The following is a 72,089-nucleotide window of genomic DNA, read 5'->3' as shown; positions in this document are numbered from 1 at the left end:
CACATTTTAAAACCATTGGCAAGTGTAAAATATTCAAATGAATTACCAATTTTAAATTGTGAAAATTCCCTCCAAAAATCCAAAATTTTGCAAATGTTCATGAAATGAGAAATGATGCAATGTAATGCAAGATTTGGATAGTAGAGATCAAGAGAGAAATGTTCCAAAAAGAACCACTTCAATTGGCCTTTTGGTTCAAAAGTTATGCCTTCTTGAAGTTCAAAATCCATTGACAAAGATTGATCCATATCTTCTTAACCACACATGAGAAATGGATGTTCTTGGGCTTTTTGGAGAGTTGGGAGCAAGATCTTCAACTTTCATGTTGGACAAAATTTCATTTGAAGCTTGTTTGATGATGTAAACTTGAGGAGAAAACCTTTCCATTTTTGGCAGTTTGAAATTACAGGTCACCTTACTATTTTTGGAAACTTTTCATCTGACCTCAAATTCATCATTGTTGATGTTTGAAATGTCAAATGAGACTTGTATGGACATGAATGAGGCTTCTCTAACCATCTCCCACCTTCAAATCCATGATTGAATGCACAGTTGACTTGTGTTGACTTTTCTAGGGTTTCAATTGACTGAAGAATGCCTTGATGAGATTCAAGCCTCTACCACTTGGGATCCTGATTCAAAATGATATCATGGTTCATATGAACTCTTGTGAATGATTAATGGTGCCCAAATTCTTCAGAATGGCCACCATTTATTGCTCAATGAATGCCTTTGACTGTCTTGACCTAGTGTTGCTTCATCTGCAAGTAACAAGGTTAGATGACATATTTTTGTACTTTTGGTTAATAAACAAATGAAAAGCAATGATATACATATGCAAAACATGCTTGGTGATCAAGAACCACTCTCAAAAGACAACCCACCCACAGGGAAGGAGGCAAGGTGCACAATGATCCTTGAGGCAATGACATGAGATGATATGATGCCATGAGGGATCTTAGGGACAAAATTGGGGTCTTACAGATGCCCCTATTTAAGGTCATTCTACCTGTCATACCCCAAAATTTGCCCGCTGGTATTACAAGACATTTTTCAGGACACTCCGACTTGTTCTGCAAGGTACTGACATTAGAGGAACCAAAGCCCAGCTCACAACAGGCCCAATCCAAAAATGGCCCAAACTAGCTCGCTCGCTAGGCGAGCAATGCCTTCGCCTAGCGAACACTTCATTATGACACTCGCCCCAGCGAAGCATCAGATCCAGTAAAAGCCCAAAATAGCTTGCTCGCTAGGCGAGCAATTCCTTCGCCTAGCGAAGCTTGCGAATATCAGAAGTTTTGGACCTCATTCTGAGCCCATTAGGTCACCACAAGAGCACTATAAATAGTCAAGCCTTCAGTCACGAAAGGAAGAAGAAAAACGGAGACGGGAGAACGAAAACGGAGAGAGGAGAACCCTAGCCAGCAAACCCTGATACTCACTGGAAGAAAACCCTGAAGGAATTCGGCGGCGCCAAGGCCTACCTCCGCCCAACTCAATCCAATTTGCCGATTCGAAGTCACAACTCCGTTGCTAACAGGTTTACATCGCTATTATTGTCTTACATTCTTAATTTGCATATGGCTTTATGATTAGACGTATGAAATATCTTAAGTTTGGCATGTGAACTTTAGTATACCTGAATACTGTAAATAATTAACCACATAATTGCAGTAATAAGGCATAAAATCGGTTGAGAATATACTGCTATCAAAATTCAAATCCAGCAGCCGCTCGCTAGCCCATCGCTAAGCGAGCCGGTAGCGAGTGTTCGCTAGGCCTTCGCTAGGCCTTCGCTAGGCGAAGCAGGAGCGAACGGGACAGTGGCCAACTTTTCTGTTCTGATTTTTTTTACTCATGTTTTATCATTGCCATGCATCATTTATCCGACCTTATGTACTGTTGTGATCTTTTTCCTTGTGGTGTAATCCTCGATTACACCCTGCTTTGGTGTTCTGACATGTTTTGTTGAGTTTTGTAAAGGTTCACATACCCCAGGAAAGGATTGCTTGTTAGGTATCCCACTTATTTCGTGGGGTACCCTTATGGAGATTCACCCGGAATTATTCAATTGATTTTAATGTATTAATTTTATGGCGAAGATCCACCCTAATGGCTTAATTGATTTTAATGTATTAACTTTAATGCGGACCTAATTACCTACTTGATTACGGCTACTTAATTAATTATAACACATTGCCTTTAAATAAGTGATCTTGGACCTCTCTTTGTTACCCCACGATTACGGTATTCTGGTCATGTCCCGCGAATATGGGGATACACTTAGCAAAGACCCTTCGGTTAAATCACCATAGCCCCTCGAACGTTGCCTTTGTCCCTCGATGACCCTTCGGTGTAGCCTACGGTTAAATGATGATCGTCCCTTCGAATGCTAAGGTATCTTTACAACTGTTGCCTTCAATGACCTATCGATGACCCTACAATGACCCTTTTACATCCAAAGGATAAAACTACTTACTTCTCAATAGTAAGGACAGTTTTACCCTCATAAGGATAGGAAACGTTCATAACGACCTTAGGAAGGTATAACTCTCAATTGCTGGATCATAACCTAAAACATTTCCACTCCTCACACTTTGCAAATCCTAGAAAATCACCACTTGGTATACATTCATACTAGAATCATTACCAAGTTACATTTTTCTAAACCGTTTTCAAAATCAAACGAGATAAATACTTTGTATACATTCATACGAGAATCATTACAACGTTAAACTCTCTTTTCGAAACATTTTTTTAAACAATTCACGAACACTTTTCAGACAAAAATATAAGTGATCCAGCAATTAAGAGCCCATGGATAACCATGGATACAAAGGGTGCTAACACCTTCCCTTTGTATAATGTACCTCCCGAACCCAAAATCTATCGAGGTCTTTCCTGTTCTTTTCCACCTTTCCTTATTGGATAAAAGAAAAGTCGGTGGCGACTCTTGCTATCCGCGACATTGCGATTAAAAACACATTAAAGTCAGTTCACCGTATGACACTACCCGAAGAAGTGAAGTTTAGAAATCTTCATCTTGACGCGGTAGAATGGGCTTAAATAACAGTAATGAGACAAATTTTGGTCCCTAAGAGACCTCATGATGCAAAATGTATGCATGCAAAAGACACAAACTCTGTGGGGATATGGTTCACACAGAAGAAAAGACAATCCATCGGAGTATCACACTCACTAGGAACGGAAACTCTAACAAGACTCTTGTGGGGACTCTTATTGGGATAAGAAAAAGAAACAGAAATGCGTGAGCAGGACACGACTCTGAATTAGGGAAAAACAAAACTGACACAACGTGAACAAGACACGACTGGACTAGAGACCTCACTGGGGAGTGAAGGACTCACACTAGGGAAAATATGATTTCCAAAGGAAGATACATCCATTGGAAAGACTCAAGCTGACTCAAACTATCCACAAAGGATACTTCGGATAGAAATCCGGACTCAGACCAGGAAAGATTCACACAGAACCTTCCTGCCGGGAAAAAATGCATATATTGGGGAACACGCCAATACAGCAAAAGGGTAAAATCACAACAGGAAACTCCACTGGAGAAGGTCTAACAAAGAGACTCTCGCGGGGAAGCAACAAAGAAATGAGGCGTTACCGGTATAAGGGTAACAAACTCAAGAAGAATGAATATCTAAGACCGGTATAAGGGTGAGAGATATCAATCAACCAAACATCTGAGAAAGACCTGAAAAAGGTACATCAACTCAGGAAAATCTGACTCCACAGGGGACCAAGGTCATCATAGGGAGCAGAAAGGAGGGAACACCAGGGATACCGGTTAGGGTATATAATAGGTGACCGACCAAATCGTGAATTGGTATATATGCCAAAACACTCATCATCCGAAAGGAGGGCTTGAAAAAGCAAATCGACTTACAGGATGGACATTCGAATCCGCAACAGGAAAACGAATCTTACTCAGATGGGGACACAAACCCAAAGAGCACATGAGATATAATATCCATTACCGTCAGAACGTGGATAGAATACTCGCATGAGATATATCATCTATTACCGTCAGAACGTAGATAATACACTCGCATGGAAGGAAACACCAGGGATACCGAGGTATATAATAGGTGACCTACCGAAAACGTGAATTGGTATATATGCCAAGACACTCATCATCCAGAACACAAACTTGTTAAAGGATGGATATTCGATTCTACAAAGAATACGAATCTTACTCTACTGGGGAAAATCAACAAAGGATTCCAACCAAAGAATGAAAGAGATATATTATTCATTACGGTTAGAACGTGAATAATACACTCGAAAGGAAGACACCAGAGATACCGGTTAGGGCATATAATAGGTGACTAACCAAAAAGAGAGACAATCGATACCAAGCATACGGGTAAACGAAAGATAACTCAAAGGGATAAATTGCAAGCATCCGGCAATCATCCGAGAAACAAATATTCGATTCCGCAAAGGGAAATAACGAATCTTACTCGACTAGGGAAACACAAAAGGCTTCGACTGAAGAGTGCATGAGACATATTATCCATTACCGTCAGAACGTGGATAACATACTCGCATGGAAGATTACCCACAACCGGTTACTGGGTTAACAAAGGATAAATCGACCGAAAAGAAAGGCATCGGGATACCAAACTAGGTATATAATGATGACCGATCACAGGGAGCAACAAACATTACCAAGCAAACGGGTAAATGAAAGAAGACTTGCTGGGGATACATTGATACAACAATCAATGATCCGGGGATAAATTGCATAAACAACAATTACCCACAAGGACTTGCTGGCGACTTCAAAGGGGATAACATTGCAAGCATACGGCAATGATCCAGAAGACTGTTGGGGATTAAATTCCTAGCAACCGGCAATTATCCAGAAGCAAGGGAGGAATATCAACATCGAACATTGAATGAAGATAACCACAAAGAGTAACCATCATCGGTTAGGATGAACAACAAGGTTAACTATGCAAAGGGGAGAAATTAGGGTTTACAACTACCGAATACGGGGTAGAACACCAAAGCTCTGGCTAAGGATAAAATTGCTAGCAACCGGCAATTATCCACACACAGCACAGACCCCGTTGGGAATAAACCACAACAGCACAAAATCCACCACCAACCAGAACGAACCACAAAGGTTACCTCTGCTAGGGGAAAAGAGATAAGACTTACGACTACCGAATACGGGGTAGTGGCCATCAAACTCTGATGAGGATAAAAAGAATTAGGGTTTACATCCACCGAATACTGGGTAGAAAACCAACAACTCCACGTGGGGAATGAAAGAATCACCAACCCGCACGGGAACAAAAATAGGGTTTATAACAAACCACAAACTGCTGGAGAGCAGAAAAACTAGGATTTACGACTACCGAATACTGGGTAGAAAACCAAATCGACTCTTGCTGAGGAATAAAAGGTATATAACCACAAATTCCGCCAAGAAGAGGGAATATAGGACTTACAACTACCGGTATGAGGGTAGAGGCCCAAAAAGATTCCGCTGGGGATAAAAGAATTAATGTCGGTTACTGGGCAATTCATTCATTTATTCCACAAGGAAGCACGAGAAACAGTTGACAAATGCCAATTCGGGACCAAACCGAAAAGACAGACTGAATCAAGATTCATCCTATGAGGATATAACTCACTAGGAAGATCCATCCCAATATATGTGTTGGGAGGAAACGGAAGAAACCGTCATCCACGAGGATAATCTTAGTGGGGAACTGCAGAAGGAAAGACAGACGCTTTCTGCTTATGGGGCTGACTCTATATGGAGAGATTTAAACACCCGACATCCGCTTGGGAAGATCTATTGGAGATCTATATCACCCATAGCAGGAGACAACAAAACAAAGATATATGGCAAAAAAATGCAACATGAATATCTGAATGTTTATGATTATGCATGAATATGCGTGATGATGAATGCTGGCAAAACAGACATATCTAACACAAACAGGGTCCAGGAATCACACGCCCGGTACTATACTTCCAGGGGAAAAACCAACTGGAAAGCCAATCTGCTGGAGATCCACATGCTGAAAAGCAAAGATCTGCGGGAATGCAAAAGATCAGAGATATCAGGAAATCACAAAATCTCTGAGTAATGAACCAACAATCAACCCAACTGACGAACAGAAAGTCACAACAGGCCTACAACGGCCACAAAGACAAATCTGTTGGGGAAACATGAGAAATCCCGAGATATCTGCAGGGGGATCTCAGTATCAACTGGGAAACAAAAGTTCACTGCACAAGCAAGAACTGCTATGAAAGCAACTCCACGCAACTCCACTGGGGAACAACCCTCTGAGGGAGAACAAATCATCCATGTAGAATCTACTGCACAAGCAACTCTACCTGGGGAAACAGAGATAGCCACTCCATCGGGAATACCCCCACTGAAGGAAAAAACAGATCATACAAAACAAGCCACTCTACTGAGGATCAAAAGCAATCAGGAAATCAACCCAATCTCTGGATGCCAGACCACCAACCGACCTACTGGGGAAACAGAGATTTCAACAAGCAGAAACTGCCACAAAAGCAACTCTGTCGAGGATACCAGCTCTGGCGGAGACTCTGAGGGAATTATCACAGACGTAAACCTGACTCTGTTGGAGATACCAACTCTATTGGGGATTTTGCATAAATGCAACCCACCAAACCACAAATCTACTGGCGGCTCCACTGGAGAAATCTACTGAAGAATCCACTGGGGATACGGAAGAGAGCTGGGGAAAAAACCACTAAATGCTGACTCTTCTGAGGAGAACACCCACAACTGCTGAGGAGGAACAGAATCACTGCTCTGCTGAAAGCTAAGCGCTCTGATGGGGAGATAGCAACAAATCCGTCGGCGACTGCGCTGAGGAAAGTGGCAAAGTACCGGGATATCAATCCACCAACCACTGAATCTTCAAAAGAAAGCAACCATGCTGAGGAGAGCAACAACAACTCCGCTAGCGACCGCACTGAGGAGAGACTACTGCTGGGGAAGAAAACGAAGTCTTCCACAACACTCTGCTTGGGGAACAACCCACAACAACAACTCTGCCTGGGGAACAACCCCAACAACAAAGCAGGATAAAGAGGATACAAACATGCCAGGAATATGAACAAATGTCTTACCTGTTGGAAATCATGCCATCCTTGGGAGAGCACTGAGAAATTCTTAAGTATCCTTCCATCATTGTGAATGTTCACTTTGTTTAAAACAACAAATTTGAAAATTTTTATTTGTTTAAAACAATGACATTTTATCCATTAAAACATGCAAAACATTTGTTGAATTGAAACAAATAAGAGTGCGAATAATTGGATAAAAAACTCAAATTTATTTGATGGAATGGTAGCCTGCAAATGGCAAGACTCCATAGATCTGTACAAATTTGAAATCAGTGATATATATTGGAAGAGGGCTACATTGAACATAATGATCCTTTCTCTACCAATTTGAATCTCGATGTATTCGAAGCTTCAGTTGACGATGAATCGAGAACCTCTGACGAAAAGACAGTTGCGGAACAGAAAGTCTTGTCAGGATGCAGTTACTTGCCAAATCCCTAATTTTTGCCTAGATTGCCCCAGGGTGAGGTACTCAATCTAGCGGGATGCAAAGACTCTTTTTTTTCAAGTCTCTAACTTTTGCCTGGATCGCCCTTTCGGGTTTTCCACCGAGACGCTCATTTTTGCCTAAGCCGCCCTTTCGGGTTTTCAACTTAGCGAGCTATTCTGTTTTTCATTTGCATATACTTTTTTTTTAGGCAAAGTATTTCTTGACTGCATCTGAATTCACAGGACGAGTGAAATCCTCCCCATCCATTGTTGTAAGCATCAAAGCACCGCCTGAAAAGGCTCTCTTAACAACATATGGACCTTCATAGTTTGGAGTCCACTTGCCCCTGGAATCGGGCGCGAAAGACAAGACTTTCTTGAGCACGAGGTCTCCTTCTCGGAACACACGAGGCTTGACCCTCTTAACGAATGCTTTCTTCATTCTCTGCTGATATAACTGACCATGGCACATGGCAGTCAATCGCTTCTCTTCAATCAAATTCAACTGGTCATAACGACTCTGAATCCATTCAGCATCAGTCAACTTGGCTTCCTTCAAGACTCTCATTGATGGGATCTCCACCTCTACTGGGAGAACAGCCTCCATACCGTAAACAAGAGAGAAAGGGGTTTCCCCTGTTGAAGTGCGGACAGATGTACGATACCCATGCAAAGCAAATGGCAGCATCTCATGCCAATCTTTGTACGTAACTGTCATCTTCTGGATAATCTTCTTGATATTCTTATTAGCAGCTTCAACAGCCCCATTCATCTTGGGTCTGTAGGGAGAGGAATTATGGTGTGCAATCTTGAACTCAGCGCACAACTCATCCATCATCTTATTATTCATATTAGATCCATTATCAGTAATGATCTTATCTGGAACACCATAACGGCAAATTAGCTGGTTCTTGATAAACTTCACAACCACCTGTCTAGTCACATTCGCATACGATGCGGCTTCAACCCATTTGGTGAAGTAGTCAATTGCTACGAGAATAAACCTGTGTCCGTTGGACGCTTTCGGCTCAATCATGCCGATCATGTCAACTCCCCACATAGAGAAAGGCCATGGTGATGAAATCACATTCAGAAGTGTCGGAGGAATATGAATCTTATCCGCATAAATCTGACACTTGTGGCATTTCTTCACATATTTGCAGCAGTCAGACTCCATTGTCAGCCAATAGTAGCCTGCTCTCAACATCTTTCTTGCCATGGCATGTCCATTGGAATGAGTACCAAATGAACCCTCATGGACCTCAGTCATCAACAGGTTTGCTTCGTGTCTATCCACGCATCTGAGCAAAACCATGTCAAAATTCCTCTTGTACAGCACTTCACCACTGAGGTAGAAACTGCCTGACAACCTTCTCAAAGTTTTCCTATCCTTCACAGATGCCCCAGGTGGGTAGACCTGGTTCTGGAGGAAATTCTTGATATCAAAATACCAAGGCTTGTTATCATTCACTTCTTCAACTGCAAACACGTGAGCTGGTCTATCCAAGCGCATCACGGCAATGTTGGGAACTTCATTCCAATACTTGACCACAATCATGGAAGTAAGCGTAGCAAGAGCATCTGCCATCCGATTATCCTCTCGAGGAATATGATGAAAATCAACTTCTGTAAAGAACGTTGAAATCCTTCTTGCATAATCTCTATACGGAATGAGACCAGGCTGATTCGTCTCCCACTCACCCTTGATCTGATTAACAACTAGGGCCGAATCACCGTACACATCAAGATGCTTGATTCTCAAATCAATACATTCTTCCAATCCCATAATACAGGCCTCATACTCAGCCATATTATTCGTGCATTTGAAAGTTAGCCTTGCTGTAAGCAGAATATGCGTACCATGAGGAGTAATGATTACTGCCCCAATTCCATTTCCGTACTGATTCACAGCGCCATCAAACACCATCGTCCATCTGGAACCAGGTTCCGGACCTTCATCAAGTGTAGGCTCATCACAATCTTTCATTTTCAAATACAGAATCTTCTCATCTGGGAAGTCATACTGAACAGAATGATGATCTTCAATCGGCTGGTGCGCTAAATGGTCAGCCAAGATACTACCTTTGATAGCTTTCTGAGCTCGATACTCGATATCATACTCAGACAACAACATCTGCCAACGGGCAATCCTCCCAGTTAAAGCAGGCTTCTCAAATATATACTTGATTGGATCCATCCTAGATATCAACCAAGTTGTATGATTTATCATGTACTGGCGCAAACGCTTAGCGGCCCAAGCCAAAGCACAACACGTCTTCTCAAGCATAGAGTATCGAGACTCACAATCAGTAAACTTCTTACTGAGGTAGTAAATGGCAGATTCTTTCTTCCCTGATTCATCTTGTTGACCGAGTACACAACCCATCGAGTCTTCAAGAACAGTCAAATACATAATCAGAGGTCTTCCTTCCACAGGCGGAGACAAAATCGGAGGTTCGGACAGATACTCTTTGATACTGTCGAAAGCTTTTTGGCAATCCTCGGTCCAATCATGAGACTGATCTTTCCGAAGGAGCTTGAATATCGGCGCACATGTGGCAGTCATGTGGGATATAAATCTGGAAATGTAGTTCAAGCGGCCAAGAAAACCTCGGACTTGCTTCTCAGTTTTGGGTGCAGGCATCTCTTGTATTGCTTTGACCTTTGCAGGATCAACCTCAATACCTCTCTCGTTGACAACAAAACCCAACAACTTTCCGGAACGGACTCCAAATGTACATTTGTTAGGATTCAGACGAAGTCTAAACTTCCTCAAACGCTGAAAAAGCTTCAACAAATGCTCAACATGTTCAACTTCCGTTCGGAACTTAGCAATCATATCATCAACATAGACCTCTATCTCCTTGTGCATCATATCATGAAACAAGGTAGTCATAGCTCGTTGATACGTGGCTCCGGCGTTCTTCAAACCGAAGGGCATCACTCGATAACAGAATGTTCCCCAATGTGTGATGAATGTTGTCTTCTCCATATCTTCGGGTGCCATCTTGATTTGGTTATATCCGAAAAATCCGTCCATAAACGAAAAGACTTTGAATTTAGTTGTATTGTCTACCAACATATCAATGTGTGGTAGAGGGAAATCATCTTTCGGACTAGCTTTGTTCAAATCTCTGTAATCAACACACATACGGACTTTTCCGTCCTTCTTAGGAACAGGCACAATATTGGCCACCCATTGAGGATATGTAGAAGTCACCAGAAACCCCGCATCAATTTGCTTCTGAACTTCCTCTTTGATCTTCACTGCCATATCTGGATGAGTTCTTCTGAGCTTCTACTTCACAGGCACGCACTCAGGCTTCAAAGGCAGGAAATGTTGCACAATATCTATATCTAGACCCGGCATGTCTTCATACGACCAAGCGAAGATATCGGAATATTCTCGTAGCAAACTGATCAACCCCTTCTTGACAGACTCTTCAAGAAGTCCCCCAATCTTCACCATACGAACACAATCCTCAGACCCCAAGTTGACTGTTTCCAGATCTTCAAGATGCGGCTGAATGATCTTCTTCTCGTGCTCAAGGAGACGGGTAATCTCATCAGGAATCCCTTCAACATCATCTTCCTCTACCTCGAATACAGGGAATTCAAAATTGGGAGATGGCGTTGGATCATTATGTTCAATGGGTTTTAGAATCAACCTGCATAATGATTTTGGTTAATGAAAAGCTTTAGAATTTAAACAAACAAATCATTATGCAGATGAAAAAGATTGCTTTTATTCTTGTTTTTATGGTTTTTTTGTGATCACTGATTTCATGCAAAAGCAAAAAGTGAAAACAAATGGAAAAACAAATGTTTAACAATGCATTAATTGAATGAAAACATCATTGTATATATGCTGCCAACAATGTCATCACTTCTCCTTTTGGCATGGGAGAAGGGTTTTGAACAAAGTGAACAATTACTTTGATCTATGGATGACTGTAGGAACATCTATAGCGACCCAATTATGGCAGACACCACCAGATATGATGAAGTTGCTCAGATCCTCTGCATCCTCTTCCAAGATAGCAGCAACTTCTTCAGGTTGATCAGCATGGATGAATCCTCCACTCTTGAACAAACCTTGCTCGTTGAATGCCCCAGAGGAATAGCCAATGCCAGCCCGGGATCTGTTGTCTTCAAGCTCAATCATCTTCCCCAAACCAGCAACTGCACCACATTCAATGGCCAGTTTCGCATCACGGTAGGAAGCAAATGAAGGAGACTTCTTCTCAATTGGTTCATCAATAGATAAAGCTTGGAAAGGAGTTCCAACTTCATCCTCAGCGTCAATATATGAGAAAGAAGACAGGTGGCTAACCAGGAGAGCCTTTTCTCCCCCTACCACAACCAGTTTCTTGTTCTTCACGAATTTCAACTTCTGGTGTAGGGTGGATGTCACGGCGCCAGCCTCGTGAATCCATGGTCTACCAAGGAGACAGCTATATGATGGGTGGATATCCATAACCTGGAAGGTAACCTGGAAATCACTAGGTCCAATCTTGATTGGGAGATCAACTTCCCCAATCACAGTCTTACGCGACCCATCAAAAGCCTTCACAACAACACCACTCTGCCTCATAGGAGGGCCTTGATATGACAATCGAGAGAGTGTGGTCTTTGGCAATACATTAAGAGATGACCTAGTGTCAACTAGCATGTTGGACATAGCGTCGGTCTTGCAATTCATAGAAATATGTAGAGCCATGTTGTGGTCTCTTCCCTCCTCAGGGAGATCAGCGTCACAGAAACTCAAAGTGTTGCAAGCAGTAATGTTTGCAACTATACTATCAAATTGTTCTATGGTGACGTCGTGATCGACATAAGCCAAATCCAAAACTTTCTGCAGAGCCTCCCTATGAGGTTCTGAGTTTAACAGCAAAGACAGAACGGAGATTTTGGATGGCGTTTGTAGAAGTTGGTCTACAATGTTGTACTCACTCTTCTTGATGAGCCTCAGCATCTCATCACATTCTTCATTCGCAGTGCCACTCGAGCCAACAGAAGAATCAGGAGTCTTTTGTACAGAGGAGGGTTTGGCAACAGGTGCCGGGTTCTGAACATTCACATCCGTCCCAACCGGACGCTCAGCAGAATCAAAAACAACATGATGCTTTGGGGGTGCAGAAAACACACGACCACTCCGGGTCAACCCGCTCACGCCAGCAATATTGGTGACGGAGGTTGAAGGCAACAGCACTTCTTTCCCATCTTCCACAGCAACGGGATTGTATCTGAAAGGAACAACTCTATCAGATGAATAAGGCACAGGGCCTGCAGGCTTGATTATCAGAGAAGGAGAGACCTTCGGCTTGCTGCCATCATAACGGATGACAACAGGCGCAGGCAGCTTGAACACAGGAGAAATAACATTTACTTCTGGTTCATCTTCATCAACATTACGGTTCTGAAGAATCTCTATGGTACCTTCATCCAACAGCTCTTGAAGCTCTCTTCACACTTGGCGACAACCCAGACGATTGACTGAACAAATGCGGCACCTGTCATGGTCATGCTCCATATGGCTGTACTGACACAGCAAACGATGCAACTCGACCAAAGACTGTCGAATATGACTAACATATTTGACTTTGTACTTCCCAGGGCACCCCTGGACCATATTCACAGATTTCCCATGCTCGGGCAATGGGTTCTTTGTAACATTGGGGCCTGAGTCCTCGAAGCTCAGGATGCCGCATCTCATAAGGTCTTGAACCTTAGTTTTCAATGGATAGCAGTTCTCTATGTTGTGACCCGGAGTGACGGAGTGATAAACGCAGTGTTGATCTGGCTTATACCACCACTGCGGGTTCGCAGGCACAGTTGGAGGATCCCTTGGAGTAACCAGTTTCCTTTCCAACAAGGAAGGATACAACTCAGCGTAAGACATAGGAATCGGATCGAAGCTGATCTTCTTCCTATCATAATTCAAATTAGCCTGGTTACTAGTACTGCCACGAGGCTGGTAAGCCTGTTGCTGTGGACGGTGTTGCTGATGATACTGAGGTTGTTGCTGATGCTGATGCTGATTGGGCTGCTGATACTGAGCATTATCCCTGAAAACAGGTGCTATATGAGCCACCTGGTGCTGATTATTGGTACGACGTACATGCTTCCTCTGAACAGAGGGTCTTCTTGGTTTGGCATGGGACTGCACAGCATGTGCCTCCCCATCCTTCTTCTTAAACGCCCCATACCGTTTAGAAGAGCTCTCATCTTTACTCAGACGTCCTTCACGGACTCCTTCCTCCAGACGCATCCCCATGTTCACCATCTCGGTGAAATCAGAGGGAGCGCTTGCAACCATCCGCTCATAATAGAATGAGCTAAGAGTCTTCAAAAAGATCTTAGTCATTTCTTTCTCTTCTAGCGGAGGAGTAATCTGAGCAGCCAACTCTCGCCACCTCTGGGCGTACTCCTTAAATGTCTCCTTATCCTTCTGAGACATAGCCCTGAGTTGATCACGGTCAGGCGCCATATCAACATTGTATATGTACTGCTTGACGAAGGCTTCGCCAAGATCGTTGAAGGATCGGATGTTTGCACTATCAAGGCTCATATACCAGCGAAGAGCCGCACCGGACAAACTATCCTGGAAATAATGGATCAGAAGCTGATCATTATCTGTTTGCGTAGACATTTTTCTGGCGTACATGACCAGATGAGCGAGAGGGCAGGTGTTCCCCTTATACTTTTCAAAGTCAGGCACTTTGAATTTGATTGGAATCTTAACACCGGGAACAAGGCAAAGTTCAGCAGCAGACTTGCCAAACAGATCTTTCCCTCGGAAGGTCTTCAATTCCTTTCGCAGCTCAAGGAATTGATCATTCATAGCCTCCATCTTCTCATTGACATCTGGGCCCTCAGACGGCTCAGAATGATAGATGGTGTCGTCTACCCTGGGAATGGTATGCACGACAGGAGGAGCAGCAGCAAGGACCGGGCTAGATGCCGACATAGAAGCAAAAGTTGGAGCAGGAATATCTTTCATAAAACCAGGAGGCATTCCCCACGGAAACCCGGCTGGCATGGCATGAGGCACAAAGTGAGCATTGGAAGCTGGCACAGTCGGAGCGACGACTTCAGATATGACCATCCTCTGGGGAGGAGTTGCAGGAGGTTGAGAAGGTTGATTCTGAGCAACAAGGAGTTGCTCCATCAAAGCGCCAAGTCTGGCAACCTCTTCTTTCAATTCTCTGTTCTCTTGCTCAAGTTGATCCATTACTCTGGAAGAATTGGCTCTAGTATAGTACCGGTGAGTCAGCTTGTCTTCAAAATAAATGAAGAGCACAGAGTTAGGCCATATCCAAGAACAACACCTGCTTATGCAAATGATGCATGAAGTGTTTGTGCATATGCTTTGTTTTATTTCAAGGAACTTTTAGGGCATTTATTTGCAAATTTTGAATATTTAAGCATTAAATATCATATGGAAAATATCTCATCAAATATATTTGAGACAAAGAAGTACAGCATTTTCGATCATTACAAAGAGAAGAGGAAAATAAACATCCTATGGATCCCTAGAAGCTCGGGATGCTGGAAGACGAGATGCACACAGCTTCTTGATCTCTCTCTCATAGGCTGCTTCCATATCCGCTTTCTCCTTAGCAAGCTGATTATACTTCCTCTTCCAGAACTTGGAAGACTGAGGAAGCAGAGAAGTCCAAGTATCATTCGGATCGTCGATCACCTGATGCTCGAGAAACTCAATTAGAGCGTCCTTCTCCTTAAGTTGATGAAGCAATTCTTCTCTTTCACGGATCCAAGCACGTGAAAGGTCTTCTTCTCTCAACTCCTCTACATCTTGGTTAGGGGGGTTGAAGGCCCAGCCACAACCAACGGTGTAGGTCTCGGATGATCATACGGCATAAGGTACTCGGTAGCTCTCTGTCTGACCCAAGAAGTATATGGCTCCAAAGCAATGCAATTCTTCGGACCTAGCTCATTCCTACCCTTCTTATGAATATTGCGCCAAGCGCGAACAAATCTGGCTTTCAAGCCTTGGGGATCTTTACCCTCCTGAAAGAACACACATTCTAACAGAATGTTATGAGGTTTATCCTTTAGGGGGAACCCAAGCTGACGACGTGCTAAGATAGGGTTGTAGCTGATCCCACCACATGTACCAAGAAGAGGCACATTAGGGAATTCACCACAATAATCAATAATCTGCACAGTATCATACACGCGATCATACCAAGAGATATCATCATTAGTGAGAGACATAAGTCTCTGAGACCACCGTAGACATCCCTTGTTCTCCTTGAAAGCGACCGTCTGCGGCAAGTGAGAAATAAACCACTTATACAGCAGAGGCAAACAGCACACAATAACTCCTCCACCCTTTGCATTCCTCAGATGCAAAGAGACATAGGCATCGCCCAACAGAGTTGGAACGGGATTAAGAACTGAGAAGATCCTAATGGCGTTCACATCCACAAATTTGTCGATGTTGGGGAACAAAACCAAACCATAGATGAGCAACACAAATAAAGCCTCAAAGGCATCCTCACTCCTGGCCTTCCCATAAACGGTAGCTTGAGCAATGAGGAACTCGGAAGGAAGACCCTGAATTCCACCTTTGGTAGTCAGATTAGCCTTAATCAAAGACTCATCTATGTGCAACAAGTTTGCAATCTCTCGAGCGGTCGAAATACTCTCCATGCCACGGAACGGCACTTGATCCAGAATCGGAATCCCAATAAGATGAGCATACTCCTCCAAGGTAGGCAACAACTGGAAGTCCGGGAAAGAGAAGCAGTGATACAGAGGATCATAAAACTGAGCCAAGGTACTCATCAAACCCTCATCAACCTGAGTAGTCAACAGAGGCAGAAGCTTCCCATAACGAGCTTTGAAACCCAAGGGATCTAATACATAGGATGTCAGATTCCTTAACTCTTTCACATCAGGTTGTCTAAAGCTGTACTTCTTTGTATGCCTTTTCGGTCTTTCCATGTCTGAAAATTTTGCAAATAAACCCTTTAAGTTCCTTGAAAATTTTCTCATTTTTTCTGATGACATGAATGCAGATGAATGCATGAATGCATGAATGCAACAATCACACTCAAGGATCAAGCAAGTCACACCAGACAAAGGTCATGGGAAAGCTCATAGCATCCTTAATATCAATCATCCATTTTGGTGGATTATGGTTTTCACCTTATCAACACCCAAGTTCCATTGATATTAACGGTACATGAACCGGCTCAATCATCCTTAATATCAACCATCCATTTTGGTGGATTAGGGTTTACACCATATCAACACCCAAGTTCCATTGATATTAAGGTTGTCTGAACGACTCAACCATGAATCACGGGTTTGTTGCGAGTCACGAGCATGGAGTCCTGGTTAAGAACCACCCAAAGGGAGTGTACTAGGGTTTAAACCTGCCAGACATGTTCTACCAGAGGTTCCCATAATCATCGTCCCATCTTTCGGATATTATCGGAGGAACGAATACTCGTATTCCAAAAATATTCTCAAGAGAGACTCTTATGAGTGTAGTATCGCGTAACAATCGCATCAGATCTTACATCTGAACGACCTCCGCACTACGTCCTAAAAATAGGCCAAGATGGGCTTAGTAAACTAAGGTCCTTGGCTTCTAAGGCACATGATTGAAAGAATAATGCCTAACCACAAATAACTTGTGTGACATTATTAATCCAACATGACCTCCACCAAGTGAATGGACTCGCAAGTCAACTGGCTAAGGAATACTCCACACCAGTCAACAAGACTATGCCATTCTCCTATCCTAGAGTGCACTCGAGTTCGGGTACAGAACTCATCTCACAGAGATCACCAAAGCAAACAGCAATTGTATATCAAGCAATTCAAACATTACAATCAATACAGTTATCCCAAATTGTACAAAAATATGTCACATAACACATAAACAAATATCATACAACAAGAGTGAAAAGTAGGCAATACCACCAAGGAAATTCTAGATCCCCAGCAGAGTCGCCATTTTTCTGTAGCGGTGTATTCGTCACTTTATGATTTATTGATTAAATCAAAAGCAAAGCATACAAAGAAATCGAGTCACCACCGCACTTTTATTTATCCAAAGGATTGGCTAAAAAGAGAACAAAAGCCTAAGAAGTTTTACACATAGAAAACTAATGAAAGATCAGAGAATCTGGGTAAGGGGTTAATTACGCAATGGGAAGGTGTTAGGCACCCAAAACGTCCTAGGTACTCCTAGGGAGCCCTTTTCACACTTGTTGTATAAAAAAGTTTATTTGTTTATGACATATTGTGCAAACATGATTGGGAAGATGAGAAAAGAATATACAAGTTATTATTTTTGTGTTTGAACGGATGAACCCGTTGCCTACGTACCTTCCATGAAAGGTAAGGATCAAAACGCCGTAGTTCGGCTAAAAGATTTCCAAAATATGAGTGGGTTCATTTTAAAACAAGAGCGCTAAGGCTTTTCATTATCAATGGGAGAAAACTCAACCAAGACCAACAATCCACCATGCAAGGATAACTTCAACATACTAGTGAGGGGTTAACCCTATAATAAGTATGGAAGACTTACAATCAACTCACTAAGGATGTGGTGAGATTTACATCAACCACTATGAGAATTGAAACCTATGGCTAATGTATGAAAACATAACAACAATGGACAAAGCCACAAAACAATTGAATGAGTGAAGTTAATTGATTATGAGTATTCACAAAAGGATGGTCAAAGTATGATTAGTATTCAATTCAGAAAGAAGTGTTATGAAAATGAAGTTTGAAAAGTCAAGGACTTAAGGTCCAGGTTTCTAATTTGAAAAGACATGAAAATGTTTGCACACTATGTAATTACAAGTTTTAAAAGTCAACAAGTGAAAAGGGGTTTTGGAAACACACACAAACATGGAAGGGTGAGGAAGTAAAACTTCTTAGGTGTTCACCTCTTGAAATCATATAGAAGATGATTCAAGTGTGTCCTTTGGAATAAGCAACAAAGCAAGTAAGCAAATAAAAAGCAAAGTGATACCGGATGCCAATCAATGGACTTACACCAATCTCACAAACAAAGGCGGATACCGGATACCAATCAATGGATTTACACCAATCTCCTAAAACAAAACAATGATACCGGATTCCAATAAATGGGCTTATACCAATCTCCAAAGAACCAAAACAAACAAGGATACCAGATGCCAATAAATGGTCTTACTCCAATCTCCCAAGACAAAACAAAACATGGATATCAGATGCCAATCTATCTGGACTTATTTCAATCTCCACAGGATGATCATAGGAATACAAATGCCAACAACATGGACTTACAATTGAATCCTCACATACAACAAACAAATAGAAACAAGAAGCAAAAAGGATGCAAGTTGCCAATAAATGGTCTTACACTCAATCCCTTCCAAATCATAGGAACAATGGCCAACATATGGACTTACAATTGATTCCTCAATGGACAAACAAAGATGTCACAGAGATATGAAATGATGATCATGCAATAATGAACTATTAATGATGATAAATGCACAAAGGCAAACAAGCAAACATGTACAGATGAACTAATAAGCAATCAATGATTCAGTTAGCACACACTATATACAAGCAATTAGGCTCAAGCAAGGGTTAGACTTTAAAGTCAACTGGAATGGGGTAATTGGTGCTCTTAACCTTAACATTGAGAGTTAAGGTGAAGCAGATGAAATGGAGATGAGGGGTGTGCCTCATAGCTCTTATCCCTGGTCAGGGAGAGCTTCAAATAATAGAAGGTGTGGGAGTTCAGAAAGTTGGAACTCTCTCCACAAGTTAATGACTCTATAGATCTTGGGTTAATATCCACAATGCTACAACATGTAATGTGAGCAAAGGGATGACACACAGAATAGTGGGAGATGGACTACACATCTCTTTTATCTACCAATTGCCTTATCAAAAGGACTTTTCCTGCTTGGGGACAAAGATAAACAATCACAAACATTGCCTCTTAAGGAGGACTTCAGACAGGTGCCTGACCAAATAACAGGCCAGGTCTTCCAGACTACATGAAGAAGAGAAGTTATACCTAATTGGTTAAGCAACCAAGCAAAAGCAAGTTCAAAATGAACTTAAGCAACTAATGTACCTGAAAACAATCCAACTCAATCAGTACTCAATTCAAAAAGTCAAACAGATAATCCAACAGTCAACAGATAATACACAATCAAACAAGTAAAGCCACAATGTGCAAGGCACAAGCTCAAATAAAATGAGCTAAAAGCATCCTACAAAACAACTCAAGGTTAGTCAATAACAATCAAATAACCAACTCAAGCAATGTGCATTAATCTCCTTATGGCCATGTACTTCTTAACCTGAAAACAAACTCAAACATGAGAAGCAAACCACTAGGACAAGGCCTAGGGTCAAAGAAGGAGAAATAATCCAAAACAGAACATGAAAATTGACATGAATCAAGCTTAATCAATCAAGAACAATATCCAAGTGGTCTCATATCAATATCATTTACCAAATTCAATTCATAAAGCAATCATGGCAAACCATGCAAGTTGAAAGCTCATTGAAGCAAACAGAATAAACCAACCCACATCAACTCCAAAATGGTTCAATAAATTCCAAGCAAAATCATGGCTAAACAGCATATATCAAATGATTATCATACCAAAAATCAATGCATTTGGACAAGTATAAGCAAGTCAAAGAAATTCACTAAGTCAAGGTAAGCATAAACAAGCTCAAAGGAGGCACAAATTGATACATCAACTTAAGGCAATCCTAAAACAGAGAGGACAAATGATAAATGACTCAAACCAAAGCCAAGACAAACTTCAAGGTGTCTAGAAAACATGTGTAAAATTTCAAGTCCATATGATAAGGCATAAGCATTTCTCAAATCATGGAAGTTCAACACTCATCAAAAGTTCAAACATGACAATCCAGAAAAGAAAATCTCAAACAAATCAGAAATGGATCCAAAAATTCCACAAAAATTCATGATCAATCTCAACATCCAGAAGTAGCATCATGCAGAAAATCACATCAATTGGAATTTATTTGGCATGGTAAAAAAATCAGCAAATCAAGCAAGCCAAGGTGTGACACACATTGTCACACCTACATTAATCACATCATATCTCAACAACCAGAAATGAGAAAAATGCAAACTCAACACCAAAAGATCATGCAAAGTGTCTAGTTTAAGCATGTCAAGTTTCACATTCATTGGATCAACCATCATTATTTCACAAAGAAAATGGCAAGCAAGGTGCAAGATAGCATATGCATGAACAAACCCTAGGCAAATTAAAAATCCAACCGAGCACAAATTCTGGAAAAATAACCAAAAAATAGTAGACATCATGAGGAACAATGTGCAAAAAATCTCATGTGATTTGGATGCATATTTATGGAGTTATGATTTTTGGAAGTGAAAGGAAAAAATAAAATGAATGATGAAGCATGAATATGAATGGATAAAGCATATGAAATAATTCAACAAGGCATTTTGGAAAATGATGGAGCGGGGAATTGAAGCTAGGTCATATTTAAACTGGAAAGCGCGCGCTAGCCTAAACGTGGTCGTTTAGACCAAACCCTAGCGTAACATGCATGCATGCAAAGGCCAAATCCACAGGTAAATGGTATGAACACGTAGGAAATTTCGCAGCAAACGGTATGAAGGCGGGAGGAAAATTCGCAGGTAATTTCCAGCAAATGAAGAACACGATGAAGATCTTCATGATCTTCATCAACAATTTCCAGAAAAAATTCAAACTCTCCAGAAACACGAATTGAGCATAGCATTCTATAGATCTAACATCAAGCATCAATAATCAACAATTATTTCAACAAAAACACATCACATGCGCATGAATCGAGCAAAACAAAAATCAACAACCAAACTTTAATCATTCAGTTCTCACTCATTTCAGCACGGATTAACACGATTCAAAGCTCATGACAACCAGCAATCACAGATCTATCACATTATATCAACTAAAATCAAAATTATGAAGGTCGAATTGTAACCTCTTGTAGAAACAGAACTTGATTCAGCTGCAATTGAGGACTTGTGATGCTTGGAAGTTCTTCTACAATGCTTATGAAGATGTTTAGAAGGAAGATCGAAGCTCAGCTATGCACGATTCCACAGTTTCAAGACTTCACCATTGTTGTTCTCACTTTGAGCAGTTCCAAATATGCACGAATTCAGGTGGTTCTTGGCTTGAAAGTTGATCAGTGATGATGCTAGATGATGAACTGAACAAGGATTGTGCAATTGCTTTGCAGAGATGAGAGAAAAAATTGAGAGAAATTTGAGAGAAAAATTTCTAGATCTGAATTTGTGAAGTGTCGTTAGGGTTTTTCTGTTATGATTTCACTTATATACTCCTAATTAACCAAACTCTAAACATGTTTAACCAATGCTAATGCAAATTAAGGGAATTTGAGGTGTTTTGACAAATTGGCATTTTTCACCCTTGCATGAAAATGGTGCATGAACAGTGCACGTGGCTGCATGATTCTCACTCAAAAACACATTTTAAAACCATTGGCAAGTGTAAAATATTCAAATGAATTACCAATTTTAAATTGTGAAAATTCCCTCCAAAAATCCAAAATTTTGCAAATGTTCATGAAATGAGAAATGATGCAATGTAATGCAAGATTTGGATAGTAGAGATCAAGAGAGAAATGTTCCAAAAAGAACCACTTCAATTGGCCTTTTGGTTCAAAAGTTATGCATTCTTGAAGTTCAAAATCCATTGACAAAGATTGATCCATATATTCTTAACCACACATGAGAAATGGATGTTCTTGGACTTTTTGGAAAGGTGGGAGCAAGATCTTCAACTTTCATGTTGGACAAAATTTCATTTGAAGCTTGTTTGATGATGTAAACTTGAGGAGAAAACCTTTCCATTTTTGGCAGTTTGAAATTACAGGTCACTTACTATTTTTGGAAACTTTTCATCTGACCTCAAATTCATCATTGTTGATGTTTGAAATGTCAAATGAGACTTGTATGGACATGAATGAGGCTTCTCTAACCATCTCCCACCTTCAAATCCATGATTGAATGCACAGTTGACTTTTGTTGACTTTTCTAGGGTTTCAGTTGACTGAAGAATGCCTTGATGAGATTCAAGCCTCTACCACTTGGGATCCTGATTCAAAATGATATCATGGTTCATATGAACTCTTGTGAATGATTAATGGTGCCCAAATTCTTCAGAATGGCCACCATTTATTGCTCAATGAATGCCTTTGACTGTCTTGACCTAGTGTTGCTTCATCTGCAAGTAACAAGGTTAGATGACATATTTTTGTACTTTTGGTTAATAAACAAATGAAAAGCAATGATATACATATGCAAAACATGCTTGGTGATCAAGAACCACTCTCAAAAGACAACCCACCCACAGGGAAGGAGGCAAGGTGCACAATGATCCTTGAGGCAATGACATGAGATGATATGATGCCATGAGGGATCTTAGGGACAAAATTGGGGTCTTACAGATGCCCCTATTTAAGGTCATTCTACCCGAAGTAGTGAAGTTTATAAATCTTCATCTTGACGCGGTAGAATGGGCTTAAATAACAGTAATGAGACAAATTTTGGTCCCTAAGAGACCTCATGATGCAAAATGTATGCATGCAAAAGACACAAACTCTGTGGGGATATGGTTCACACAGAAGAAAAGACAATCCATCGGAGTATCACACTCACTAGGAACGGAAACTCTAACAAGACTCTTGTGGGGACTCTTATTGGGATAAGAAAAAGAAACAGAAATGCGTGAGCAGGACACGACTCTGAATTAGGGAAAAACAAAACTGACACAGCGTGAACAAGACACGACTGGACTAGAGACCTCACTGGGGAGTGAAGGACTCACACTGGGGAAAAGATGATTTCCAAAGGAAGATACATCCATTGGAAAGACTCAAGCTGACTCAAACTATCCACAAAGGATACTTCGGATAGAAATCCGGACTCAGACCAGGAAAGATTCACACAGAACCTTCCTGCCGGGAAAAAATGCATATATTGGGGAACACGCCAATACAGCAAAAGGGTAAAATCACAACAGGAAACTCCACTGGAGAAGGTCTAACAAAGAGACTCTCGCGGGGAAGCAACAAAGAAATGAGGCGTTACCGGTATAAGGGTAACAAACTCAAGAAGAATGAATATCTAAGACCGGTATAAGGGTGAGAGATATCAATCAACCAAACATCTGAGAAAGACCTGAAAAAGGTACATCAACTCAGGAAAATCTGACTCCATAGGGGACCAAGGTCATCATAGGGAGCAGAAAGGAGGGAACACCAGGGATACCGGTTAGGGTATATAATAGGTGACCGACCAAATCGTGAATTGGTATATATGCCAAAACACTCATCATCCGAAAGGAGGGCTTGAAAAAGCAAATCGACTTACAGGATGGACATTCGAATCCGCAACAGGAAAACGAATCTTACTCAGATGGGGACACAAACCCAAAGAGCACATGAGATATAATATCCATTACCGTCAGAACGTGGATAGAATACTCGCATGAGATATATCATCTATTACCGTCAGAACGTAGATAATACACTCGCATGGAAGGAAACACCAGGGATACCGAGGTATATAATAGGTGACCTACCGAAAACGTGAATTGGTATATATGCCAAGACACTCATCATCCAGAACACAAACTTGTTAAAGGATGGATATTCGATTCTACAAAGAATACGAATCTTACTCTACTGGGGAAAATCAACAAAGGATTCCAACCAAAGAATGAAAGAGATATATTATTAATTACGGTCAGAACGTGAATAATACACTCGAAAGGAAGACACCAGAGATACCGGTTAGGGCATATAATAGGTGACTAACCAAAAAGAGAGACAATCGATACCAAGCATACGGGTAAACGAAAGATAACTCAAAGGGATAAATTGCAAGCATCCGGCAATCATCCGAGAAACAAATATTCGATTCCGCAAAGGGAAATAACGAATCTTACTCGACTAGGGAAACACAAAAGGCTTCGACTGAAGAGTGCATGAGACATATTATCCATTACCGTCAGAACGTGGATAACATACTCGCATGGAAGATTACCCACAACCGGTTACTGGGTTAACAAAGGATAAATCGACCGAAAAGAAAGGCATCGGGATACCAAACTAGGTATATAATGATGACCGATCACAGGGAGCAACAAACATTACCAAGCAAACGGGTAAATGAAAGAAGACTTGCTGGGGATACATTGATACAACAATCAATGATCCGGGGATAAATTGCATAAACAACAATTACCCACAAGGACTTGCTGGCGACTTCAAAGGGGATAACATTGCAAGCATACGGCAATGATCCAGAAGACTGTTGGGGATTAAATTGCTAGCAACCGGCAATTATCCAGAAGCAAGGGAGGAATATCAACATCGAACATTGAATGAAGATAACCACAAAGAGTAACCATCATCGGTTAGGATGAACAACAAGGTTAATTATGCAAAGGGGAGAAATTAGGGTTTACAACTACCGAATACGGGGTAGAACACCAAAGCTCTGGCTAAGGATAAAATTGCTAGCAACCGGCAATTATCCACACACAGCACAGACCCCGTTGGGAATAAACCACAACAGCACAAAATCCACCACCAACCAGAACGAACCACAAAGGTTACCTCTGCTAGGGAAAAGAGATAAGACTTACGACTACCGAATACGGGGTAGTGGCCATCAAACTCTGATGAGGATAAAAAGAATTAGGGTTTACATCCACCGAATACTGGGTAGAAAACCAACAACTCCACGTGGGGAATGAAAGAATCACCAATCCGCACGGGAACAAAAATAGGGTTTATAACAAACCACAAACTGCTGGAGAGCAGAAAAACTAGGATTTACGACTACCGAATACTGGGTAGAAAACCAAATCGACTCTTGTTGAGGAATAAAAGGTATATAACCACAAATTCCGCCAAGAAGAGGGAATATAGGACTTACAACTACCGGTATGAGGGTAGAGGCCCAAAAAGATTCCGCTGGGGATAAAAGAATTAATGTCGGTTACTGGGCAATTCATTCATTTATTCCACAGGGAAGCACGAGAAACAGTTGACAAATGCCAATTCGGGACCAAACCGAAAAGACAGACTGAATCAAGATTCATCCTATGAGGATATAACTCACTAGGAAGATCCATCCCAATATATGTGTTGGGAGGAAACGGAAGAAACCGTCATCCACGAGGATAATCTCAGTGGGGAACTACAGAAGGAAAGACAGACGTTTTCTGCTTATGGGGCTGACTCTATATGGAGAGATTTAAACACCCGACATCCGCTTGGGAAGATCTATTGGAGATCTATATCACCCATAGCAGGAGACAACAAAACAAAGATATATGGCAAAAAATGCAACATGAATATCTGAATGTTTATGATTATGCATGAATATGCGTGATGATGAATGCTGGCAAAACAGACATATCTAACACAAACAGGGTCCAGGAATCACACGCCCGGTACTATACTTCCAGGGGAAAAACCAACTGGAAAGCCAATCTGCTGGAGATCCACATGCTGAAAAGCAAAGATCTGCGGGAATGCAAAAGATCAGAGATATCAGGAAATCACAAAATCTCTGAGTAATGAACCAACAATCAACCCAACTGACGAACAGAAAGTCACAACAGGCCTACAACGGCCACAAAGACAAATCTGTTGGGGAAACATGAGAAATCCCGAGATATCTGCAGGGGAATCTCAGTATCAACTGGGAAACAAAAGTTCACTGCACAAGCAAGAACTGCTATGAAAGCAACTCCACGCAACTCCACTGGGGAACAACCCTCTGAGGGAGAACAGATCATCCATGTAGAGTCTACTGCACAAGCAACTCTACCTGGGGAAACAGAGATAGCCACTCCACCGGGAATACCCCCACTGAAGGAAAAAACAGATCACACAAGTAGATTCTGCAACAAGCCACTCTACTGAGGATCAAAAGCAATCAGGAAATCAACCCAATCTCTGGATGCCAGACCACCAACCGACCTACTGGGGAAACAGAGATTTCAACAAGCAGAAACTGCCACAAAAGCAACTCTGTCGAGGATACCAGCTCTGGCGGAGACTCTGAGGGAATTATCACAGACGTAAACCTGACTCTGTTGGAGATACCAACTCTATTGGGGATTTTGCATAAATGCAACCCACCAAACCACAAATCTACTGGCGGCTCCACTGGAGAAATCTACTAAAGAATCCACTGGGGATACGGAAGAGAGCTGGGGAAAAAACCACTAAATGCTGACTCTTCTGAGGAGAACACCCACAACTGCTGAGGAGGAACATAATCACTGCTCTGCTGAAAGCTAAGCGCTCTGATGGGGAGATAGCAACAAATCCGCCGGCGACTGCGCTGAGGAAAGTGGCAAAGTACCGGGATATCAATCCACCAACCACTGAATCTTCAAAAGAAAGCAACCATGCTGAGGAGAGAAACAACAACTCCGCTAGCGACCGCACTGAGGAGAGACTACTGCTGGGGAAGAAAACGAAGTCTTCCACAACACTCTGCTTGGGGAACAACCCACAACAACAACTCTGCCTGGGGAACAACCCCAACAACAAAGAAGGATAAAGAGGATACAAACATGCCAGGAATATGAACAAATGTCTTACCTGTTGGAAATCATGCCATCCTTGGGAGAGCACTGAGAAATTCTTAAGTATCCTTCCATCATTGTGAATGTTCACTTTGTTTAAAACAACAAATTTTAAAAAATTTATTTGTTTAAAACAATGACATTTTATCCATTAAAACATGCAAAACATTTGTTGAACTGAAACAAACAAGAGTGCAAATAATTGGATAAAAAGCTCAAATTTATTTGATGGAATGGTAGCCTGCAAATGGCAAGACTCCATAGATCTGTACAAATTTGAAATCAGTGATATATATTGGAAGAGGGCTACATTGAACATAATGATCCTTTCTCTACCAATTTGAATCTCGATGTATTCGAAGCTTCAGTTGACGATGAATCGAGAACCTCTGACGAAAAGACAGTTGCGGAACAGAAAGTCTTGTCAGGATGCAGTTACTTGCCAAATCCCTAATTTTTGCCTAGATTGCCCCAGGCTGAGGTACTCAATCTAGCGGGATGCAAATACTCTTTTTTTTTCAAGTCTCTAACTTTTGCCTGGATCGCCCTTTCGGGTTTTCCACCGAGACGCTCATTTTTGCCTAAGCCGCCCTTTCGGGTTTTCAACTTAGCGAGCTATTCTGTTTTTCATTTGCATATACTTTTTTTTTAGGCAAAGTATTTCTTGACTGCATCTGAATTCACAGGACGAGTGAAATCCTCCCCATCCATTGTTGTAAGCATCAAAGCACCGCCTGAAAAGGCTCTCTTAACAACATATGGACCTTCATAGTTTGGAGTCCACTTGCCCCTGGAATCGGGCGCGAAAGACAAGACTTTCTTGAGCACGAGGTCTCCTTCTCGGAACACACGAGGCTTGACCCTCTTATCGAATGCTTTCTTCATTCTCTGCTGATATAACTGACCATGGCACATGGCAGTCAATCGCTTCTCTTCAATCAAATTCAACTGGTCATAACGACTCTGAATCCATTCAGCATCAGTCAACTTGGCTTCCATCAAGACTCTCATTGATGGGATCTCCACCTCTACTGGGAGAACAGCCTCCATACCGTAAACAAGAGAGAAAGGGGTTGCCCCTGTTGAAGTGCGGACAGATGTACGATACCCATGCAAAGGAAATGGCAGCATCTCATGCCAATCTTTGTATGTAACTGTCATCTTCTGGATAATCTTCTTGATATTCTTATTAGCAGCTTCAACAGCCCCATTCATCTTGGGTCTGTAGGGAGAGGAATTATGGTGTGCAATCTTGAACTCAGCGTACAACTCATCCATCATCTTATTATTCAGATTAGATCCATTATCAGTAATGATCTTATCTGGCACACCATAACGGCAAATCAGCTGGTTCTTGATAAACTTCACAACCACCTGTCTAGTCACATTCACATACGATGCGACTTTAACCCATTTGGTGAAGTAGTCAATTGCTACGAGAATAAACCTGTGTCCATTGGACGCTTTCGGCTCAATCATGTCGATCATGTCAATTCCCCACATAGAGAAAGGCCATGCTGATGAAATCACATTCAGAAGTGTCGGAGGAATATGAATCTTATCCGCATAAATCTGACACTTGTGGCATTTCTTCACATATTTGCAGCAGTCAGACTCCATTGTCAGCCAATAGTAGCCTGCTCTCAACATCTTTCTTGCCATGTCATGTCCATTGGAATGAGTACCAAATGAACCCTCATGGACCTCAGTCATCAACAGGTTTGCTTCGTGTCTATCCACGCATCTGAGCAAAACCATGTCAAAATTCCTCTTGTACAACACTTCACCACTGAGGTAGAAACTGCCTGACAACCTTCTCAAAGTTTTCCTATCCTTCACAGATGCCCCAGGTGGGTAGACCTGGTTCTGGAGGAAATTCTTGATATCAAAATACCAAGGCTTGTTATCATTCATTTCTTCAACTGCAAACACGTGAGCTGGTCTATCCAAGCGCATCACGGCAATGTTGGGAACTTCATTCCAATACTTGACCACAATCATGGAAGCAAGCGTAGCAAGAGCATCTGCCATCCGATTATCCTCTCGAGGAATATGATGAAAATCAACTTCTGTAAAGAACGTTGAAATCCTTCTTGCATAATCTCTATACGGAATGAGACCAGGCTGATTCGTCTCCCACTCACCCTTGATCTAATTAACAACTAGGGCCGAATCACCGTACACATCAAGATGCTTGATTCTCAAATCAATACATTCTTCCAATCCCATAATACAGACCTCATACTCAGCCATATTATTCGTGCATTTGAAAGTTAACCTTGCTGTAAGAGGAATATGCGTACCATGAGGAGTAATGATTACTGCCCCAATTCCATTTCCGTACTGATTCACAGCGCCATCAAACACCATCGTCCATCTGGAACCAGGTTCCGGACCTTCATCAAGTGTAGGCTCATCACAATCTTTCATTTTCAAATACAGAATCTCCTCATCTGGGAAGTCATACTGAACAGACTGATGATCTTCAATCGGCTGGTGCGCTAAATGGTCAGCCAAGATACTACCTTTGATAGCTTTCTGAGCTCGATACTCGATATCATACTCAGACAACAACATCTGCCAACGGGCAATCCTCCCAGTTAAAGCAGGCTTCTCAAATATATACTTGATTGGATCCATCCTGGATATCAACCAAGTTGTATGATTTATCATGTACTGGCGCAAACGCTTAGCGGCCCAAGCCAAAGCACAGCACGTCTTCTCAAGCATAGAGTATCGAGACTCACAATCAGTAAACTTCTTACTGAGGTAGTAAATGGCAGATTCTTTCTTCCCTGATTCATCTTGTTGACCGAGTACACAACCCATCGAGTCTTCAAGAACAGTCAAATACATAATCAGAGGTCTTCCTTCCACAGGCGGAGACAAAATCGGAGGTTCGGACAGATACTCTTTGATACTGTCAAAAGCTTTCTGGCAATCCTCGGTCCAATCATGAGACTGATCTTTCCGAAGGAGCTTGAATATCGGCGCACATGTGGCAGTCATGTGGGATATAAATTTGGAAATGTAGTTCAAGCGGCCAAGAAAACCTCGGACTTGCTTCTCAGTTTTGGGTGCAGGCATCTCTTGTATTGCTTTGACCTTTGCAGGATCAACCTCAATACCTCTCTCGCTGACAACAAAACCCAACAACTTGCCGGAACGGGCTCCAAATGTACATTTGTTAGGATTCAGACGAAGTCTAAACTTCCTCAAACGCTGAAAAAGCTTCAACAAATGCTCAACATGTTCAACTTCCGTTTGGGACTTAGCAATCATATCATCAACATAGACCTCTATCTCCTTGTGCATCATATCATGAAACAAGGTAGTCATAGCTCGTTGATACGTGGCTCCGGCGTTCTTCAAACCGAAGGGCATCACTCGATAACAGAATGTTCCCCAAGGTGTGATGAATGTTGTCTTCTCCATATCTTCGGGTGCCATCTTGATTTGGTTATATCCGAAAAATCCATCCATAAACGAAAAGACTTTGAATTTAGCTGTATTGTCTACCAACATATCAATGTGTGGTAGAGGGAAATCATCTTTCGGACTAGCTTTGTTCAAATCTCTGTAATCAACACACATACGGACTTTTCCGTCCTTCTTAGGAACAGGCACAATATTGGCCACCCATTGAGGATATGTAGAAGTCACCAGAAACCCCGCATCAATTTGCTTCTGAACTTCCTCTTTGATCTTCACTGCCATATCTGGATGAGTTCTTCTGAGCTTCTGCTTCACAGGCACGCACTCAGGCTTCAAAGGCAGGAAATGTTGCATAATATCTGTATCTAGACCCGGCATGTCTTCATACGACCAAGCGAAGATATCGGAATATTCTCGTAGCAAACTGATCAACCCCTTCTTGACAGACTCTTCAAGAAGTGCCCCAATCTTCACCATACGAACACAATCCTCAGACCCCAAGTTGACTGTTTCCAAATCTTCAAGACGCGACTGAATGATCTTCTTCTCGTGCTCAAGGAGACGGGTAATCTCATCAGGAATCCCTTCAACATCATCTTCCTCTGCCTCGAATACAGGGAATTCAAAATTGGGAGATGGCGTTGGATCATTATGTTCAATGGGTTTTAGAATCAACCTGCATAATGATTTTGGTTAATGAAAAGCTTTAGAATTTAAACAAACAAATCATTATGCAGATGAAAAAGATTGCTTTTATTCTTGTTTTTATGGTTTTTTTGTGATCACTGATTTCATGCAAAAGCAAAAAGTGAAAACAAATGGAAAAACAAATGTTTAACAATGCATTAATTGAATGAAAACATCATTGTATATATGCTCCCAACAATGTCATCACTTCTCCTTTTGGCATGGGAAAAGGGATTTGAACAAAGTGAACAATTACTCTGATCTATGGATGACTGTAGGAACATCTACAGCGACCCAATTATGGCAGACACCACCAGATATGATGAAGTTGCTCAGATCCTCTGCATCCTCTTCCAAGATAGCAGCAGCTTCTTCAGGTTGATCAGCATGGATGAATCCTCCACTCTTGAACAAACCTTGCTCGTTGAATGCCCCAGAGGAATAGCCAATGCCAGCCCGGGATCTGTTGTCTTCAAGCTCAATCATCTTCCCCAAACCAGCAACTGCACCACATTCAATGGCCAGTTTCGCATCACGGTAGGAAGCAAATGAAGGAGATTTCTTCTCAATTGGTTCATCAATAGATAAAGCTTGGAAAGGAGTTCCAACTTCATCCTCAGCGTCAATATATGAGAAAGAAGACAGGTGGCTAACCAGGAGAGCCTTTTCTCCCCCTACCACAACCAGTTTCTTGTTCTTCACGAATTTCAACTTCTGGTGTAGGGTGGATGTCACGGCGCCAGCCTCGTGGATCCATGGTCTACCAAGGAGACAGCTATATGATGGGTGGATATCCATAACCTGGAAGGTAACCTGGAAATCACTAGGTCTAATCTTGATTGGGAGATCAACTTCCCCAATCACAGTCTTACGCGACCCATCAAAAGCCTTCACAACAACACCACTCTGCCTCATAGGAGGGCCTTGATATGACAATCGAGAGAGTGTGGTCTTTGGCAATACATTAAGAGATGACCCAGTGTCAACTAGCATGTTGGACATAGCGTCGGTCTTGCAATTCATAGAAATATGTAGAGCCATGTTGTGGTCTCTTCCCTCCTCAGGGAGATCAGTGTCACAGAAACTCAAAGTGTTGCAAGCAGTAATGTTTGCAACTATACTATCAAATTGTTCTATGGTGACGTCGTGATCGACATAAGCCAAATCCAAAACTTTCTGCAGAGCCTCCCTATGAGATTCTGAGTTTAACAGCAAAGACAGAACGGAGATTTTGGATGGCGTTTGTAGAAGTTGGTCTACAATGTTGTACTCACTCTTCTTGATGAGCCTCAGCATCTCATCACATTCTTCATTCACAGTGCCACTCGGGCCAACAGAAGAATCAGGAGTCTTTTGTACAGAGGAGGGTTTGGCAACAGGTGCCGGGTTCTGAACATTCACAGCCGTCCCAACCGGATGCTCAGCAGAATCAAAAACAACATGATGCTTTGGGGGTGCAGAAAACACACGACCACTCCGGGTCAACCCGCTCACGCCAGCAATATTGGTGACGGAGGTTGAAGGCAACGACACTTCTTTCCCATCTTCCACAGCAACGGGATTGTATCTGAAAGGAACAACTCTATCAGATGAATAAGGCACAGGGCCTGCAGGCTTGATTATCAGAGAAGGAGAGACCTTCGGCTTGCTGCCATCATAACGGATGACAACAGGCTCAAGCAGCTTGAACACAGGAGAAATAACATTTACTTCTGGTTCATCTTCATCAACATTACGGTTCTGAAGAATCTCTATGGTACCTTCATCCAACAGCTCTTGAAGCTCTCTTCGCACTTGGCGACAACCCAGACGATTGACTGAACAGATGCGGCACCTGTCATGGTCATGCTCCATATGGCTGTACTGACACAGCAAACGATGCAACTCGACCAAAGACTGTCGAATATGACTAACATATTTGACTTTGTACTTCCCAGGGCACCCCTGGACCATATTCACAGATTTCCCATGCTCGGACAATGGGTTCTTTGTAACATTGGGGCCTGAGTCATCGAAGCTCAGGATGCCGCATCTCATAAGGTCTTGAACCTTAGTTTTCAATGGATAGCAGTTCTCTATGTTGTGACCCGGAGCGCCGGAGTGATAAACGCAGTGTTGATCTGGCTTATACCACCACTGCGGGTTCGCAGGCACAGTTGGAGGATCCCTTGGAGTAACCAGTTTCCTTTCCAACAAGGAAGGATACAACTCAGCGTATGACATAGGAATCGGATCGAAGTTGATCTTCTTCCTATCATAATTCAAATTAGCCTGGTTACTAGTACTTCCACGAGGCTGGTAAACCTGTTGCTGTGGACGGTGTTGCTGATGATATTGAGGTTGTTGCTGATGCTGATGCTGATTGGACTGCTGATACTGAGCATTATCCCTGAAAACAGGTGCTATATGAGCCACCTGGTGCTGATTATTGGTACGACGTACAGGCTTCCTCTGAACAGAGGGTCTTCTTGGTTTGGCATGGGACAGCACAGCATGTGCCTCCCCATCCTTCTTCTTAAACGCCCCATACCGTTTAGAAGAGCTCTCATCTTTACTCAGACGTCCTTCACGGACTCCTTCCTCCAGACGCATCCCCATGTTCACCATCTCGGTGAAATCAAAGGGAGCGCTTGCAACCATCCGCTCATAATAGAATGAGCTAAGAGTCTTCAAAAAGATCTTAGTCATTTCTTTCTCTTCTAGCGGAGGAGTAATCTGAGCAGCCAACTCTCGCCACCTCTGGGCGTACTCCTTAAATGTCTCCTTATCCTTCTGAGACATAGCCCTGAGTTGATCACGGTCAGGCGCCATATCAACATTGTATTTGTACTGCTTGACGAAGGCTTCCCCAAGATCGTTGAAGGATCGGATGTTTGCACTATCAAGGCTCATATACCAGCGAAGAGCCGCACCAGACAAACTATCCTGGAAATAATGGATCAGAAGCTGATCATTATCTGTTTGCGTAGACATTTTTCTGGCGTACATGACCAGATGAGCGAGAGGGCAGGTGTTCCCCTTATACTTTTCAAAGTCAGGCACTTTGAATTTGATTGGAATCTTAATACCGGGAACAAGGCAAAGTTCAGCAGCAGACTTGCCAAACAGATCTTTCCCTCGGAAGGTCTTCAATTCCTTTCGCAGCTCAAGGAATTGATCATTCATAGCCTCCATCTTCTCATTGACATCTGGGCCCTCAGACGGCTCAGAATGATAGATGGTGTCGTCTACCCTGGGAATGGTATGCACGACAGGAGGAGCAGCAGCAAGGACCGGGCTAGATGCCGGCATAGAAGCAAAAGTTGGAGCAGGAATATCTGGCATAAAACCAGGAGGCATTCCCCACGGAAACCCGGCTGGCATGGCATGAGGCACAAAGTGAGCATTGGCAGCTGGCACAGTCGGAGCGACGACTTCAGATATGATCGTCCTCTGGGGAGGAGTTGCAGGAGGTTGAGAAGGTTGATTCTGAGCAGCAAGGAGTTGCTCCATCAAAGCGCCAAGTCTGGCAACCTCTTCTTTCAATTCTCTGTTCTCTTGCTCAAGTTGATCCATTACTCTGGAAGAATTGGCTCTAGTATAGTACCGGTGAGTCAGCTTGTCTTCAAAATAAATGAAGAGCACAGAGTTAGGCCATATCCAAGAACGACACCTGCTTATGCAAATGATGCATGAAGTGTTTGTGCATATGCTTTGTTTTATTTCAAGGAACTTTTAGGGCATTTATTTGCAAATTTTGAATATTTAAGCATTTAATATCATATGGAAAATATCTCATCAAATATATTTGAGACAAAGAAGTACAGCATTTTCGATCATTACAAAGAGAAGAGGAAAATAAACATCCTATGGATCCCTAGAAGCTCGGGATGCTGGAAGACGAGATGCACACAGCTTCTTGATCTCTCTCTCATAGGCTGCTTCCATATCCGCTTTCTCCTTAGCAAGCTGATTATACTTCCTCTTCCAGAACTTGGAAGACTGAGGAAGCAGAGAAGTCCAAGTATCATTCGGTTCGTCGATCACCTGATGCTCGAGAAACTCAATTAGAGCGTCCTTCTCCTTAAGCTGATGAAGTAATTCTTCTCTTTCACGGATCCAAGCACGTGAAAGGTCTTCTTCTCTCAACTCCTCTACATCTTGGTTAGGGGGGGTTGAAGGCCCAGCCACAACCAACGGTGTAGGTCTCGGATGATCATACGGCATAAGGTACTCGGCAGCTCTCTGTCTGACCCAAGAAGTATATGGCTCCAAAGCAATGCAATTCTTCGGACCTAGCTCATTCCTACCCTTCTTATGAATATTGCGCCAAGCGCGAACAAATCTGGCTTTCAAGCCTTGGGGATCTTTACCCTCCTGAAAGAACACACCTTCTAACAGAATGTTATGAGGTTATCCTTTAGGGGGAACCCAAGCTGACGACGTGCTAAGATAGGGTTGTAGCTGATCCCACCACATGTACCAAGAAGAGGCACATTAGGGAATTCACCATAATAATCAATAATCTGCACAGTATCATACACGCGATCATACCAAGAGATATCATCATTAGTGAGAGACATAAGTCTCTGAGACCACCGTAGACATCCCTTGTTCTCCTTGAAAGCGACCGTCTGCGGCAAGTGAGAAATAAACCACTTATACAGCAGAGGCAAACAGCACACAATAACTCCTCCACCCTTTGCATTCCTCAGATGCAAAGAGACATAGGCATCGCCCAACAGAGTCGGAACGGGATTAAGAATTGAGAAGATCCTAATGGCGTTCACATCCACAAATTTGTCGATGTTGGGGAACAAAACCAAACCATAGATGAGCAACACAAATAAAGCCTCAAAGGCATCCTCACTCCTGGCCTTCCCATAAACGGTAGCTTGAGCAATGAGGAACTCGGAAGGAAGACCCTGAATTCCACCTTTGGTAGTCAGATTAGCCTTAATCAAAGACTCATCTATGTGCAACAAGTTTGCAATCTCTCGAGCGGTCGAAATACTCTCCATGCCACTGAACGGCACTTGATCCAGAATTGGAATCCCAATAAGATGAGCATACTCCTCCAAGGTAGGCAACAACTGGAAGTCCGGGAAAGAGAAGCAGTGATACAGAGGATCATAAAACTGAGCCAAGGTACTCATCAAACCCTCATCAACCTGAGTAGTCAACAGAGGCAGAAGCTTCCCATAACGAGCTTTGAAACCCAAGGGATCTAATACATAGGATGTCAGATTCCTTAACTCTTTCACATCAGGTTGTCTAAAGTTGTACTTCTTTGTATGCCTTTTCGGTCTTTCCATGTCTGAAAATTTTGCAAATAAACCCTTTAAGTTCCTTGAAAATTTTCTCATTTTTTCTGATGACATGAATGCAGATGAATGCATGAATGCATGAATGCAACAATCACACTCAAGGATCAAGCAAGTCACACCAGACAAAGGTCATGGGAAAGCTCATAGCATCCTTAATATCAATCATCCATTTTGGTGGATTATGGTTTTCACCTTATCAACACCCAAGTTCCATTGATATTAACGGTACATGAACCGGCTCAATCATCCTTAATATCAACCATCCATTTTGGTGGATTAGGGTTTACACCATATCAACACCCAAGTTCCATTGATATTAAGGTTGTCTGAACGACTCAACCATGAATCACGGGTTTGTTGCGAGTCACGAGGATGGAGTCCTGGTTAAGAACCACCCAAAGGGAGTGTACTAGGGTTTAAACCTGCCATACATGTTCTACCAGAGGTTCCCATAATCATCGTCCCATCTTTCGGATATTATCGGAGGAACGAATACTCGTATTCCAAAAATATTCTCAAGAGAGACTCTTATGAGTGTAGTATCGCGTAACAATCGCATCAGATCTTACATCTGAACGACCTCCGCACTACGTCCTAAAAATAGGCCAAGATGGGCTTGGTAAACTAAGGTCCTTGGCTTCTAAGGCACATGATTGAAAGAATAATGCCTAACCACAAATAACTTGTGTGACATTATTAATCCAACATGACCTCCACCAAGTGAATGGACTCGCAAGTCAACTGGCTAAGGAATACTCCACACCAGTCAACAAGACTATGCCATTCTCCTATCCTAGAGTGCACTCGAGTTTGGGTACAGAACTCATCTCACAGAGATCACCAAAGCAAACAGTAATTGTATATCAAGCAATTCAAACATTACAATCAATACAGTTATCCCAAATTGTACAAAAATATGTCACATAACACATAAACAAATATCATACAACAAGAGTGAAAAGTAGGCAATACCACCTAGGAAATTCTAGATCCCCAGCAGAGTCGCCACTTTTCTGTGGCGGTGTATTCGTCACTTTATGATTTATTGATTAAATAAAAAGCAAAGCATACAAAGAAATCGAGTCGCCACCGCACTTTTATTTATCCAAAGGATTGGCTAAAAAGCGAACAAAAGCCTAAGAAGTTTTACACATAGAAAACTAATGAAAGATCAGAGAATCTGGGTAAGGGGTTAATTACGCAATGGGAAGGTGTTAGGCACCCAAAACGTCCTAGGTACTCCTAGGGAGCCCTTTTCACACTTGTTGTATAAAAAAGTTTATTTGTTTATGACATATTGTGCAAACATGATTGGGAAGATGAGAAAAGAATATACAAGTTATTATTTTTGTGTTTGAACGGATGAACCCGTTGCCTACGTACCTTCCATGAAAGGTAAGGATCAAAACGCCGTAGTTCGGCTAAAAGATTTCCAAAATATGAGTGGGTTCATTTTAAAACAAGAGCGCTAAGGCTTTTCATTATCAACGGGAGAAAACTCAACCAAGACCAACAATCCACCATGCAAGGATAGCTTCAACATACTAGTGAGGGGTTAACCCTATAATAAGTATGGAAGACTTACAATCAACTCACTAAGGATGTGGTGAGATTTACATCAACCACTATGAGAATTGAAACCTATGGCTAATGTATGAAAACATAACAACAATGGATAAAGCCACAAAACAATTGAATGAGTGAAGTTAATTGATTATGAGTATTCACAAAAGGATGGTCAAAGCATGATTAGTATTCAATTCAGAAAGAAGTGTTATGAAAATGAAGTTTGAAAAGTCAAGGACTTAAGGTCCAGGTTTCTAATTTGAAAAGACATGAAAATGTTTGCACACTATGTATTTACAAGTTTTAAAAGTCAACAAGTGAAAAGGGGTTTTGGAAACACACACAAACATGGAAGGGTGAGGAAGTAAAACTTCTTAGGTGTTCACCTCTTGAAATCATATAGAAGATGATTCAAGTGTGTCCTTTGGAATAAGCAACAAAGCAAGTAAGCAAATGAAAAGCAAGGTGATACCGGATGCCAATCAATGGACTTACACCAATCTCACAAACAAAGGCGGATACCGGATACCAATCAATGGATTTACACCAATCTCCTAAAACAAAACAATGATACCGGATGCCAATAAATGGGCTTATACCAATCTCCAAAGAACCAAAACAAACAAGGATACCAGATGCCAATAAATGGTCTTACTCCAATCTCCCAAGACAAAACAAAACATGGATATCAGATGCCAATCTATCTGGACTTATTCCAATCTCCACAGGATGATCATAGGAATACAAATGCCAACTGTCGCGGCGAGATTTTTCACGAGATTAAGTATTGATTGAACTTAACCCGTTTGAAAAATATTTTAAATGCAAGAGTCGCCACCGTCTTTTATTTTATCCAAAAAGAGGAAGGGAAAAATAACGATAAATCCCTTTAGAGTTACGGGTTCGGGGGTTGGTTATGCAAAGGGAAGGTATTAGCACCCTCTACATCTGTGGTACTCCACAGGAACCTTTTTGCTTATGTTTATGTGAATGATTTGCTTTTTTCGCTTTGATCGTTTGATTGGGGAGATGAGAAAAGAACTTGATTTTATTGTTTTTGGACTCGATAAAGTCGTAGACTTCATGCCTACGTATCTCCAAGGCGCAATGGAGAAATCAGAATCCACGTAGTTCTCCCAAAAGAAAAGGGGAAAGTCTGTTTTGTTGATTTTAGATTGGCGTGTCTTGCCATCTCTTGCTCGACCTAGGCGGGAGGCTTCGAGACTGACACGTCCTTTTGAAAATGTTTTTAAACTGAAAAGCCAAAGCTGGCAAAAGATTTGAATGAGCCTAAACCCTGAAACAATAAATAAATGGGCTCATTATAAGGAAGCCCAAGAGTAAGCTTGTGAGTGTGTGAAAAAGGGTTTCTTAAACGGCGACCGTTGGAATCGCATCGGGTTTCTCTTTTTTGGATTTTTCGATTTTTTAACATAAAACGTGAACAATACGATTAAACACACAATACAGAACATAAAAAATGCGAGAAAGTAAATTATTACAACACAGTTAGCTATGAATAGTTAGTATTACGAATAGTTAGTGGAGTTAATCGAGCTGAAACTGAAACGAAACGGTTAGTAACAACATAAACAAATATAAAAAAACAATATAAACATTTACTTTAGACAAAATAAACATCTGATATAAATAAACATTTAATTAAAATAAACATTTAAACAAATAATTAATTTAACTAACATTTAAATAAAACATATATGCAAAATAATAATAAAAGATAAACAATATTTAGTAAACAAAAGTAATATATATATATATATATATATATATATATATATATTTATATTTTAGACAATAAATATATAGTAGACAAAAATAATATATATGTACATTTAGACAAATAATATATAATAGACAAAAATAATATATATATATATATATATATATATATATATATATATATATATATATATATATATATATATATATATATATATATAGATAAATAATATATTAAAACACATGTCGGCAAGCCGGAACTTTGCCGATTTCAGAGATAAGTGAAGAATATTACCTTGTGTGAAGAGGATGAACTTCTGATCGTCCAAATGATCGACCGAAAGCTGGAAACCGTCACCGACGCAGTGTTGGCTGCCTTCGTGAGTACCTGACTTCAACGTTGCTTTTGATCGGTGAAACGACGCCGGAATGAAATGAACCTTGGATATTTGTGACCTGGACTCAACGAACTTCAAAGATATGAAATCGGTTTTGTGTTTCGGTGAATAATCGGGACGATTTTGGGTTACCGAAAATGAAGAACAAGTGAAATACGGTAATGCTTTTGGAAAAATATTTCTTTTCAATTCTCTGTTTCTCTCACCACACGTTTTTTTCCTTACTGATCCACCTCCTCCTTTTTCTTACTAACCACATCTATATATATATATTTAGATTACTTAGACAATAAGAAACCTAAAAAATATCTAACATAAATTAATAATATATATTTAGATTACTTAAACAATAAGAAACCTAAAAAATATCTAACATAAATTAATAATATATATTTAGATTACTTAAACAATAAGAAACCTAAAAACTATCTAACATAAATTAATAATATATATTTAGATTACTTAAACAATAAGAAACCTAAAAAATATCTAACATAAATTAATAATATATATTTAGATTACTTAAACAATAAGAAACCTAAAAAATATCTAACATAAATTAATAATATAATTTATATATTATATAATAATAATAATAATAAACTAATATAATATTAATCCTAATTAAATAAACTAATTAACAACTAAACACAATTAATATTAAGCACAAATAATATTAAACGGCACACGATTAAAATACGATAAAATCGAGCGACACGAACGCGATAAAAACGATGACAATTTGCACAGCAAAACAGACAAATTGATAAAACCAATAAACCAGTAAACCGGTAAACCAGTAAAATCAACAACACGACTCAAACAGACTCGATTAAATCACACGGCACAACACGTAATTAAATAAACAACCCTAGGCAATAATAAAATCAACACGACATCACGAAAACGCTGACAAACACAATCACAAATAATCGGACAATACGAAAACTCTAATATATTCGAAATACAGTCAAAATACCGACAAACAAACAATTAAAAAAAACGCACAAAACCTAATCGAAGCGATGCCACGCACAAAAGAGATAAGCGAGATAAATACGAGGCAACGATATCGGCCAGGTTTTGCTAAAACAACGAAATACAACACGGTAAGCAACGAAAACACACAAAACCTAATCAAACCAGTTGTCACGCGAAGTTTAAGAAATTGAGATGAATACGAGACAACGAGATTAATCAAGATGTGGTCAACAAAGCCAAAGTCAAATTTTGGGGTGCGACACCAACAACATGGACTTACAATTGAATCCTCACATACAACAAACAAACAGAAACAAGAAGCAAAAAGGATGCAAGTTGCCAATAAATGGTCTTACACTCAATCCCTTCCAAATCATAGGAACAATGGCCAACATATGGACTTACAATTGATTCCTCAATGGACAAACAAAGATGTCACAGAGATATGAAATGATGATCATGCAATAATGAACTATTAATGATGATAAATGCACAAAGGCAAACAAGCAAACATGTACAGATGAACCAATAAGCAATCAATGATTCAGTTAGCACACACTATATACAAGCAATTAGGCTCAAGCAAGGGTTAGACTTTAAAGTCAACTGGAATGGGGTAATTGGTGCTCTTAACCTTAACATTGAGAATTAAGGTGAAGCAGATGAAATGGAGATGAGGGGTGTACCTCATAGCTCTTATCCCTGGTCAGGGAGAGCTTCAAATAATAGAAGGTGTGGGAGTTCAGAAAGTTGGAACTCTCTCCACAAGTTAATGACTCTATAGATCTTGGGTTAATATCCACAATGCTACAACATGTAATGTGAGCAAAGGGATGACACACAGAATAGTAGGAGATGGACTACACATCTCTTTTATCTACCAATTGCCTTATCAAAAGGACTTTTCCTGCTTGGGGACAAAGATAAACAATCACAAACATTGCCTCTTAAGGAGGACTTCAGACAGGTGTCTGACCAAATAACAGGCCAGGTCTTCCAGACTACATGAAGAAGAGAAGTTATACCTAATTGGTTAAGCAACCAAGAAAAAGCAAGTTCAAAATGAACTTAAGCAACTAATGTACCTGAAAACAATCCAACTCAATCAGTACTCAATTCAAAAAGTCAAACAGATAATCCAACAGTCAACAGATAATACACAATCAAACAAGTAAAGCCACAATGTGCAAGGCACAAGCTCAACTCAAATAAGCTAAAAGCATCCTACAAAACAACTCAAGGTTAGTCAATAACAATCAAATAACCAACTCAAGCAATGTGCATTAATCTCCTTATGGCCATGTACTTCTTAACCTGAAAACAAACTCAAACATGAGAAGCAAACCACTAGGACAAGGCCTAGGGTCAAAGAAGGAGAAATAATCCAAAATAGAACATGAAAATTGACATGAATCAAGCTTAATCAATCAAGAACAATATCCAAGTGGTCTAATATCAATATCATTTACCAAATTCAATTCATAAAGCAATCATGGCAAAGCATGCAAGTTGAAAGCTCATTGAAGCAAACAGAAGAAACCAACCCACATCAACTCCAAAATGGTTCAATAAATTCCAAGAAAAATCATGGCTAACCAGCACATATCAAATGATCATCATACCAAAAATCAATGCATTTGGACAAGTATAAGTAAGTCAAAGAAATTCACTAAGTCAAGGTAAGCATAAACAAGCTCAAAGGAGGCACAAATTGATACATCAACTTAAGGCAATCCTAAAACATAGAGGACAAATGATAAATGACTCAAACTAAAGCCAAGACAAACTTCAAGGTGTCTAGAAAACATGTGTAAAATTTCAAGTCCATATGATAAGGCATAAGCATTTCTCAAATCATGGAAGTTCAACACTCATCAAAAGTCCAAACATGACAATCCAGAAAAGAAAATCTCAAACAAATCAGAAATGGATCCAAAAATTCCACAAAAATTCATGATCAATCTCAACATCCAGAAGTAGCATCATGCAAAAAATAACATCAATTGGCATTTATTTGGCATGGTAAATAAAATCAGCAAATCAAGCAAGCCAAGGTGTGACACACATTGTCACACCTACATTAATCACATCATATCTCAACAACCAGAAATGAGAAAAATGCAAACTCAACACCAAAAGATCATGCAAAGTGTCTAGTTTAAGCATGTCAATTTTCACATTCATTAGATCAACCATCATTATTTTACAAAGAAAATGGCAAGCACGGTGCAAGATAGCATATGCATGAACAAACCCTAGGCAAATTAAAAATCCAACCGAGCATAAATTCTGGAAAAATAACCAAAAAATAGTAGACATCATGAGGAACAATGTGAAAAAAATCTCATGTGATTTGGATGCATATTTATGGAGTTATGATTTTTGGAAATGAAAGGAAAAAATAAAATGAATGATGAAGCATGAATATGAATGGATAAAGCATATGAAATAATTCAACAAGGCATTTTGGAAAATGATGGAGCGGGGAATCGAAGCTAGGTCATATTTAAACTGGAAAGCGCGCGCTAGCCTAAACGCGGTCGTTTAGACCAAACCCTAGCGTAACATGCATGCATGCAAAGGCCAAATCCGCAGGTAAATGGTATGAACACGTAGGAAATTTCGCAGCAAACGGTATGAAGGTGGTAGGAAAATTCGCAGGTAATTTCCAGCAAATGAAGAACACGATAAAGATCTTCATGATCTTCATCAACAATTTCCAGAAAAAATTCAAACTCTCCAGAAACACGAATTGAGCATAGCATTCTATATATCTAACATCAAGCATCAATAATCAACAATTATTTCAACAAAAACACATCACATGCGCATGAATCGAGCAAAACAAAAATCAACAACCAAACTTTAATCATTCAGTTCTCACTCATTTCAGCACGGATTAACACGATTCAAAGCTCATGACAACCAGCAATCAAAGATCTATCACATTATATCAACTAAAATCAAAATTATGAAGGTCGAATTGTAACCTCTTGTAGAAACAGAACTTGATTCAGCTGCAATTGAGGACTTGTGATGCTTGGAAGTTCTTCTACAATGCTTATGAAGATGTTTAGAAGGAAGATCGAAGCTCAGCTATGCACGATTCCACAGTTTCAAGACTTCACCATTGTTGTTCTCACTTTGAGCAGTTCCAAATATGCACGAATTCAGGTGGTTCTTGGCTTGAAAGTTGATCAGTGATGATGCTAGATGATGAACTGAACAAGGATTGTGCAATTGCTTTGCAGAGATGAGAGAAAAAATTGAGAGAAATTTGAGAGAAAAATTTCTAGATCTGAATTTGTGAAGTGTCGTTAGGGTTTTTCTGTTATGATTTCACTTATATACTCCTAATTAACCAAACTCTAAACATGTTTAACCAATGCTAATGCAAATTAAGGGAATTGGAGGTGTTTTGACAAATTGGCATTTTTCACCCTTGCATGAAAATGGTGCATGAACAGTGCACGTGGCTGCATGATTCTCACTCAAAAACACATTTTAAAACCATTGGCAAGTGTAAAATATTCAAATGAATTACCAATTTTAAATTGTGAAAATTCCCTCCAAAAATCCAAAATTTTGCAAATGTTCATGAAATGAGAAATGATGCAATGTAATGCAAGATTTGGATAGTAGAGATCAAGAGAGAAATGTTCCAAAAAGAACCACTTCAATTGGCCTTTTGGTTCAAAAGTTATGCCTTCTTGAAGTTCAAAATCCATTGACAAAGATTGATCCATATCTTCTTAACCACACATGAGAAATGGATGTTCTTGGACTTTTTGGAAAGGTGGGAGCAAGATCTTCAACTTTCATGTTGGACAAAATTTCATTTGAAGTTTGTTTGATGATGTAAACTTGAGGAGAAAACCTTTCCATTTTTGGCAGTTTGAAATTACAGGTCACTTACTATTTTTGGAAACTTTTCATCTGACCTCAAATTCTTTGTATGGACATGAATGAGGCTTCTCTAACCATCTCCCACCTTCAAATCCATGATTGAATGCACAGTTGACTTGTGTTGACTTTTCTAGGGTTTCAGTTGACTGAAGAATGCCTTGATGAGATTCAAGCCTCTACCACTTGGGATCCTGATTCAAAATGATATCATGGTTCATATGAACTCTTATGAATGATTAATGGTGCCCAAATTCTTCAGAATGGCCACCATTTATTGCTCAATGAATGCCTTTGACTGTCTTGACCTAGTGTTGCTTCATCTGTAAGTAACAAGGTTAGATGACATATTTTTGTACTTTTGGTTAATAAACAAATGAAAAGCAATGATATACATATGTAAAACATGCTTGGTGATCAAGAACCACTCTCAAAAGACAACTCACCCACAGGGAAGGAGGCAAGGTGCACAATGATCCTTGAGGCAATGACATGAGATGATATGATGCCATGAGGGATCTTAGGGACAAAATTGGGGTCTTACAGATTGGAAGAATGTATTGATCTTAGGATCAAGCATCTTGATGTTTATGGTGATTCAGCCCTCGTTGTTAATCAGATTAAGGGTGAATGGGAAACGAATCAGCCTGGCCTCATTCCATATAGGGATTATGTGAGGAGGATTTCAACGTTCTTTACTGAGGTTGACTTCCATCATATTCCTCGAGATGAGAATCGGATGGCCGACGCTCTCGCTACACTTGCTTCAATGATTGTGGTAAGACTTTGGAATGAAGTTCCCAATATCACTGTGATGCGCTCGGATAGACCAGCTCATGTATTTGCAGTAGAAGAAGTAAAAGATGATAAGCCATGGTACTGTGACATCAAGTGTTTCCTTCAGAGCCAGATTTACCCGCCTGGGGCATCTGTGAAAGATAGGAAGACTCTGAGGAGATTATTAGGAAGTTTTTATCTCAATGGTGATGTGCTTTATAAGAGAAATTTTGACATGGTACTGCTCAGATGCGTGGATAGACACGAAGCAGACCTGTTAATGACTGAGGTCCATGAGGGTTCATTTGGTACTCATTCTAATGGACACGCCATGGCTAGAAAGATGTTGAGAGCAGGCTACTATTGGCTGACAATGGAGTCTGACTGCTGCAAATATGTGAAGAAATGCCATAAGTGTCAGATTTATGCGGATAAGATTCATATTCCTCCGACACTTTTGAATGTGATTTTATCACCATGGCCTTTCTCTATGTGGGGAATCGACATGATTGGCATGATAGAGCCGAAAGCGTCCAATGGACACAGATTTATTCTCGTAGCAATTGATTACTTCACTAAGTGGGTTGAAGCGACATCATACGCAAATGTAACCAGACAGGTGGTTGTGAAGTTTATCATGAACCAACTCATATGCCGATATGGTGTGCCAGATAAGATCATTACTGATAATGGATCTAACTTGAACAACAAAATGATGGAAGAGTTGTGTAGTGAGTTCAAGATTGCGCATCATAATTCTTCTCCTTACAGACCCAAGATGAATGGGGTTGTTGAAGCTGCTAATAAGAATATCAAGAAAATCATACAGAAGATGGTTGTCACGTATAAAGATTGGCATGAGATGCTGCCATTTGCTTTACATGGATATCGTACATCTGTCCGCACTTCAACAGGGGCAACCCATTTCTCTCTCGTTTATGGCATGGAGGTTGTGCTCCCAGTAGAGGTGGAGATCCCATCAATGAGAGTTTTGATGGAAGCCAAGTTGAATGAGGCTGAATGGGTTCAGAGTCGTTATGACCAGTTGAATTTGATTGAAGAAAAGAGATTGACAGCCATGTGCCATGGTCAGTTATATCAGCAAAGGATGAAGAAAGCCTTTGATAAGAAGGTCAAGCCTCGTGTGTTCCGAGAAGGTGACCTTGTGCTCAAGAAAGTCTTGTCTTTTGCGCCCGATTCCAAAGGCAAGTGGACCCCGAATTATGAAGGTCCATATGTTGTTAAGAGAGCCTTTTCAGGCGGTGCTTTGATACTTTCAACTATGGATGGGGAGGATTTCACTCGTCCTGTGAATTCAGATGCAGTCAAGAAATACTTCGCCTAAAAAAATAAAAACAAGAATAGCTCGCTAAGTTGAAAACCCGAAAGGGCGACTTAGGCAAAAATGAGCGTCTCGGTGGATTGAAAACCCGAAAGGGCGATCCAGGCAAAAGTTAGAGACCTGAAAAAATGAATATATGTATCCCGCTCGATTGAGTACCTCACCCTGGGGCAATCTAAGCAAAATTTAGGGATTTGGCAAGTAACTGCATCCTTACAAGACTTGGTTCTACAGAGATTCTCGCTCATTCACCATCAACCAAAGCTTTAAATACATCGGATTTAGAATTGGTGGAGAAATGGTCATTATGTTCAATGTAGCCCTTTTCCAGTATATATCACCAATTTCAAATTTGAAAAGATCTATGGAGTCTTGCCATTTGCAGACTACCATTTCATCAAATAAATTTGAGCCTTTATCCAATTATTTGCACTCTTATTTGTTTCCATTTCAACAAATGTTTTGCATGTTTTAATTGAAAAATATCATTGTTTTAACTAAATCTTTCATAATTTGTTTTTAAACAAAGTGAACATTCACAATGATGAGGGGTTACTGGGGATGTCTTCAGTGCTCTCCCAAAGATGGTAAGATTCTTGACAGGGTGAGACATTTGTTGCTATTCCTGACATGCTTATGTCCTCTTCCTCTGGGGCCTTTTGTGGTTTTTCTCCCAAGCGGAGTGTTTGGAAAGTCTATTCAGCCCTCTTTCTTTCAGCAGAATAGTGATTCTTCCTCCTCAGCGGATGTGATCTCATTATTTGGGGCAGTGATTGATGACCCTTGGAAATTTCTGATTTGGTGGTTGTTCCCCACGGAGTTCCCTGATCCCCTCTGATGATTTCCCCAGTAGAGTGCTCCCATGGCGGATTTCATTGGTATGATGATCCTCGTCCCAGTTGGAATGACTGATGCTCATTCCCCTGCAGAGAACTTTGTGGTCTTGGCTTTCTCCCTTGAGATGTAGTACCGGATGTTTGTGTACTTGTTCGTTGGACCTGTTTGTGTTATAAATGTTTGTTTGTCAGCATTCATCATACATAAACCATGCATATGTGCATATTGATAACATTCATGTCGCATTTTGTTTGACATATATCTTTGTTTGTTATCTCTTGTTTGAGGGTATTTATGTTCCCCAAGCAGATGTTGGTGGTTGATCTCTCCATATAGGGTCAGCCCCATAAGCAGAAAGTGTTCATCTTTCCTTCCATATTCCCCACTGAGTTATACCCTCGTGGATGATGGTTGCTTCTGTTTCCTCCCAACACATATATTAGGGTGGAGTTCCTCATTGAGTTATTTCCTCATAGGGACAAGTTTTGTTTCAGCATTGGCCTCTTTTGGCTGCTTCTTGCACTCCCTTGTGGTGTAAATGAATGATTGCTCAGTAACCAGTAATTATTCATCTTATCCCCGACGGAGTCTGTGGCTTTCTACCCTAAATACCGGTGGTTATAAGTCCTATTTTTGTGATTCTCTACCTTCATACCGGTAGTTGTAAACCCTATTTCTATCCTCTTGCGGAGTTAACCTTTTGTTCATCCTAACCAATGACGGTTACTTCTCTGTGGTTTTCTGCCCAGTATCCGGTAGATGTAATCCCCTCCTTGACAGTTATCTTTATCCAGTATTCGGTGTTGATATTCCCTCATCTTTTGGATAATTGTTATGATCAAGCAATTCATCCCCAGTAAGTCATCTCTCGTCTACCCTTTGCTGTTGGTGACGATTGTTTCTCCCTTGGATTGGTCATCATCATATACCTAGTTTCGGTATCCCGATGCCTTTCTTTGTCGGTCGATTTATCCTTTATTAACCCAGTAACCGGTTGTGGATAATCTTCCATGCGAGTATGTTATCTACGTTCTGACGGTAATAGATAATATATCTCATGCACTCTTTGGTCGAAGCCTTTTGTTCTTCCCCAGTCGAGTAAGATTCGTATCCCTTTTTTGGAATCGAATGTCCATCCTATAATTGAGTCTTTGCTTTTAGCCCTCTTTTGGATGATGAGTGTCTTGGGAATATTCCCCAATTCACGCTTTGGTTGGTCACCTATTATATGCCCAGTAACCGGTATCCCTGGTGTTCCTTCCACCCTGCTCCCTGTTATGACTTGTTGTCCCTTTGCGGAGTCAGATTTTCCTGAGCTGAAGTACACCTTTTTAGGTCTTCCTCAGATGATTCCAGATGTTTGATATCTCTCACCTTTATACCGGTCTTAGATATTCATTCTCCCAGAACATGTTGTTCTCTTACCCTTATACCGGTGTTCAGATCATATGTCTCTTTGAGCTTATTACCCAGTAATTGGTAATACCTCATCCTGTTGCTTCCTCAGAGGAGTTTTTGTTCTGATTTTCCCCAGCAAGGTCCCTTAGTGGATTCTCCCAGCCTGAGTCCGGATTTTTATCCGAAGTATCCGTATGGATAATTTCTGCTGTATTGGCATATTCCCCAATACACGCATCTTCGAGTCAGCTTGAGTCTTTCCATTGATTTTTGCTCCCCAAGCTTGGAGTCGTGCCTTGCTCACGCAATTTATCCCCTTTCCTATCCCCATGAGAGTCCCAGAGTCTCTGTCCCATTGAGTGTGTTACTCATATGGATTGTCAATTATTCCTATTTTCTTTCTTTCTTTGTGGACACATATCTCCACAGAGTATTACCTTTTGCATACATATATTTGCATCATGAGGTCTCTTAGGGACCAAAATTCGTCTCTCTGATATTATTTAATCCCATTCTACCTCGTTGAGATGAAGATTTTAACCTTCACTTCTCCGGCTAGAATGACCTTAAATAGGGGCATCTGTAAGACCCCAATTTTGACCCTAAGATCCCTCATGGCATCATAACATAGCATTTGCAAAGCCTCAAGGATCATAAGCATCTTGGTCCCTCTTGCCTTTGGGTGGGACCTCTTGTGAGTGGTTTGAGATCACCAAGTATGCTTGAACTGTATATTATTGCTTTTTCTCATCTTTATTCACTAACCAAAAGCATAAAAATATGTCACTAACATCTTTTGTTTGTAGCTTGAGCAATCACAAGGTCCAAAGCTCCTAGAAGATCATTGGTACAAAGATATGGCCAAGAGAAGATGAAGGCAACCATGGTAATGGTCCCCAAAGCTCTCATCCATAAAATATGCCTCCCTAGTATTTCAACTCATCATTTTGATCAAAGCAAATCAAAGGGTTTGAGGTTTGTTCCCCCAAGGAAATCCTAATTCATCTGATCACCTACAATGCCTTGCTCAGGAAGCAACCTCAGCCCATGGTCAAATACAATCAAGGTAAGTTCTTTAATTCATCATTTCATGCATATTTGAACTTATTTGAGTGCCCTCAATCATCAATTCATCACGGTGTGAGTTGTGGACTTGGAAAGTTGATCAGTCAATTCATCTGACTATTTTGAAATGCACTGAGACCTAACTTTTGTATGTGTTGGTCAAATGGAGATGACCCCAAAATAAACAATGTTCTTAAGGACAATATTCTCAACTTTCATGTTCATCAAAAATTTATTTGAAGCTTGGAAGGTCATCTCCCATTCCAAGACATTATAGGTCATTTTGATTGAAACCCTAATTTTGGGTCAACTTCCCAAGAACATAACCCATTCATTTTTTATGATTTTGAGGTGGGATCGAATGCATTGGAAAGCTTAAGGTGTATAATTCAAATGTTATGTTGAACAAAATCTCAAAATCTCAAAGGTTATACATGTGATAATGCAAAACATTATAGGTCACTTTGGACCAAATGCATTGAAAGGCAAAAAAGTCCAACTTCAAGTGCCCATAACTTCTTCATCAAAAATCCATATGATGCAAAATTTAAGTCCATTTTGATTGTCTTGAAAGGATCTACAACTTTGATGTTGGAGGTTTTTCCTTTTGGAACTTGAATCATCAAAACATAAGGGCTTGAAGTTGAACCAATTTGGCAAAATACTCAAAGGCATGTTTTATACTATGAACTTCATGGCCTGTTTTTCATAAATTTCCACACTTCAAATGAGTTTTTTCTCAACATAACATTTGTTCCTTAGGTCAAGACCTTTCCAACCATTACCCATATGCTTATGTTTGGATTTTCTAATTGGCATTTTCGAAGAGGTGAAGTTTTAGGCATAATTATGCATAACATGTGAGAATTCATTACACAGGCTTATACATTGCCATCTGCACGTCCATTTCAAGTGGTTTGGTCATCAGCATGCAAATGCAATTGAATTTGGGCCTTCTACATGATCATGCAAGCCCATGCAAAGAATATCCACTTATCATGCACACGAAATTCACCTTGCCTTGCCTCCAATTCAGCTATAAATAGACATGCTATGCTTCATAATTCAAGACCCTGAATCAATCTGAAATGCTGCAGAAATCAAAACCTAGCCACACCTAAAGGAACTAGTTCACATTTTCTTCAATTTTTCAGATCTAAAATTCAACTGAATTTGGTCGAATCTTTAGATCTAAAGTTCCTAGACCTTCATCATCCAGTCCATAGAAGCTTTGTTTGGCTAAAGGAAGCAAGGAAGGTAGCTCAAATCTTCACAATTCAAAGGTGATCATCAACTGGTTTTTCCTTCGAAACTCATTAATCTTTGATCCATTTGACTGGCTATTGTGTTGTCTGAAGTCCTCTCACTAGAGGCATTTGAATTGTGCTTTTAATTTTGCAAAATCACCAAGTTCAGTTTGAACTCCATTATTTTCCTCTTCTGATTTCTCTTCCCATGGAGATCTAGAAGGAAAACCAATGGTACAGGGGTGATGTACATCACCCCAACTTTCCAATGATATGAGGATCGCTTCATTTGGTTAAGTTTTTATTGCCTGCAACTTTGGCCGGAATCTTCATGCTCACCGAAGAAGACGGTGGCTCTGGCCACCGTCCCTTTGCCAGATGGATTGTGGACCGTGTGATGGCATCTCCAGATCTAATCTCCACGCTTGGATCTTATGACTTTTCTAAATACCACGTGTTTCTCATTGACTCAAGCCTACCGTGAGCGCGCGCATGTGGAGCGTTTGATCAGCCACGTCAATTAATGAGGCTTGATCAGACGCTCCTGGTTTTTTCTCCTTTTCTAATTTCTGATTTTATTTCTTTTATTTCCTTTAATTTTAAAAATTCATAACTTCTTCATTTTAATTCCAAAAAATATGGGACCAATTGCATTCTTCTCCATTTAAATTCTAGTTTCTAAAAATGATTTTTAATTTTTTTATTTTGTCATTTGATATTTTTTGTGAATTTTCTCTTTTTTTTGGTTATTTTTAATTCATTTTAAATAGTTTTTGATATTCAAAAAATACAAAAATATTTTCCTAACCTATTTGAATGATGATGGATCTATGAAAAATATTCTTATCAATTTTTTAACTGATTTGAGATTTATTTGAGATTTTAGTTCAATTAGGTTATTTTTATTCATTTTTAATTGATTAAAAATAGTTTCTGACTTTTAAAAATGCTGAAATTTTTTGTCAAACTTTGTTTGACCTTGTTGAACTTGGGATAAATCACTTGGACCTTTCAAGGTTGATTTGAGGTGATTTTGAAGTTTGACCTCTCTTTATTATTTTAATTCAAGTTTATTTTAAATATTAAAAATGCCAAAAATATTTTGTTCATTTCTAAACCTCTAATCTTCATCTCACTTCTGTTTTTGATTGTTTGACCGTGATCCTCAATGTCATTAGTCAATACTTGTTGATTGGTACATTCTATTTCATTTAATGCACTTTATTCTTTCCTTTTCCATTTTCCATTACTCATCTCCTTCTTCTTTTTCTTTTTCTTTTGATTAATGAGTTAAAGGTTGATAAGTTAGTATTGATTATGAAGGTTTAATCTTCCTCAATCTAAATCCAATTCATCTTGATCAAATGATCTAGTGAATGACTTTGTATTAAGGATAGGTTGCTTGCTAAATCATACAAAAGGCTTAAACCAATACAAGATCATTTCTCTTTTCTTCTTTTGGCATGACAAGTTGTTGGAACTTGGCTCACTAATCAAGACTTCTAACTTGTGTTGTTGCCTACATTATTATTGACCGGCCTCAGATAGTTGTGACTTCTACATAAGTCCAATTACGATTGCTTAACATAGCGCTAAATTTGCCTTATGGCACACTAACTACTAACACTAACCATTAACCATTAACATTTACTTTTTGCTCTTTACATTTATGCAATTTATCATTCTTGCATATATTATTCATTTGCTTTTTTCTTTGCTCATTTGAGCCCATGTTTATGTTAATGCCATTTGCCTTTTGCTTACATGAGCCCATAATTGTGTATATATCATTATGTTTGTGTTTTGTTTTGGTTGTTGTTGACCAAAATGCAAAGAATTGGACAAAATGGACTTAGACTTTAGGACCTTTATCCAAGCTAATGGAGTTTGAAGAGCAACTAGGCCTCATGCCTTTAGAGTGCTTAAATGTCAAAGAGCAACTAGGCCTCATGCCTTTAGAATGCTTAATGTTGAAAGATGACTTTGAAAGGACCAACTTCTAAACTCCTCTTGTCCATTCCTTGTTTGTTTTGTTAGAATCTTTTGATGTGTGTGTTCTTGTGATAGGGATTCCAACTTGATCCAAATTGAGGAACCATTGCCATGAGCTTCCAAGAGAGAGAGAGATCCAAGATGCATTGAGAAGCTTTCCAAGGGTTCATTTGATTGTTGATTGCTTGAGTTTATGCTTATGTGATTGCTTATTCCAAAGGATGGAAGCTACTTGGATCATCAATATGATCTCAAGAGAGGAACTCCATTTGTGGTTTTGCTTCTTTATCCCTCACCTCTTGCATGTTTAGGACTTTAGTCATTCTTCTTCTTCCCTCCACTCTAACCCTAGCCAAAACTTTTGTGCAAACATTAACACTTCTTTTCAAACATTAGAAACCTAAGCCTTATGCTTTTGATTTTCAAACTCTCTTGTCGTGACACTTATTTTGAATTGAACTTCTAAGTCAACATTGACTATTTTATAAATACTTTTCATTGGTAAATACAACCCATTCAAATGTCTTTTTGTGGTTTCAATGGCCACTCTTTTAATCAAAACTTTTTCATAACCTTTAGCTATTAGGTTTGAGTTATCCTTGAGGTAGATGTAATACTCACCTATATCCTTAGTGATGGACAATGAGTCTTCCATGCTTATTATAGGGTAAACCCCTCACTAGCATGTTGAAGCTATCCTCACATGGTGGATTTGTGGTTTTAGGATTGAGTTTTCTCCCTTGGATAACAAAAGACCTTAAGGCTTTTGGACCAATCAATTCACCAACTTGTTTTGAGATTTTTACCCCGAACTACGAGGTTTTGATCCTAATCTTTTTAAAGATGGTACGTAGGCAATGGGTTTATCCATCCAAACACAAAATGTAAATAACTTGTATATTCTCTTCTCACCTCTTCAATCATGTTTGCACAAACAAACTTTCACAAAAATACCAACCTTACAACCAATTTGAAAAGGGCTCCCTAGGAGTACCTAGGATGTTTTGGGTGCTTAAAACCTTCCCATTACATAACCAACCCCCTTACCCAGATCTCTGACATTTTTATTAGTTTTTTATTCGATAAAACTTTTAGGTTTTTGTTCGCTTTCTAACCATTCCTTTGGATAAATAGAAGTGCAGTGGCAACTCGACTTGTATGATTTACCTTAGATTTAGTCAATATCTCTAATGGTAACGAATACCCCGCTACACACAGAAGAAACACAGTTGAATCAAAAATGGAAAAACCAAAGACGAAGAAGAAAGCAAGAGAAGACAAACAAGACCCGGATTCAACAAACCCATTAACCATTGAACGCAAGAGACTCAAATCCCTAGCTTTTTCTAACATCATACTCTCTAAAACCCAAGCCAGATCTTCGATTCATCTTAACCCTTCTTCCATTATCGCCAAACATCACGGCAAAGGCATCATCAAGAAATATCAGAAGAAGAGTAATATATACCTTTTCTCCTTTCCTGGTGTCTTTGCTCTTATTGTTGATGGAAAAATTTGTGATCTCAAAGATTTGGGAACCAAAAACCTCATTCTCTACCTTGATTTCCCTCAGGTTCTTGTTTACTACTATCATGTATGCTTGATCATACAAAACTAACCTAAGGTCTCATTGTTAAGTAGCCCGAGATAAAGCCATGTGGGTTCAAAGTGTATTATCTTATGTCCCATTGTTAGGTAACCCAAGAGAAAGTCATATGTGTGCATGTGTGTTAAGCCTAAGCAGATGAATAAAACAGATGAATAAGACCATAAGCTCAAAAGTTCATAGGAGCAGAGCAAGTAAAAGTGTCCATAAGGTTCAAAGGTCCAAGGTCACTCCAAGTCAAGCAAAGGGTATAAAACCTAATTCAAAGTCCATAGTCCTAGGGGTCATCAACACTTAAAATCATGCATGGGTTTAAGATCAAGTCAAAGTCACTTTATCATGTTTTGATTCATTAAGATTAACAAGTAGATCAATCAAACAAGATAAGAAGCAAAAGATGAATAAGGCAAGATGAATAGAGTATAAAGTGAGATGATGATTAATTAGACATAAAATTAAAGTGCATTAAGTAAATGACATAAATTAAATTACTTGAATTAAAGGGAAACAATTAAATGATAATAAAGTAAAGTGCAAGAAATAATGTTAGGAGTTAGTGATCAATTAATTGGGTCGGGACAACTTAGCGCTATTTTAAGAAATCGTAAGTGGGATTATGTAGAAGTCATACCTATCTAAGGCCGGTGAAATTCTGGTATCAGATATGAGATGTTGAAGGTAATGTCACGACACTAATATCTGAACAATACAAACAGGATAAAAGATAAAGAACAGTAATGCGAGAGACACAAGCAATTGTTAACTCAGTTCGGTGCAAACTCACCTACGTCTGGGGGCTACCAAGCCAGGAAGGAAATCCACTAAACATAATCAATTCAAAGACTCTCAGTAAACAACTTCAAGTTATAGTCTTTTCACCTAATCTCTACCTGTGTGACTTCTACCTAAGAACTCTTAGATATGAGATCCTACTCACTCCCCCTCAATTACAGTAGTGGTATAAAACAAGAATTACAATGAAAAGAATACACTCTTCAAAGACACATACTTGATCTTGCTTAAAAGCTTCAATCAAGTAAACACACACTCATGCTTCAAATCTTAGAGTGGACAAATTACAACTCAAAAATCAGTCCAATTCAATCATCTATGGATGAATGAATGGCTTACAATACACACGGCCACACAAGACTAAAACCCTTATTCTCTCTCAATATTTCGTTCGTTATTTCTTGTGTTTAAAACCAGGTTTTCCATGTCCTTTATATAGAAGCATTTTGTTGGGCTTGGACATCATAAAACCCTAAAACTATTTTCCATTCATATCTTCTCATGACAGCTGATTATATCTCGTTGGAAAATAAGTCAATATGGTTGTAATTATACGCGTTTAATCATCTCTTCAATCATACATAGATTAGCATAAAAAACGCAATCACACAATACATAACATTCAGACTGAATGTTCTGTATACAAATGTCATAACATCGGGTCTGACATCTTAGTAAAAATCCTGCATATTCATATTTTAAACATCCTGCAGGTACAAGTTATCTCATGTCAAGACAACACTTATGACAACTTGTGAACACTCTAGGTTTTACCAAAAATTTTGCCAACACATAGCTTCTTTCCTAGCTTTAGCCACCCTAATTCCTTACAGGTCTCTTTCAGTTCAGCAATCAGACCACCTTGAGAGGCTGGCTTCTTCACAGCAGATGTCATGACAATGTCATTGACATGACTGCCTTCAAATAATTTGTAATGAACTGACAAGGGAGGTTTTCTTCTACTAGGGATATCACTTGTGCTCAGAATACCAGGTTGTTGGCTTAGGATTATCCCACAAATTATTGAGGAAAATCTATGGACGGCTTCACTGCATTTGTAGAAGCATGTTTGACAATTTGTTCAAACATGAATCTTCCATAATCAAAATTAAGCTTGGTTCCAATAGCAAATATGAGCCTTCCACGAGCATTTGAGATTGTAGAGATGTGATTTATGTTGGTGTAAGCCCTAGAGGCCAATACTTTTGGTACTTGTATCAATTATTTATTAATAATAAAAGGCTTTTTCTTTATTATATTTGTTTAATAAAGTCCCTAGAATAGATAGTCCGTTTAATGTATCAAGTGTGACTTAATCATGAGATCACATTAAACATAAGGACACTATTCTTAAAGTATCCGTAGTCGAGCTTTATTATGAAGTGGGATAACATTAAAGCATGAAGATTATTATGTTTATAGACTGATGATCACATCTCATGGATCATGGATAAGGAGTTATCAAGTCTTAAACATAGGTATGAATATTAAGAGTAATATTTATACTGGATTGACCCGCTATGAAAATACTATATAGAATGTTATGCAAAGTGTCATAAGTTATTCTCATGGTGATAATGGTGTATACCACCCTTCGACCTGAAACCACTATGGACCCTAGATGTAAAGTCGAGTGCCTTATTGCTGATCAAACATTGTCCGTAACTGGATGACCATAAAGACAGTTGATGGATACTCCATGAAGCGTGCTAAGGGACATGAGTGACCTAGATGGAATTTTCCCATCCTGCGTAACAGGATAAATGTCTATGGGCCCAATATTGAACTGGACAAGGATGACACGGTCTATACCTTGTGTTCAATATAGACATAAGGGCAAAAGGGTAATTATACACATAATTATTATCACAGAAGGATTTGTCAGATCACATGACACTTTCATGTCTTGGGTAGCAGTGATGTGTTGCTAGATACCGCTCACTGTTTATTATGTTAAATATGTGATTTAATATAATTGCCAATGCCGCGAAAACCTACAGGGTCACACACAAAGGACGGATTGATGAGAGATAGAGTAACTAAGGAATACCGTAATGTACGGTGCCCTTAAGTGAATTGTAGGACATCGTAAGGTACGGTATACTTAAGTAGAATACGAAATATGGTAAGGTACCACACGCTTAAGTGATTTTGGCATATTATAAGATATGGGCCATATACACTTGAGTGGGCTTTTTAGCTTATAGCCCACACAAGTGGTTCTATAAATAGATCCCTTGTGCAGAAGCATTTGCGCAGTTGCAATTTCATTTTCTCTTTCTCTCTCTCTCTCTCACTCAAAGTCTTCATTCGTAGCCGCTAGCACTGAGATTGAAGGAATTCGTTCGTGTGGACTGAGTAGAGGCGTTGTCATCGTTCAACGTTCGTGATCACTCCGTAGATCTGCATCAAAGGTTACAATCGCCGCAAGAGGTAACAATTCTATCACTGATCATGCCCATTTGTAAGGATCATTAAAGGAGAAATTTTAAATTCCGCTGCGTTTTGGATTGCCCTTCTCCTTCAGTGGTATCAGAGCCACTTACGAAACCATGCATCTGATAGTTGTTTATTTTCTGTATTAATACGATTAAAAGATAGAATGAATCAAAGAATAAACGAGTAATTAAATTGAGATCGATCAAGTTATATATATGATATAAGTAATCCTGATGCAAAATATGGTATATATGATATACTGTTTCTGTTTCGTTCATTCAAACACTTAATGGTTGTTTTCCTTTGAGCGATCAATGGTCGTTTGCTTCTTGATCCGACATTAGTATGGTGAAGCAATGATGTATTGATCAATCATACTGAATCAACAATTGAGATGTGTTTGACGGTCTGAAATTGGCACATTAGGGTTAATGACGGCACAAGGGTTGTGTTGTCAAAGAGTTATGCATTAGGGTTAATGACGACACAAGGGTTGTGTTGTCAAAGAGCTATGCATTAGGGTTAATGAAGGCACAAGGGTTGTGTTATCAAAGAGTTATGCGATTAGGGTTATGACTGCGCAAGAGTTGTGCTTTAAAGTATCAAGTGTTGATGCGAAAAACGACGTCGATTTCAAATGAATTGTTCATTAAAATTTTCGGCCAGGGGCGCTGCCCCCTTGACCCCCGTCCGCTGAACGGTCAGCGGAACCACCGTCCGCTGACCGGGCAGCGGACCCCCGGCTAACTCTGCGTAGTGTGATCAGTCGCTGAAATTTAATTTGGTTTTAATTAATTAAAAGAATTAAAATTAATAATAATGTGTTTATTATTATTGTCTTGTGGTGATCGGTTATGGCCTTAGTTTTCTTTTATTTTGTTTTGGGTTTTAAAATACAACCTGCGTATCGTGCCTCTCTCTTAATCTCTTAATGTAACTTCTTTTCTCATCTCATTCCCTCGTATGTAAAACGAGTTTCTTTTATGTAATGTAATGTTATGAAGAAAGAGAATAATTCAATATCAAAGGAGGACAACCTTGAAGATCTTGCTTGGAGAAGCTTAGATCGTTATTAGGTTAACTTAGGTTCTCTCATTGGCTTGGGAGAACAATTGTGCTAGAGACCATAATTGTTTCATTATGTATGTATGTTGATGCATGTGACTGTATGTTGATGCATGTGAGAGACGATTTATATGATAAATAAGCCGGTGAGATCAGAATAATTGCAAATTCCCTCAAATTAAATATTAAGTTTATGCTTTCCAAGTTTTAGCACTCATCAAGACTAGTATCAGATAATGTAGGTTTCGCCTACGCGAGGTGCATGGTCTATATTAGTAAGGTGCGATGGGATAATTGTAATATCCAATTGTTAAAACAATGAGTCAAATTTAACTAAACAAATTATAATAAGATTATATATGTTTAGAAGCAGGAGTTGGAAATGATCCATGTGATGGATTGGAATAAGGAGTTATTCACCCAACTAAAATATTTGAGAGTTGTATTAGATACAATTGGAAGGAGTTCCTACCTAAATAACCTAGTTTTGTGTAATCCGTCTACGCGGACTTAAAACAAAGTGAAATATGGATCTCGACCCACTAAAAAATCTTCCAACGGGATTTTCCGAATCAAATGGTGAGGGTCATTTGTTTTGAGTAAAATAGTGGGAGCATATTTAATTAAAGGCCTAATTAAATATATTATTGATACTTATATTTTCATTATTTTCATGTAGATTACCATGACAACAAACATCTATAACAACATTTTGCGATCAATCCTTGACAAGGAAAAATTGTCTGGGACAAATTTTCTGGATTGGCACCGAAATCTGAGGATTGTCCTTAAACATGATAGAAAGTTGTATGTCTTGGAGAAACCTGTTCCTGAAGAGGAACCTCCTAGTTCTGCACCTAAGGCAGGAAGAGATGCTTATAAGAAGCATGTCGATGATGCCAATGAAACTGCTTGTCTCATGCTAGATACCATGAACTCAGAGTTGCAAAAGCAACATGAGAACATGGCAGCGTTCGATATGATCAAACACCTCAAGATGCTCTATCAAGAGCAAGCAAGGCATGAAAGGTTTGAAGTTTTAAAAGCCCTTTTTCAAGGCAAGTTAGCCGAGGGAGCCCCTGTAGGTCCCCATGTGCTCAAGATGATTGGGTATGTGGAAAACCTTGAGAGGTTGGGTTTTCCCCTCGGAAAGGAACTTGCGACTGATTTGATCTTGCAATCGTTGTCAGATGGATTCAGTCAATTTGTCCTAAATTTCAATATGAATAATATGGACAAATATCTTCCTGAACTGCTAGCCATATTAAGAACTGCTGAGCAGAATCTGAAGTCAAAAGGGAAGTCCATTCTGATGATCGGAAATGGAAAGAGACAGAACAAAAGGCCCACCAAGCAGGGTGATAAAGGGAAAGGCAAGGAAGTTGCCAAACCCAAACCCATTGTTGCTGTTTTGAAGCCTAGTGGAGGTATAGCAAAAGAAGGCACTTGCTTCCATTGTGGTAAGACCGGACACTGGAAGAGAAACTGCCCAAAGTACCTGGAAGATAAGAAGAATGGAGTAGAGACTTCAACTTCAGGTATTTTTGTTATTGAAATTAATTTATCTACTTCTGCATCATGGGTATTAGATACTGGATGCGGTTCTCACATTTGTACCAATGTGCAGGGACTAAAAAGGAGTAGAGATTTGGCAAAAGGTGAAGTTGACCTACGAGTTGGCAATGGAGCAAAGGTTGCTGCTTTAGCCGTAGGAACTTATGTATTGACTTTACCTAGTGGTTTAATAATTCAGTTAGAGAACTGTTATTATGTACCTGCAATTAGCATGAATATTATTTTCGTTTCTTGTTTGGACAAGTTTGGTTTTTCATTTATAATAAAGAACAATTGTTGCTCAATTTATTTGAATGATATATTCTATGCTACTGCGCAAATGAACAATGGACTATATGTCGTTGATCTTGAAATGCCTATTTATAACATTAATACTAAAAGGATGAAACCTAATGAGTTAAATCCAACTTACCTTTGGCATTGTCGATTAGGCCACATAAATGAGAAACACATTTCCAAACTCCATAAAGATGGACTCTTGGACTCTTTTGATTATGAATCATATGAGACATGCATATCTTGTTTAATTGAAAAGATGACAAAGTCTCCATTCACAGGAAAAGGTGAAAGAGCTAATGATCTTTTGGCCCTCATACATACTGATGTATGTGGACCACTGAACATACCAGCCAGAGGAGGTTTTCAATACTTCATCACATTTATTGATGATTTCAGTAGATATGATTATGTGTATTTAATGAAACACAAATCAGAGTCCTTTGAAAAGTTCAAGGAATTCAAGAATGAAGTACAAAACCAACTAGGAAAGAATATTAAAACTCTTCGATCAGATCGAGGTGGTGAGTATTTAAGCCTAGAATTTGATGACCATCTGAAAGAGTGTGGGATCCTATCCCAACTTACTCCTCCTGGAACACCCCAATGGAATGGTGTATCTGAGAGAAGAAATCGAACCCTGTTAGACAAGGTCCGATCCATGATGAGTCACGCCGATCTTCCAAACTCCTTTTGGGGACATGCATTATTGACAATAGCTTACACACTTAACCGTGTTCCATCCAAAAAGGTTGAGAAGACACCATATGAGATATGGAGTGGTAAGAAACCACATATGTCTTACATGAAGATTTGGGGTTGCGAAGTTTATGTGAAACGACAAATTTCAACTAAGCTTGAGCCCAAATTTGACAAATGCTTATTTGTGGGGTATCCTAAAGAAACAAGAGGGTATTACTTCTACAATCCTTCTGAGGGCAAAGTGTTTGCCGCTCGAACTGGAGTTTTCCGAGAAAAGGATTTTATTTCCAAAGGAATCAGTGGGAGGAAAGTAGAGCTTGAAGAAATTCAAGAATCACAAAGCATCGACACACCTATGGAGGAATTAGAGCAGGAAACACAAGTAGTTATGGAAGAGCAACCTGCTCAAGTAGAACAAGACCAATGTAGGTCAAGCAGGATACGTCACATACCTGAGAGATATGGATATCTCATAACTGATCAAGGTGATGTATTACTCATGGATCAAGATGAGCCTGTGACCTACCAAGAGGCCATAACTGGTCCCGAGTCTGAGAAGTGGCTTGAAGCCATGAAATCTGAAATGGATTCCATGTACACAAACCAAGTTTGGACCTTGGTAGAGCCTCCTGTAGGAGTTAACCCTATAGGATGAAAGTGGGTCTTCAAAAAGAAGATTGACATGGATGGTAAGGTACAAACCTATAAGGCAAGACTGGTTGCAAAAGGATATAAACAAATTCATGGGGTTGACTATGATGAAACCTTTTCACCAGTTGTGATGCTTAAATCTGTTTGGATTTTACTTGATATCGCTGCATATCATGATTATGAAATATGGCAGATGGATGTCAAAACTGCTTTCCTTAATGGGAATCTTCTTGAGGATGTGTACATGACACAGCCTGAAGGATTTGACATACCAGAAGAAGCCCAAAAGATATGTAAGTTACAAAGATCAATCTATGGATTGAAGCAAGCTTCCAGAAGCTGGAATCTTCGTTTTGATGAAACGGTAAAACAATATGGATTCATCAAGAACGAAGATGAGCCTTGTGTCTACAAGAAGGTTAGTGGGAGCATGATCGTTTTCCTGGTATTATATGTAGATGACATATTACTCATTGGAAATGATGTCCCTACCCTGCAACAAGTAAAGTCTTGGTTGGGGAAATACTTTTCTATGAAGGACCTAGGTGAACCAGCCTATATATTAGGAATCAGAATCTATAGAGATAGATCACAAAAACTGTTTGGCCTAAGTCAGAGTACGTACATAGACAAAGTGTTAAGACGCTTTAATATGCATGATTCCAAGAAAGGATTCATACTTACCCAATATGGTATGTGTCTATCAAAAACACAATCCCCTTCAACTAAGGAAGAAAGGGATCGCATGAATAAGATTCCATATGCATCTGCAATAGGATATATCATGTATGCCATGTTATGTACTCGACCAGATGTCTCGTATGCTTTAAGTGCAACGAGTAGGTACCAATCTGATCCTGGTGATGCTCATTGGGTAGCTGTCAAGAATATCCTTAAGTATTTGAGAAGGACTAAGGACTCATTCTTGATATATGGAGGTCGAGAAGAGTTGGCTGTAATTGGATACACCGATGCTAGCTTCCAGACAGATAAGGATGACTTTAGATCGCAATCTGGTTATGTGTTTTGCTTAAACGGTTGCACTGTGAGCTGGAAAAGTTCAAAGCAAGATACAGTTGCTAATTCTACAACCGAGGCCGAGTATATTGCTGCCTCAAGTGCAACAAAGGAAGTTGTTTGGATCAAAAATATCATTAGTGAACTTGGCATAGTTCCTAGCATTGTGGATCCCATTGGTCTCTATTGTGATAACAATGTATCGCACAAGCTAAGGAGCCTAGATCTCACCAACGATCCAAACACATACTTAGGTGTTATCACCTCATTCGAGAGATAATAGATAAAGGAGATGTGAAAATATGCAGAGTACCTACACTTGACAATATTGTTGACCCACTGACAAAGCCTCTTGCGCAGCAGAAGCATGATGGCCATACTAGATCTATGGGCATTAGGGGAATGCCTGATTGGCTCTAGTGCTAGTGGGAGATTGTTGGTGTAAGCCCTAGAGGCCAATACTTTTGGTACTTGTATCGAATTATTTATTAATAATAAAAGGCTTTTTCTTTATTATGTTTGTTTAATAAAGTCCCTAAAATAGATAGTCTGTTTAATGTATCAAGTGTGACTTAATCATGAGATCACATTAAACATAAGGACACTATTCTTAAAGTATCCGTAGTCGAGCTTTATTGTGAAGTGGGATAACATTAAAGCATGAAGATTATTATGTTGATAGACTGATGATCACATCTCATGGATCATGGATAAGGAGTTATCAAGTCTTAAACATAGGTATGAATATTAAGAGTAATATTTATACTGGATTGACCCGCTATGAGAATACTATATAGAATGTTATGCAAAGTGTCATAAGTTATTCTCATGGTGATAATGGTGTATACCACCCTTCGACCTGAAACCACTATGGACCCTAGATGTAAAGTTGAGTGTCTTATTGCTGATCAAACATTGTCCGTAACTGGATGACCATAAAGACAGTTGATGGATACTCCATGAAGCGTGCTAAGGGACATGGGTGACCTAGATGGAATTTGCCCATCCTGCATAACAGGATAAATGTCTATGGGCCCAATATTGAACTGGACAAGGATGACACGGTCTATGCCTTGTGTTCAATATAGACATAAGGGCAAAAGGGTAATTATACACATAATTATTATCACAGAAGGATTTGTCAGATCACATGACATTTTCGTGTCTTGGGTAGCAGTGATGTGTTGCTAGATACCGCTGACTGTTTATTATGTTAAATACGTGATTTAATATAATTGTCAATGCCGCGAAAACCTACAGGGTCACACACAAAGGATGGATTGATGAGAGATAGAATAACTAAGGAATATCGTAATGTACGGTGCCCTTAAGTGAATTGTAGAACATCGTAAGGTACGACGTACTTAAGTAGAATACGAAATATGGTAACGTACCACACGCTTAAGTGATTTTGGCATATTATAAGATATGGGCCATATATATTTGAGTGGGCTTTTTAGCTTATAGCCCACACAAGTGGTTCTATAAATAGAACCCTTGTGCAGAAGCATTTGTGCAGTTGCAATTTCGTTTTCTCTCTCTCTCTCTCTCTCTCTCTCTCTCTCTCTCTCTCTCTCTCTCTCTCTCTCTCTCACTCACTCAAAGCCTTCATTCGTAACATCTAGCACTGAGATTGAAGGAATCCGTTCGTGTGGACTGAGTAGAGGCGTTGTCATCGTTCAACGTTCGTGATCGCTCCGTAGATCTACATCAAAGGTTACAATTGCCACAAGAGGTAACGATTCTATCACTGATCATGCCCATTTGTAAGGATCATTAAAGGAGAAATTTTAAATTCCGCAAGAGGTAACAATTTGTTCAAACATGAATCTTCCATAATCAAAATTAAGCTTGGTTTCAATAGCAAATATGAGCCTTCCACGAGCATTTGAGATTGTAGAGATGTGATTTGTTGGTACCCAATTTGCTGACCCTATCTTATGCAAGATAACATATTTCCCAGTTAATTTTCCAACAGAGAGATGCTTCTTGCTTGGCCACTCCTGGACCTGTCCAACAGTTATTTCCCTGCAGACCTCATTGTCTGTGGCCTCTAGTTCACCAGCACCTTCTGTTCCTCTTCCTAGGAACTTATTAATCACGCTTGGAGAAAACTTCACAAACTTTCCTCTAACAAACACCTTAAAAAACTCTTTGTTGTTCTTGTCAGCAATGTCATCAGGGATGTTCACCATAAATTCTTTAACAAGACCTTCAAAACACTGAGATAACCCACTAACAATTTTCGTCAATCCAGCAGACTTAATCAGGTCCATGACCTCTTTAACCTCCATAACATCCTTTCCCAGTTCTCTTTCCATAGCCACTCTCCTTTGGATTACAAATTTCCACTTTGCTGCACCATCTTCAAGATGGAAGGAAATGTTATCCAAGTGTACAGCAACAACCTTTGCAAGGGATTTTCTAACAGTTGACTTTTTGACAGGAGAGATGTCAGGGACATCGTCTTCAACATCTTCCTCTGAATCAGAACTTTCTCTTACTTTTCTCTTCTTTACCTCCACTTTACTCCAAGACTTTGAAGGTCCTACAACAGTAGCCTTCTTACCAGTTTTGGCTGTCATCATCTCAGCCACAGACCTACCCTTTCTGGTTTTCATCCTCTTGGCAACACTTGGATTCAAGTGATGAAGCAAGCTATCATCTTCATCATCTGAGCGTTCATCTTCCAAGTCAATAACCTTCTTAGCAGAGTCATGCTTCTTAGATTGAGAAGCATCTACAGATTTCTTACAAGGTAAGGTTTGCCCTAAAGAGCATAATCCCTCAACAGCTATATCTTTTTTAGACCTAGATGACTCATCATCTTTCTCACTGTGAGGTCCAACCTCAGGAGAGGGATCCCTTCTCGATAGAGGAGTAGAAACTCCCTTTACTGTGTGTCCTTCATTAAGGATCCTCGTGACAAGATTTCTAATGACACGATCAATATGATGCATGTCATCCTTAGAGGTAGGGTTATCAGAACTGTTACCTTGAGTATGTCCTGCAGTGGAGGATGGACCAGGAGCGTCGCCTGGGATGACTGATAGGGGAATCACTTCCAAAATGTCTTCATTAAGAAAGTCCATATAGGGTGTTCTAGCTTTGTGCGCAGGTTTGGTGTTTTTAGAACCAGAAGATGAAGGATGTTGTGACATCTTGTTGAGCTTGTGGAAGGATTTTTATTGCCCTAGCAGAGAAGGTTGATGAAGTTTGAGGAAGGTGGAAATGTTTGGGGTGAGGTTGCGTGTGAAAATGCTATAGATGGAAGTTCCAATACTAGGTAATGATTTACCATAAATGGGGCACTTTCTTTTAAGTGGGCAGACAATATTTTTATTACCTTTTCCACTCCACATTAATTGCTATAAATTCTCATAGATACAAATCTCTAATTTCCCTCTTAGGCATTCAAATTGATTAGCATCCAAATCCTTTGTAAATATTTCAGCTAATTGCATTTCAGTAGTAACATGCTCCAGTGTTATGATTTTCTCTTCCACTAATTCTCTAATAAAATGATGACGAATATCAATGTGTTTTGTCCTGCTGTGCTGAATAGGATTTTCATAAATATTTATAGCACTCAGGTTGCCACAGTACAATGTCATGACATCTTGCGTGACATTGTATTCAGTCAACATCTATTTCATCCAAACCAGTTGAGAACAACTACTTCCAGGTGCTATGTATTCAGCTTCAACAGTGGACAGGGACACACAATTTTGTTTCTTACTAAACCATGATATTAAGTTGTTCCCCAAGAAGAAACATCCTCCTTATGTGCTTTTCCTATCATCAGCACTTCCAGCCCAGTCAGCATCACAGTATCCAGTCATCATAGATCCAGATCCATGAGTATACAACATCCCATAGTCACTAGTGCCATTGACATATTTCAATATCCTTTTCACTTGGTTTATGTGACTGACTTTTGGTTCAGCTTGATATCTAGCACAAACATCTACAGCAAAAGCCTTGTCAGGTCTGCTTGCTGTGAGATATAGCAGACTTCCTACCATGCTTCTATAGAGACTTTGATCTACACTAACACCATTTTCATCTTTGGTGACTTTCAGATGTGTAGGAGCAGGTGTCCTTTTATGACTTGCATTATCCATGCCAAACTTCTTAACAATGTTTTTGGCATATTTGCTTTGAGATAGAAAGATAGAATCTTCCATCTGCTTGACTTGTAGCCCAAGAAAATAAGTCAGCTCTCTAACAAGGCTCATTTCAAATTCAGACTGCATTTGTTTAACAAAATGTTCGACCATCTGATCTGACATCCCACCAAACACAATATCATCCACATATATTTGAGCCACCATGAGTTTTCCTCCTTCATTCTTAACAAATAAGGTCTTGTCAATGCCTCCCTTCCTGTATCCATTGTTAGTGAGGAACACTGTGAGTCTATCATACCAATCCCTAGGAGCTTGTTTCAAACCATATAGGTATTTCCTCAACTTGTACACATGCTTTGGAAGATTTGGATATGTAAATCCTTTAGGTTATTCAACATATACTTCCTCATTTAAGTAGCCACTCAAGAAGGCACTTTTTACATCCATTTGGAACAGTTTGAACTTCAGAATACATGCCACTCCAAGCAATAGTCTAATGGACTCAAGGCGAGCTACAGGTGCAAATGTTTCATCAAAGTCAACTCCTTCAACTTGAGTGTATCCCTGTGCTACTAATCTTGCTTTATTTTTAGTAACCACCCCTTGTTCATCAGATTTATTCTTGTACACCCACTTTGTTCCAATGACATTTATTCCTTCAGGTCTTGGAACCAGTTCCCATACTTCATATAAAGTAGTAGGAGTCCCTTTCTTCAAGGTTACTCTGTTGTGAACATAACAGGCTATGTTCATAGCTTTAGCCCAGAAGTGGTAGGGAAATTTCTTAGCATGAATCATAGCTCTGGCTGATTCTTGGAGAGTTCTATTTTTTCTTTCTACCACACCATTTTGCTGAGGAGTAATGGGAGATGAGAACTCATGACTAATTCCTTCTGATGCACAGAATCCAACAAATTTGTTGTTTTCAAATTCCTTCCCATGATCACTTCTGATTTTGATAACCTGACTTTTTTTTTCTCTTTAAAGTCTTAGACAGAGATCTTTGAAGACTTCAAATATATCAGATTTTTCTCTTATAAAATTGACCCAGGTGTATCTGGAGAAGTCATCCACCACAACATAAGCATACTTCTTCCCACCAAGACTTTCCACCTGCATGGGTCCCATCAAGTCCATATAGAGAAGTTCCAACACTCTGGAAGTGGTGTCATGTCTGAGCTTTTGATGTGACATCTTTGTCTATTTTCCAATCTGACACTCCCCACAAACTCTTCCTTCATCAATCTTCAAGTTGGGAATTCCTCTAACAGCTTCAACAGATATAATCCTCTTCATTCCTTTAAGATGCAGATGGCCCAATCTTTGATGCCATATCTTCACTTCTTCTTCTTTGGCTAGAGTACACATTGATGAATAACCAGTTTCTTGAGAACTCCACATATAGAAATTGTCCTTAGACCTGACTCCTTTTATTATCACTTCATTTTCTTTATTAGTAATCAAACGTTCAGTTTTTTGTGAAGTTTACAGTTAGACCTTGGTCACATAGTTGACTGATGCTTATTAGGTTTGCAATCAGTCCCTTAACAAGTAGGACATTGTCAAGGTTAGGGACTCCAGGGCAGTTAAGCTTACCAATCCCTTTCATTTCACCCTTTGCTCTATCACCAAAGGTTACATAGCTGGTGGCATGAGGATGAAGGCCAATTAGCAGGTTTTTGTTTCCAGTCATGTGTTTGAAGCACCCACTGTCAAAATATCAGTCTTCTTTGGCCGAAACTCTGAAGGAAGTGTGAGCTATCAGGTTTGTAACACCAGTCCTAGGAACCCATTGTTTTCTGTTGACAGGTATGTGATGTTTGGGTCTAGGTTGATGATGAGAAGGACTAGGATAGCCATACAACTTATAGCAAAATGGTTTTATGTGGCCAAATTTTCCACATTAATGACATCTCCATCTTTGATGTTTCTCTTTCTGCTGTCTTCCTTTATGATGTTGTGACATATGATGTGACATCTTTGGTTTGCTACGAGTGTGACTGCACTCGGGTTTGGATTTTGGTTTGCTACCAGTGTGACTGCACTCAGGTTTGGATCCATTGAACCCAATGCCAGACTTGTCTCCTGCCATTTGTCCAGTCTGGAGAATTTTGTCTAAGGTGTCAGATCCATTATTTAGCATTCTGACATACTTTGTCATCTCATCCAGTTTGGAATTCAAGAACACTGCTTCAGTCTTTAACTTAGAGATGGTTTCCAAGTGTTCTACCTTCTCATTCTCCAGTTGTGTTATCACTTTCTTCTGACTTTCAACTTGTTGACACACTTCTGTCATACCCAATTTTGTCCAGCCATTTGTGGTTTACCCATGAGATATTTTTATTTCAAAGGCCCATTTGCATAAGTGTGTTCATAATCTAAAATGTGGTTTGAATCTTTTTACATTACTAATCCAAAACCTATTTTTTCTATTAGTAAGTATTAAGAGCCACGTTATTATTTCTATGATCACTATTTACTAGTCCATTTATACATCCCAAATATTTATATCAAGTTCTAAGTTCTTCATGGGTTCCCAAATTAAATTTGCATTTTTTTAGAAACATGTATGTGTCGTTTGTAAATTAAAAGTTCCATATTTAGATTTTTATATTTAAAATAGAAGTGTGTTATTTTTTAAATTAAAAGTCTCATATTTAGATTTTTGTGTTTAGATTAGAATATGTGTTGTTTTTTTTAAATTGAAAGTTCCATATTTTGATTTTTGTATTTAAAATAGAATTGTGTTGTTTTTTTTAAATTAAAAGTTTCATATTTAGATTTTTTTATTTAAAATAGAATTGTGTTATTTTTTTTAAATTAAAAGGTCCCATATTTAGATTTTTGTATTTAAAATAGAATTGTGTTATTTTTAAATTAAATCACTATACTTAGTTTCTTTGTATCTAAGTTAGAATTATGTTATTTTTTTAGATTAAGTCATTATACTTAAGTTAGAAATATTTTGTTTTTAAAATTAAGTCATTATACTTAAGTTAGAAATATTTTGTTTTTAAAATTAAGTCATTATACTTAAGTTAGAAATATTTTGTTTTTAAAATTAAGTCATTATACTTAAGTTAGAAATATTTTGTTTTTAAAATTAAGTCATTATACTTAAGTTAGAAATTTGTTGTTTTGAAAATTAAGTCATTTTACTTAAGTTAGAAATATGTTGTTTTTAAAAGTTGAAATTGATTAGCATAAATAAATATTGAGTTAAATTTTGAAAAGCTTAAAAGGTAATTACATAATTAAAATTTATTTCAATAAGTTCCAAATAATCCAAATATATTTTGTCTTTAAATTTTTTTTTATTAAAACTAAATAATTACATTTTTTGACTAAGTGGAAGTTGCTGCAAAAACAGGTTCCTAATTCTAATGACCAAGACCAAAATCAATGGATTGGTTAAACACTCCTTTGGACCTAGGCGCAAAAACATGATGTCTTGAAGCTTGGAGCAGCCACTTTTCCATTCCATCAAAGTCCCTTCAAACCTGTGACCTGCAAAGAGAAAATAGCTTATTTTAAAAGCACTTTTCAAAAGAACTTAGAGAGCTGAAAAACAACTAAATGAATCATTCCGTTTGAACCTTTATCCATAAGTTTAACCTAAGCATCCAAAAAGCGCTTTTGACATTAACTTAAAACAGAATAAACTAAATCCCACATAATCTGGGATGAGAAATTCAAGAAAGAAAGGAGTTTCTTAAGACTTAATCTGGTCTTCATAAATTTGGATGAAAGGTTAACATAGAGACAGATCAACAGTAAGAGATTTTTTCAAAAGAAACTCTAAACACAACAGCAAGAACAGCCATAAACGCAGTAAAAGCTATTTTTCAAAACCCAAAATCAAGAACAACATAAACGCAGCAAAGCTATTTTTTTTC

At 39.5% G+C, this 72,089-nt stretch overlaps 1 protein-coding gene across 1 annotated transcript in view; it reads left to right on the top strand.

Moving 5' to 3' along the window:
* The first annotated feature begins 71,538 nt into the window (after positions 1–71,538).
* The window catches only part of LOC127104528 (ubiquitin-40S ribosomal protein S27a-like), a 1,276-nt gene continuing 725 nt past the window's right edge, over positions 71,539–72,089 (top strand). Inside the window, exon 1 of the mRNA XM_051041714.1 lies at positions 71,539–72,089. This exon is cut by the window's right edge and continues 725 nt beyond it. The gene's annotated coding sequence lies outside the window, so the exon portion shown is untranslated.

The sequence above is a fragment of the Lathyrus oleraceus genome, chromosome 1 (assembly GCF_024323335.1).
Source record: "Lathyrus oleraceus cultivar Zhongwan6 chromosome 1, CAAS_Psat_ZW6_1.0, whole genome shotgun sequence".
NCBI classification, from domain to species: Eukaryota; Viridiplantae; Streptophyta; class Magnoliopsida; order Fabales; family Fabaceae; genus Lathyrus; species Lathyrus oleraceus.
The sequence above is the reverse complement of the archived record's forward strand: the minus strand, read 5'-3'. Positions and strand labels throughout refer to the sequence as shown.